This window comes from Populus trichocarpa, chromosome 15, assembly GCF_000002775.5.
Source record: "Populus trichocarpa isolate Nisqually-1 chromosome 15, P.trichocarpa_v4.1, whole genome shotgun sequence".
NCBI classification, from domain to species: Eukaryota; Viridiplantae; Streptophyta; class Magnoliopsida; order Malpighiales; family Salicaceae; genus Populus; species Populus trichocarpa.
In genome coordinates, this window is record NC_037299.2 from 14,337,566 (window position 1) to 14,398,513 (window position 60,948).

Consider the following 60,948-nt stretch of genomic DNA (forward strand, 5'->3'; position numbering starts at 1 on the left):
AATTTAAAATGCTAGATTAAATTTTTATGATGATTTGTTGTTTATAAGTAATTTCTGAACTTAGATTTTTGTTTAGAATACTTTAAGGATAGTTTAAATATTTTTTTATAAAAAATATAAAAAAATTAATTAGAATTTCTATTTAAGATATTTCAAGGACAATTTAAATATTTTTTATAAAAAATTAAAAATATTTAAAAAAATTAAATTTCAATTTAATTCTTTCAAGAACAATTTAAATGTTTTTTTTATAAAAATAATAAAAAATTAATTAGACATGGCCACCAGACCTAATGCATTTGGGCCTTCCATGGCTGCCAGACCCAAGAGACCATGATCGCTAAATCCAAGGCTCTTGGGTTTGGCATAATCGTCAAGCCTAAGTCGCTTGGGTCATGCATGGTTGTCAGACCTAATTCGTTTAAGTCTGACATGATTGTTAGATTCAAAGGATTTAAAATATTTTCTGTATATTTAATATTTTTTTATATTTAAAAATTAATAATATTAACCCGCTGCGGAGTGCAGACCAATATATTAGTAAATCAATATACTATAACACATGCATTGCACCGACCATTATCGAGTCTTAGCACCAAAACAAAAGAAATAAACGAGTTCAATGTTTATATTTGTGTTTGGATTCTAATATAACACTCCAGTACCTTTCAATAGGCAAATCACTGATCAGCCTCGAGTCATTTTCAATCCAACTCACCAAAATGTTTAAAGTCTTACGAAATTGTGCCGGTACATTCTAGGACTCGTGTCTAAAATCAAAATAATTTGTCATCTTCCATACATAAAGGGAGATCATGTCCACACGAACATAAAGTTGAATAATCATTATTTTTTTACAAAATTTCCATAGGTCTGTTTTTTAGATAATAGTCAAGATTTTATTAAGATTTTGGCTAAAAAAGAATAGCCTAGGAGACAACAGAAATAATTAAAAGGAGAAAGAAAAGAAAACATACGTACAGGCGTGGAATCTGAAACACGGGGGAGAAGACAATAACCAGACAATTTCCTAGGTCTTTTACCTTTTCCTTTCATTTTTCACTGCAATCGTCATTTGTCTTTGCATGCATAAGCCAAAATATGAGACCGACATGATGGTCCACCAAAATGTGAATGCTATGGGGTTGCCATTTCTCCAGTGCCAAAGTGAAAGCACCCCCACAAACCAAGCTTTTGGCCACGTTTTATCTCCATGTAGACCGTAATTAAGATGTTTTTCAGAGGGAAATCTTGTTATATTAGACTATTGATCGACGACCATTTCTATCAACAACCGTATCCATTTCTTTAGTCCATTATTGCTGCAAGATATAGCTTAAAATCCTTGATTAGTTAGTCTTTAATTATCCAATGTTTCCATTCCAACAAAGTTATGATGAATTTTGGTCCCAAATCTCCTCTAATCCCTACCAAGAAGATATTGATCAAGATCAGCATCAGATCTTGGGCCAAGATTCCCTTCATGGAATTAGTAACCTAAACAACTCATCAGTGGAAGAAGTCCCGCAGGCACATACAATATTAGCAACTTCAAATGCTAATGATGATAGTGGAAATATTAGATGTGATGAGAAGAAGGTTGCTCGAAAGGAAATCGAACGGCAAAGGAGGCAACAAATGTCCACTCTTCATGCCTCACTTCGAAACCTCCTCCCTCCTGATTCAATCAAGGTCATGAAACTGTTTTGCTTTACTTAATTTCTTCCTTCATTATGTAGCATATAAATTTACTAGCTAGGTTTTCATATATAATTATGGCAGGAAAAGAATATATAAAAGATAAAAAAAAAAAATTGTGATAAATGACCACCCCAATTACCATATTTAAACATATTGTCTCAATGGCTACATATTCTTTTTCTTGAGGTTGGTGTTCTTGATTTACACTTGGTCATGCTTTAAGGGTTTTTCTTGATATTGGGAAATCTTGCAGGGAAGGCGCTCAATTTCTGATCACATGAGTGAGGCTGTGAAATGTATTAAGCATCTAAAGAGTAACATCCAAGATTTAAGTGTCAAGAGAGATAAGCTCAAGAACTTGTCCAGCTCAAGTACTTTTGAGCACGGGACTGAGATTTCAGACCATAATTTGCTGGACAGTGTTACGGTCCGCCATTATTTGGATGGATTGGAGATTGTTTTAACTAGAGGCCCTGGAGAGGAAGGGATTCTTCTATCAAGAGTGCTAGAAGCAGTGCTTGAAGAGGGATTTGATGTTGTTGGATGTACTTCAACCCAAAAAGGTCAAAGGCACTATACCACTATCCAATGTCAGGTATTGCAATTGCCAAAGTTCATTTCTTTCTAAGTTTTGTAATTGAATGATATTTGCTTTAACTTTACTACTACATCCAACAACATTTGGTCTTCCATTGGTGAATTTCCCTTGCAGGCTAGCAATCTGAATTGCATTGATGCAGATAGGCTGAAAGGGAAGCTAATTGATGTGATCTCATTGTCAAGATATGAGTGATTGACAACATTACACTCTGCATGCCTTGAAATGGCTCGTGTCTTCTCTCTCTTTATTTTTTTTCCTCAATTTTGGCCTCGTTTATGAACCCTAGATTTAAATTAGTTGTGCTTATATATGCTAGCTTGCTGCAAATATATGGTTCAACTTTGCAGGTTAACTTCTTTTGATAGGAAGTGTGTAACTATCGTATCAATTTCATGAACTCTTTGCAAACTATGTCAGTAGAAGATTGCAGGTTAAATTGGTAAGACCACAAACATAAAACATCAAAGGCTGATCTTAATGGCAAGCGAACACTCATAAGAGAGTACTGAGCATGAACATAAAGGGCCACAAAGTTTATTCTTGAGATATATAACTTTAGATTTGGATCTTCTCACGTTCCTGAAACATGACGGATCATGCTATAAAATCTGAATCTTTGAATATTCAAATCCATAGTACAGTTTTGAGTTCATACATGGATAATTAATAGTTATTAAAATATGTGAAGTTGTTTGAATTGAAGATAAAATCAATTTTCAATGGTTAAGATTTTATTAGGAGGATAAAATCAATTTTCAATGGTTAAGATTTTATTAGGAGCACGATCCATTATGTTCTCAAGAACATGAGAGGATCTAATGTAAATGTGCACCACTCAATTTGAAAATCATGATAAAATACACCATTTATATATGATTTGAAATCAAATCATCCTTCATACTTGGTATTGAATAAAATTGCATTTACATTAATGTAGCTATACATAGTTCGTATATGGGAAATGGTTGCATTTGTAGTTTCATGCATGCGCGCATGTGTGTACAGCTTACATTTCTATATACCTTCACTTGTTTTGGTATTCCTTCAGAGAGAGATGTGAGGCGTTTTACTATTATTTAGGAATCACAATATGTTAATATTTACTAGTATAGCATATATAATTGTTAGAGTAATATAAAAATTACTCCTATGACTTCACTCAATAAATTAAGCTTTTGAATTGAGATATTTTTTGACAATATTTAATTTACTTAGTTACTTCTCCCATGTATAAGTTGAAAACGTGCTAACTTGTGTTCTTGTACAGTTATGTCAAATTATAATAAGCATCATGTAACATTTAGTGGTTGACCTTGCTATGGAATGATAGCAAATCCGAACTTACTGAACTTAACTAGATCTCCCATGAAGCATTGTCTCCATAAGTTTTTAAGAGTTTGTTCTTATGAAAGATATGCTTTCATATAGAGGAGAAGGATTAGGTTTATTGTTACAACCATACAGACTAATCAAAGCCCTTGAATTATCCTCTTTAAGGATCAGGTTTATTTTTTAGTCTCTGTAGGAATTAAGGAGTCTAATGAGGCTGAACTGATATTGTAATCAAAGCCCTTGAATTATCCTCTTCAAGGAATGGATTTTTTGGAAGAAATTCATTATTGAGTCTGATTTTGCCTCTGTTGTTATTTGGATGAACAAGCATCCTATTAGACCTTTGAAATATCATGACTTATTCATTTCGACCTCTCGTTATGCTGTTCTTTTGGATTCTGTGTCTTGTTTTCATGTTTTAAGAGAAGCAAATCATATGGCTGACAATCTTGCCAAGCAAGAGGTTAATAGAGTAAATGAGTTTCTTGCTTGGCTCTGATGTTCTTCTTTTTTGCTCTGCTTTTTCCGGATAGATATTTTTGGTTGTTGTGATATTGAGGGTATCTATGAAGATTAAACATGTTTTGTTAATGCTTCCGTGGGTGGTTTGAGTTATTACAGAAGATGGGGATCGATCTGGACTTACAATTGATGTTCCAGAGACGATAACTTTAGTTATTCGTGATGGCTTTATTTTAGGATTCGGAGCTTTGTTGCCTTAACTTGCAGCAGGTTCATCTCCAAGTTTTTTTTTCTGGATTTATTTGTATTATTTTTCAATTCTTAGATAGAGAAAAATTAGAGTTTGTTGGATTCTGATTATGAAAGTGAAAATTACCGTTCATTCTATTTCCAACTATTAAAATGAGTTTTTTTTATATCACAAGTTTATGAAATGAAAGAAGTTAGTAATTGTTTGAAGCTTCAATATTAAATGAAAAATTAAATCTAAAATAACAAAACTAAAGCTAACTTGGTTTGATTTTGGTTTTTTGGGTCATTTTATGAGTATTTGAAGTTTATGAAATGATTTATGAGTGTTATAAATGTATTGATGATATGTTTTCGGATTAAAATGATTTAAAAATTAGGTTTTTTAACTAAAAAAATCAATGTTTGATTTTCCAGCAATTACTGTGTTAGCTGGAATTTAATCTTACAAACGACGTGTTATTTATTTATTTTTAAAAAAAAAGAAACAAAGTTGTGCTGAAGCCCACCAACACTTCTGAGCTATTCATTGCTATGCCCCAAGCAAGCTGGTTCAAGTATTAATTTATGTAAGCTTAATTATACTGTAATATGCAGCACTACTCTTGATTTTTAAGATTCATGTGTGGAAAATGCTTTCACTAAACTCCAAGCTTCAATTACTCAAATCTGAGATCTCAGCTCTTTGTTTTTGCAAGAGCACTGTTGTCCTGTAAGTAGAGAATTTTTAAGCTATTTGTAGATTATTTAAAACAAAAAAAATATACATGACATTCTATATTATTAATCAAGCGTTGAAAACATTTCAGTTAATTAAATCATCTTAATTAAATTCATTTCATATCGATCCCCACTTGCTTTCATATAATTATATTTGGAAGGAGACAGCAAATGATATGTAAGAATATGCTCACATTTTGTCATTCGTTTCCAAAGAGACAGACGTATATATATATCCCATTAATTTCAGAGTCCAAATTAATTGATAATAACCCTTCTTGTAAGGAGAAGGTCTTCAAACCAAATCAAATTAGAATATATCCTTGTGATGTGATTGATTTGATTCCCATTATATATGATTAGAGATCAAATTGGAATAAAAAATCAATAATTTGTTTATAAAGAATTTCTCAAAAAGTCAAAGGGAGAGCTAGCAAACAACAAAGGGCTTCAAGGAATAAAAATTAAAGGTAGATTCAAAGATTCTTTTTTAAAAAAGTAATATAAAATATTGAGAATGAGCTATTCATTATAAAATTTAAAATTCAATATGAAAGAGGATTATAATTATTTTTGTGCAATCCAATCAATCAAGATGTGTATACATGCGTAATATGTAAATTGTATTTTCTAGAGTAGAACAATATTTCTTATACCTCCTTGTTGTTTTCAAAGGCAAGGGTAATGATATGGGCTGCTCTTGGAAGTTTGCAAATATGATGGGCTTGAGGCCTTGAGATAGGTTTAAGGATTACCATGCAAAGCCTAGCTACTGATCATTAATTAATTAGTGGTCTAATAAAAAATAATAAGGGTGATTATTTTCGGTTTAATTTGATTTTTATCAAATAAAAATAAAAAAATCAAATTTTTTTAAAAATAAAAACCGAAATCGGTTCAGTTTTTTAGGACAAAACCCGGTTCAAACATGTTTGGCTCGTTTTTTTCGGTTTGGCTCAATTTTGGCTCGATTTTTTCCGTTTGGCTCAGTTTTTTCCGGGTTTTTTTGGTTTTGGGTTCGGTTCGGTTTTTTCGATTTCAGGCTTATAAAACCGAACCGGTCGGTTTTTTCAAAATTTTAATCAGTTTTTTTCACGGTTCGGTTTTTTCAATTTTTTTTATGGTTTTCTCGATTTAATCAGTTTTTTAATTTTCTTTCTCACCCCTAAGAAACAGTGAACACAGTCATTTTAGGCCAATTCACTTGGCTTTTTTCTTTTTCTTTTTTTGGATACAAATGTTGCCAGAATATCAAAATCGAAGACCCAAAAAAACAAAGTATCTAACAACAACTGAGAAATTAAAAAATAATTTTAGAGCATCTGTAGTTCAAATGGCCTTGATACCCAGAATCAAAATGTACATGAATTGTTTTCTTCTTCTTTTGGGTCTAAAAAGTTGAAAACTTTGGAGCAACGAGTTTACAATCTCATTTTTTTAATATGGATAATATGTAGAAGTCAGGCCGTTGATTCCTTGGCATATCCCAGTATTAATGTATATAATTATAAGTAGGTGGTGTATGAGAATGTAATAGTGATTGTTTTTTAAAGTATATTTTATTTGAAAATATATTAAAACAATTTAAAAATATTAAAAAATAATTTAAAATAATAAAAAATGATGAAACTCGCTTCCAATAACCTTTTATTCTAGTATGAAAGAGTTGGAAACAAGCTGATAGTAATTAATTGGCTTTTATGATTAATGACCTTTCCAATTAATGATTTCGTTACCCTTTTATTCAAACAAATATTTTCAATTCCTTTGGAGGTTAAGGTATCTAATAGACTGCATTAAAACACTAAAAAAGGAGGTTAAGCAAAATTCATCCCATATGATATCATCATGTCTCTTTCAATAGAACAAAATATTGTCACTAGCTAATAGACTAATTGTATTTTACATCATTTAAACAGATAGATTAATTCTTAAGTAATAATTAATTAATTAATTAGTAAATCTACATTTCCAATGGGAGAAAAGGAGGTTAATACTTTATAGAAACAAACAAGCACTGGAATACAAGGCTGCATTTTGTCTTCACCACTAGACTCCTTCCCTGGTGTTTTGAACTCTACAATATTTCTGCTTCTACTTTGCTTGACTCACCCTTTCCTTTCTTTCAATACTTTGCTCCTTTTCACTGCTTATACATCTTCTTGGCCATGTCTTCTCTTGCAAAAAAAATGATTTTGAAATGTTTTTGTTGTGTCGCCCGAAAAGAAGAACCAAATATCAGGTACGTTAGATATGGTTTTTTAATGTACTTTTCACAATTTAAGGTTATGCAGATTAAATGATTTGTACTAAGTTTTCCTCTTTTTTCTTAGTGCACAGAATAATAGTAGGGAATATCCATGGGAAATCTACACCCTCAAGGAGATTCTTCATGCCACAAACAACTTTCATGATGATAATAAGATTGGAGAAGGTGGATTCGGAAGCGTTTACTGGGGTCGGACAAGTACTGGCATTGAGGCAATATATATAATCATGGCCACCTTTTTTTTTCCTTTAATTTTCAATACATAGTTTCTTTGAGGCATAACAGACTATATAATCTATTCTCTTGGATTGTTAATTATATGTTTCAATTTGCTTGTGCAGATAGCAGTTAAACGATTGAAGGCAATGAGCGCAAAGGCAGAGATGGAATTCGCGGTGGAAGTTGAGATACTTGGGAGGGTGAGGCATAAGAACTTGTTAGGTTTGAGGGGATTTTATGCAGGTGGAGATGAAAGGCTGATAGTCTATGATTACATGCCTAATCATAGCTTGATCGCCCATCTACATGGCCAACTCGCTGTCGACTGCTTACTTGATTGGCACCGGAGAATGAACATTGTTATTGGATCAGCTGAGGGAATAGCGTAAGTAAATTAATCATCAATTTTTGTTGAGAAATTAATTTGTTTATAAATTTATTGTGTCACTTGTTTGAAAATTAGGTACTTGCACCATGAGGCCAATCCTCATATAATACACAGGGACATAAAGGCAAGTAATGTTCTTTTAGATACAGAATTTCAAGCAAAAGTAGCAGATTTTGGTTTCGCAAAGTTGATGCCAGAAGGGGTTACTCACATGACCACTAGGGTAAAGGGAACCCTAGGATACTTGGCTCCCGAATATGCGATGTGGGGGAAAGTTTCAGAGAGTTGTGATGTTTATAGCTTCGGAATTTTACTCTTAGAGATCATCAGTGCGAAAAAACCATTAGAGAAGCTCCCTGGAGGGGTTAGGCGTGACATTGTTCAATGGGTCACCCCATATGTCCAAAAGGGTGCCTTTGATCATATTGCTGACCCCAGGTTGAAGGGAAGATATGATCGAGCACAACTTGAGACAGCAATCATGATCGCGATGCGATGCACCGATAGCAACCCGGAGAATAGACCTAGCATGATGAAGGTGGTGGAATGGCTGAATGGTGGCCTAGGAAGGACAAAAGGGGTGTCGGTTGTGGAAGACATGGTTGATGAAGATGAAGAACAAGACTATAATGGTATGAAATATGATGATGACACCGATTATGATGGGTATGATGGAACGGAAAAAGTCAAAGAGAGAAGGACATGGCAGCATCGGAAATGACGTGAATTATATAATGTTAAATTTATTTGGGAATTTAGAGTATTCCAAGCTCTATTCTTGTGTTTGTTATTTTTCAATTAATGTAAATAAAAGGGTTGAATCACAATGTGGGATCATCCAATTCTTTAGGGGTTTTTTCCAGTTTTGTCTACAGCTTTTTTTTTATAATAATTAATTTGATTTATTAATGAAACAGTTATTCAAATAATGATAATGAAAAATATAATGAATTTAAAAAAAAAATTGAAAACAAGTCCAATATTTACAGTATATCAGTAATGATAACTATCATTTTATAACATCAAATTGTTTACAAACTAATTCAAGTCTCCAAGTAACCTATATTAGAAGGCATTGTTGACTTTCAATAGTTATCATCATATAATTGCTTATGTTGTAAGAAACGTGTATTAAAAAAATTGTGTAGAAAGAAAAAAATTGAGTTTGTCTTTCGGCTGTCAGCAACAAGCCTGAAAAACTCCAAAGAGATGGATGGCTAGGAACAATATAATTTGCTAATTTTTTTTATTTTTTTTATTTTTGCAATTTCTTGTGTTATACCTTTAGGTAGCATTCCATTGTCTCTATAAAGATGGACAAATGGTTTTGGGATTTATATTTGTTAGAGTCTCAACTCCAAATTAATTCTATAAGATCAGTTTATTTTATGCAAGATTAAAGAAAGAGAGTACTAACTACCATTTTGTAATTCAAAACTTGCCAAAAACTCTAAGCGTCTGGGCAAAAAAATGTTCGTGTACTGTAGAGCATGACTACTTTTACTATGGGCTTGCACGGTTCTTCTTGGTTCGTCTGCTTCCCGCGAGATCTCATTATTCCATGCTCAGATGGCCATGTGAGTTGCTTCTGGAGTGTTGACTATTTTGTCTTATGTGTAAAGCAATTATGTGATTTTTCTTAGGCTTGGGTTCCTTCTGGTTTTTTTGGTTTGGTCGTGTCTCATGTTTAGAGGAGTGGACCCAGAGAAATGATTGTGCATTAAATGTTATGCTTACTTGGCTGGGTGTTTGTCTCCTGGGTAACATTGGGTTGCAATGGATCTGAAATCTGTATGATCAGTTGGGGATTTCCAGTGCCTTGCCTCTCTTATTTTTCCTATACACCTGTTTTGATGTGACCAGGTTGGTTTTCAGTACTGTTCTGGTTTTGTTTGTTCCTTAATGCTTCCTGTTATGTCATTTGGGGTCCTGTTTCATTGCTTTTTTTTATTGTATTATGCTACTGTTGTTCTTGGACTTCCAATCATTTTTTTTCATTGGAGAGTGTATGTGTTTACAGTTGCATCTCTTCTTCGTTTTTTTTTGGGTTCGTCTCTCTTGTGACTGGTGTCTATCTCTTTCTGATTGATCTTTCTAGTTAGAAATTGTTCTTGCTTGAGTTTTTCTAGTTGCAGCTTTCGCCATGTTCTGCTCCTTGGCTTATGTACCTTTGTGTTGTCTTGCTTTTGTTTGCGGTCATCTTAGTATTTTGAGTTGCTTTCGTTGAATATGCAGACTTGTGTGGTTTGCGTTGTTTCACTGAGGGATTGCTTCCCGTTTTTGTTTGCTGGACTTTGATCTCTTCTCTGTTGGTACTCTCTCCTGGGCCTTTGGCAGGTTCTTCTCATTGCCTTCTATTTCTTCCCTTCATTGTTGTTTCATCTTGTGCGTTGCTTTCTGCGTCAGATGCATTCTTGGCATGCTTCTTGCACGTTGTTGTTGTTGGCAGCCTGGTTTGGATAACATTTATCACAGTTGATTCATTGTAGGGTTCATCATTCGCTCACTTCTTTCTATTTAGCCTTTCAGCTCTGCTCAATTATTTTTGTCAAGGTTGAATCTTTAAACTTTATGTAATGAAACACAGGGAGATGAAAAACAACATAGATATTTGAAGATCACAGATTGTTCATTGGTTTGTCATAGAATATCTAGGTACACAGTTTGATTTTGTCTATCTTGATTGCTCCATTGCTTCATCTTTTTCTGCATATATCGGTGTTCCTTTCACCCACAATAATTTCGGCTTCTTATCCATCATCGTTCCATTTTCTCTTTCAGCTATATCTCCCATTAATTTATCTACAATCAACACTTGTAGTTACATTTTCATGTAAGGGAACTAGCATTCCATTTACATTTGCGGGATTTTGCAAGGGCACAGGCTAATCAGTGGTTCACCTCAGCCATCCTTGCTCTGTTTTTCGAGCCTGCAAAGGGGAACGTGAAAAGAATCCCAAATTACACGTAATGCCACCATGTCCATAATGAGGATGGGCCTTCTCTAGGCTTCAGCTAAAATTAATAATTGGTGTTTGCCATTTCAGGCAAGCCCTTAAACCCACTAAAACGACCCGTTTGATTTTTATAATTTAAACTTAAAGGGAACAGAAAGCAGAAAGACAGATAGATGGAAGGCCCATCAATAATGAAGGCCCATAAATAATGAGGATGGGCCTTCTCCAGGCTTCAACTATCATTTTCTTTTTTCTTAAGCCCAAGAAAGCAGAAAGACAGATAGATGGAGGTTGCATAGAAATCATAGCCTGGTATTTATCGAGAGATTATATAGGGTTTTGGTGGAAATTATATTATGTGGAGGTCATTGTCAAGAATAAATAAACAAAATGACAAAGTATATATGTTAACCGGCCGTGTGGAACTCATTTTTGTAACACTCCATCACAATAGAAACAAACTTTCAAGAAAAGAAATACAAATCTGTGTTTCATTCTTGATATATATGCAATTAGTTTTTTTTAGTTGTTTGACTCAGAAAAATTATATATAAAATCATTAATAATAGTACTAATTTTATCTAATCATTTAATCTTTTGAGTTGAGTTAATTTATCAAAAAAGGTGTAATATATCGTTAATTTATAAATATATCAATAAATTTTATTTAACACTTTAAATATTTAAATTGAATACTTATTTGTTAGTCATTAATATTAAAGTCTGTTTGTGAGTGTGGTTGCAATTGCTTTTCAAAGTGTTTTCGTGCTGAAATGCATTAAAATAATGTTTTTTTATTTTTTAAAATTATTTTTGAGATCAGCGCATCAAACCGGTCCAAAATATAAAAAAAATAATTTTTAACAAAAAACAATTTGAATTTTTAAAAATATGATTTACACCGCGTTTCCAAACACTGCCTAAAATCCGACCATAAAAACACATCAAGCATCAAACTAATCTTTTGATTAGAGCTAGTTGTTTATCGAATAATTAAGATACGTGCTATTCCTTCCTAGTTTGGGCTGCTATGTTGGACTAGTTAATTTTAGAAATATGCATTCAAATACGAAAAAAACCAATTACTCCAATACATGTCATTTTCATATATACAAGCAAGTTAAGTCTATACGTGTCATCTTATCCTCACGTAGGAATTAAGGAAGGCAAATTTAATTAGTGAAATATTGAAAATTCTCCAAATAAATTCAGTGAAAAATATAGATTTATTTTTATTTATTTTGTATATTTCAACTAATTGTGTGTCAAATTCTAATAACTAATTATCTTGTCTAAATGTAAAAATAATTATCCTACAGTCTCATTTTAATTAAATGTCCAAATATCTAACACTTGAAGAATATATGATAATATATAATCATACTTTCGTTCACTTTTCCTTAATTATATTAATCCTATACGTACCATATTCTCTAAATTTACTAAAACCAAAAGTATTAAATATTATAAATTAATATGATTAGGGATAAAACAGAAATTAATAACATATTAGATATTAATGATGGTTTGTAATTAATTACTATATAATTTTGATTTCTTCAAGAGTAAGTTCTTCTAGTTTCATGAGAGGATAAGAGATACGAGGAGTGCATGAATACATAGGTTCATTTCATCTCATCTCGTCGTTTACTTACCCTCAGCAAGATCTCCACATATTTCATTATCAAACTAAAAATCCAAGAGAAACGACAAGAAAATAGAAGAAATAAGATTTTGTGTTTGTGAATGATTAATCATAGTTCTTATTTTTTGTGCTCGACATCCTGGCACGTAATTATGGAAGAGGATCTTAAGTAAAGTATCATTTAATTACTATCTCAAAAGATCTGAAACTAGGAATCCCAACTCAATCTGATCATGCTTTCTTGTCATCATCTGCCCCTAATGGCTCTAAATTAGCCAACTCGAACAGGCCAAAAGGTGAGCTAATCCTGCAAGTAATGCTGGCTATTAAATATTATCATTTGATTAACCTTCATTCTTCACTGTTATTTAGATATATTAATTTAACCTAGAAATATTCTTTTATAATCAAGCAGCAAGCACGAAAAATTAAATGGGGGTGTAGCCCTAGGTATGTAGATGGAGGTGTTGTGATTGATAGAGATATCATCATAAAGAAAAAACTTTTAAGCCTCGATTGGCTAAATTAAAAGGGTGTGATTATTGTTTTTTCTATCAAATAATTAGTGGGGAAACCGGTTGAACTGTTGCTTTGTTGTTTTTGCTATTGTTTTTGAGCGAGCGAGCATTGTTGCAAGGTATTATCTTTCTCATCACTTGCTTCTTCTTGTTCAGCTTGACAATGACACGATTTATAATGCAAACAATATGGAAGTTTGTCCTCACCATATTCAAATAAATTAAAAAAGGGAGTAGGGTTTGCATGGAGACATTGGATAGAGACTCCTCATGTGCATAAATTTATTATTGGTCCCAACTAGTGACAAGTATAAATCTATCGAGTCTCTATGAAGATTTTATTAGGGTTTTGATTAGTTATTGAGGAAACATGCATGTCCAGGTGTATGGACAGGATCCAGCTACAATTGGAATCAAGGGATCAGATTTCATCTCTTTCTAGTCGAATCGTACGTGTGCCCTACTTCTTTTTGGTAAATCCTATGTTGCTAATGACTTTAATTACTTGAATTGGATTTAGCTAATATATAATGGCTTTGGATGCATTCAATCATGTTCTCTCTATGGATAAAGTTTCCTGTCTTTATTCTTTATTTTTGGGTTATTGTGTCCAATAGTGTGTGTGTGTGTATATATATATATATGCGCGCGCGCTCTTGTTTTAAATGTAATTTATTAACATTCATTAATTCACATGCTATTGTTTTACAAACTAAATTGTAATTAACACAAACCATTAAATGTAATTTAACTACAATTGTGATTAGTGATCTATCTTTTAATTATGAAGGATTAATTTGGGATCCGATCGATCCACATGTAATATATTGTGGTTTTGAGCTTTTATTTAACATTCGATCTCTGAATATATATATATATATATATATATATATATATATATATATATATATAAACAAACGGGGTGGTCAATCATAAGATAATTAAGTAAATTAAAGTTGTGATAATTAAGGCGAAAGGAATCAATGGCTGGCAACAAGAGCAGAACATGAATTTTAAGGGTGATAGCTAGCTAGCTAGCTAGACACGAGAATAGTACAGATCAAGAAGGGGGAGAGCAGGTGGGAGTATCCATGAAGAAATCCTAAGAAATGTCGTTTAATGAGAGGAGAATATAATTTGCTGGGACAAGAAAAAAAAAACAGAAAATAATTATTATCTTGTAAGAAATAAATAAAATGGTTTGGAAATTAGAGGGAGCGATACCAAGACAAGCAACAAATGTTTCCACGTGATGCGGGCCTTTTGGAAGGGAGTACGGGAAGGGGACTGTCATTGTCCTTACTTGTGGCGGCTGTGGAGGTGCACCCCCAACCCAAAAGAAATTAAAATTTTAAAAATATAATTGCCGGTTTTAATTTCTAATAAATTTGCAAGAACTTATTTTAAAAAAATAATTTTAAAACTTATATAAATCATGTTCTACATCAAACTAATATCAAAGAATTAATTCAACCAAAAAATTTAAGTTATTAGATGAATTTTCAAGATATAATTTATATTATTTTTTAATACACCTTTTTAATGAAAACTCTCTGAATTTGAAACTTGTAAAGTCTTACACTACCTTCTGCTTAATTTTTATCAAATAAATAAGGATGATGAGATTTGAATCCGTGACCGTTTGGTTATCAAAACTTTAATATCATGTCAAAAAACCATCTCAACTCAATTGTTTAAGTTGGTAGAAGATATTCTAAGAAATAATTTATATTATTCTATAATATATACAAACACACACAGAAATCCTTGTTTTACCATTTTAAGAATATAGTCTAACGGATTAAAAAAAAATTGCAAGTAATTCTTATTACCTAACTATACAGAAAGACTAGTTTTACCCATTTTCTCAGTACCTGGATTGTGCTATTGACAGGCTCGAAAATCTATGCGTAGATAGAATTATTACTAAAATGATAAACTTGTCCTTTTAACGATGTAATAGTACTATGGGAACACCAGTCGAGGACTGTTTTGTTATTTTAATTTTTATGTTTAACATATTTGGTGTGCTGGTAGCATTTCAAGCACAAATTCTTTTTAATTTGCTACTTACAAGCTGCACTCACTTCTTTTTTTTTTGGTTTCATTAAAGGTGACTAGCAGCTACCCTCTAATTCATACAATCGACCAATAAATTTCATATAAATTCTCACTTTTTAAAAAAAAATTAAAATAATATTTGATTATTATCTCGTGATAAAATAAATAAAAATATTAGAGACAGAAAAGATATATTTCTTTTTATTTGTTGTTTTGAAAATATAAAAATTTATTTTAAAACTATTTTAAATATAGATTTAATCAAAGATTGTTTTGTCTTTGTGATTTTTATGGTATGACATGCACTTAATCAAACAATACATAAATTCCATCCTAATTCTCTTAGAGTCAAAAAATTATCTTAACCTAATAGCTTAAACTGTTAGGTGAGGTCCGAAGATATGATTTATATTATTCTCTAACACGCCTTCTCAAATGAAAGCCCTTTGGGCTTGAAACTTGCACAGGTCTATATAACCTTGTGTTTGATTTTTATCAAATAAATAGGGGTGGTGAGATTCGAACTCGTGACCACTTAGTTATTAAGGCTCTGATACCATTTCAAAGAACTATCTTAACCTAATAGTTTAAGCTGTTAGATGAGGTCCCAATATATGATTTATATTATTCTCTAACACTTACATTTGAAGCCTTCCAGTGAGAAAAGAAAACCAAAGGAGAAAGAATTCAAGAAACTATGATCCAGATGAAATATTAACTTCATTTTTCAATTTATTTCTCAAGATATCTCCATTTCTTGCCCTGCCCTGCCCTAAAACACCTCAGTTTTATAGGTTGTGTGATTCTGACCCCAGTTCAAGAAATAAAACTAATTAACTAAATTAACCATGATTAAATAATTGAGTGAGCAAATGGTGAGCTCATATTTCATAGGAAATTGCACTCACACAACTATAGGTATGCTTCATTTTTAAAAAAATGGCAGCGTCTTAAAATATTAGCCAGAAAGAATGTTGCAGCATTTAAAGACAGAAACCACGACAAATGTTTGCAGGTATTCCCTTTCAATTCTATAATGCAAAACCTTCCAAATTTCCAGACACGAAAGAAGACAATAATAGTAAAAGCAAAATATAAAATATAAAATATATTTGGGCACAAATTAATACATTACAAGAAATTGCTCTGTCAATCCTCTGTATGGATTCTAGCAACCTATTCCTCTGAATCATTCAACTGGTGGGCCATTTCTTGAATTGGATTTACTAGGCTTGATATTTTAAATTTTTTTAAATGGGGTTTTGGATTTATCAAGAGGTCCTAAACCCTAGCATCACGTAGGGCCAGGAAACTTGAGATAAAGAATGACTATTGGTTGATGTTTTCCATGACGTTTTATTTAAGGGCATTAAATCATTTTTTTTCTTTTTTATTTTTGTGTGAGAACTTGATGAATAGTTGAATTATTTAGTTCTATAATTATTTAGCACATGAAGGGTACTTTAAGGGCCCTCCTACAAATCATATATATATATACAATAACAACATTTGATTAAATTGAATCATATAATAGGTGATCTAGTGATAATAGATTGAGATTAAGGGGTTTACTTTCCTTATAATCTGAGATTTGAATTATGTGGTTGCTAATATGATGGTAATTGGAGACTTACATGGTCGTTAACTTCAGGGCCCGTGAGAATAGTCGAGGTGCGCGTAAGTTGGCCCGAACACCCATATTTTTTCTCAATTAAATTGATTGAAAAGAGAAAATTATGAAAAGTAAGAGTTCAGCTAAAATAAAGGGATCTCAAATTTGTCCGCCAACTATCCACCAATTCTATTACATGTCCCCAAACTAAAAGCTTCTTCATTTGAATCCAAAAAAATAAATAGATATTCCTCAATTATGCCCCCCAGGCACCCGTGTCTATTTATATTTGCAATAAAAATCGCATATCTATGCCATGAAATGTCACTGTTTTCAATGTTTCCTGTTTAAAAAGAGAGAGTGATGGCTTCATATGGAGGATCCAGTTGAGAATCGCACGATACCTTCGGGATCCAGTTGATGAAGGCTCTTGTGTAGGGACTACATTGAGAATCAGTTGATAGTTGGGGGACTAGTTTAGCTACCACGTGTGCAAGAGTGGTAACATTCGATTTGGCCTTTCCTCGTACAATTTAATCACATTTATTTGATCAAATGCAGAGGAGAAATGATAAATACTTTCACATGGAATTTAATAACTATTTCCATTAATCCAATGATTTATATTTATAAATTCAAAAGGTTGAAAGTTTTTTCAAAGAAAAAATTAAATTAATTTAGAATTTGTTCGGTCTGGTCTATCTTCTTCTTGACACTAGCTAGCAAGCATATCTGAATTTCTTTGTGGTCCTGATTTTTTGGTACTGAAACTCGTCATTTTGTCCTATTTACTCAGTCTTTGCATCCACAAGCTACATGAAAAGGCCTTTTCGGTTCTTACAGAGGAGGTAATTTTTCGTGCATGTTGGAAAATAATTTTGCTCATTCAATTATCTTGATTCTTTGAGAATTATGAACCAAATATGTAAATAAGAAGTTCTTTTACAAGAACCCAATTCATTAAATTAAAACAATTTTTGATTTGTTGATGTGATAGATCCCAACTCTATACATGTAGAAGAGTTGAAGTCATGTTGTAAAGATGAATTCAGCTAGCCCCAGAGAGAGGGATGGTGTTTTTTTTTTTTTTTTTTTCGTTGATGATATTGGATTATTTGATAATTAAAGCAATTTATAATGAAGAGAGGTATGTAATGCTACTACTGGCAATTTTTCTATATTATCAAGGAAAATACAAAAAATTAGCTAATCCAACTCTTTATTGGTCTATGATTGTACTTTTTGTTCATGACCAATAAATAAGTTAGCTAGTAATTAATTACCAGATCTATGGACATAAATAAGAATTGGCCTCTAATTACTTTTGAGATCTCTTCATGCACGGATGATGATCGATCTCCAAGTCTTAACAAAATTCCCATCTCTTTCCAGCTTCCTTTCTTTCCCTTTCGTCTCCTCTCCTCTCCCATCAACATCGCTTTCATTTTTTTTTTCCAAGAAAAAGACCAATAACATGCCCCCAAGTGCATTTGTGGGATACATCACTTGACCCACTTGTTCAGCTAAAACTTTGTTGATGAAGCCAGTTTGTGAACACCTCAAGTGTCTTCATGTCAGCTCGGTAATGCTTTTGTGTGAATTCGAGCAACATAGGCCATGTGAAATCTGGATATATTCTCGGATTGCATGTGTCCACTAATTCATGTGGTGGAGTTACCATCTTGTCATTCTTTGGACACAAAAAGAAAGCGAGGGATTTTCTTGGTGTTTGGCTGTTCACCACTGCTCGGTGCAAACAGCTCTTGTATATACCATTCGATAGAGCCTGCAAAAACAACAAAAGCCCACTAAATATCAGTACTTTTTGTAATCATTAATGCAAATTCGGTGATAATTTAAAGGAATTGTCAATTATCATCCACGTACGTGTAGGGCAATTCTATTTATTTATCTTAATAAAAAGGACGGAACCGCTTCACTTGTGCGAATAAAGTTAATATCTTACCATGAAGGTGTCACCAATGTTAACAACAAAAGCGTCAAAATTGGGGCTAATCGAACGCCATTCGTTGTCCACAAACACTTGAAGACCACCCACTTGGTCTTGATGAAGGATGGTCAAAGAAGTTGGATCACAATGAGGACCGGTGCCTAAAGTAAGGTCAGGTTTTTGGCATGGAGGGTAGTAGTTGAGCCTCATTATTGAATCATTCTCATCAAAGAATTCCCTGAAATGTTCTCTGCTCACACCAAGGCTCATGCCTAATAGCTCCATGATCCCTAGTGACAAAGTGCTCATGGCCTCACAGTAGTCCTGATACACACTCCTGATGAAAACAGAAGACGAGAAATCTTAGTGTCAAAGAGAACATTAACCAATCCCAATAGACAACATTGAACAAAACCAAATTGAACGGGGAAAAAAAATTGTAACATACCCGAATTCAGCGAAATCTTCCCCCATTCTGTTATGAAAGTATTCCTCGATGTGTTTTGATGAATTCTTCTCAGCTGTGTAGCGAAAAGAAAGCGTTTCTTTCCATGGAAGTTTAGAGGAAAACCTGCCAGTAAAGCTGCTAGCATATCCACAAGACTCGCCAATCTTTCTTTGGGCCTTTTGTTTCTCAGAAAGTGGCAATTCGAAGAAGGTGTCCATGTAATTATGAGCATGGGCAATGAGCGTTTTATCAACTCCATGATTAACAACTAGAAAGAAACCATGTTTTTGACATGCTTCACCAACAAGTCTTGAAGCTTCCACTGCAGCAACAGGGTTACCAGAGAGGAAATCACCCAAGTCTACAAGTGGGACTTGGAGTTCAGGTGCATTAATATTAGGCTTTTCATGGTCAGGCCAAATGAACTGCTGGGGTATGTTTGTCTGGTGTCGAAGAACTTGTGCATCAAAAACAAAAGACTTGCCATCATCTTTGCATTGATCCTGATCTTTTGGGTGGTGATGAGGGGTGGTTATGGATGGCATGGTTTTGATGCAATCTATTGCCATTGCATTACAAATTTTGTGGCAGGGCACGGTCTGTGTGTATATATATATATATGTATGTATGTATGTATGTATGTATGTGATTGTGATCGTGTGAGGTTTGAGAGGCAGGGAGGGAGAGTTGGTACTTAGCTCCTAGTTAAGATAAAAGAAAGAAGTGTACCGATGATGATAAAAGAAAAGCCAAGACCGCTCTCATTGGGGAAATCGGTGAGTCCGAATGTTGGAATCTTGTAGCTAGCTATCTTTCCCTCACTCTTATATGCTGTGTGGATTTTATTTTTGCAAGGAAGGGCTTGAGAAGAGGAGGGGATTTGCAGCGCAAGGGGTTGCTTAATGAGAAAATTAGGTGATAGACCAATTTGTTGGAGTTCTGTCCTTTTTATAGCTGCCAGGAAAGCTCTTCCCAATGGAGTTTTTTGTTTGGATGCTCTATGCTAGTGTCAGCAGGGCACTTTATTTTGTCTTGTATCAAGAGTGTGCTTAGACCTGTATTAAACCCATAACTTCCTGTTCTGTTTTTAAAATGCCGAAGCCCCCACCTGACATAGGTCCTCCCTCTATAGTCTTCTCTGCTTTCTTATTTGGGAGCAACACTAAGTTTACAAAAAAATAATGAAGGAAGAAGAAATCTGTTTTGAGGGGCCTAATTACCCTGTGAAAACAGATTTCTCCACTAAATAATCTCTCTCTCTCTCTACTCATTTCTCTTCCTCTTTTCCTTTCTCTCTTCTACCATTCTCTTATGTGACTCTGGACTTGTGACCCCATATCCCAACACAGCTTCATGCCTGATATACGTATATCCATCTCCGACATGTATTTCTCAAATTCTCTTAGATGTCTCCATATACTTCGAATGCCTAAATAGCATTCCTATCTGTGCTAGCTTACGAGCGTGTTCATCCATGTGTTTTTTTTTTCATTTCAAACTACAGTTTAAAATCGAGAGAATCATTTTGGTTGCTTTTCATTCGAACAACAGTTCGAAACGTACAAAAAAAACGTAAACAAACAGCTCCTTTACATCCAAAGTCAAACACACATGTTCTAGGGCAAAGCAAGCGGTCGAAGCAACCCAAACCAAACTTCTCACGTTACGTAATTAATAGAACAGAGAGTTTACTTAGCAGCATTGATGAGATATGGCAGAGAGCTAGCAAGAAAAGATGTAACATAGAACATGGAACCTAAGAGAGGTACTCGCGTTTTGACAGCCAAGTACTTTGTAACGAGTAGTTTTTGTAGCGAGGATGGCTAAGCAGAACCATTGCAAATACAACATAGGCATACAAGGAAAGAGACAAAGTAAAGAAACATTAATTGCCGTTCCTGTTTGAATCAGAAAGATCTTCCAGTTATAAGGTGACACAAACTAAAAAGTGGAGTGGTTCTCCTGTCATGGAAATAGCAAACTATAATGACTTGTAACAGGGACTCGGGCATGAGTAGCCTTGTAGTCAGCATCTATTAAGTTCGGTGGTAGGGTTTTGGCATGGGCATGGGGGGGTGTCCTCGAGCTAAAATGGCAGAAAGCAATAAAGGGTAAGCAATTAACTAGTGGCTAATTTCGATGTGCTTAATTACATGGTCCTAATTTAAATTAAAAGGGGGGAGATTTTATGTTGTTTTCACAAGTGTTTGAGCTTTCCCTTCTCTAATTGTTTCTTGAAAATGAGGCCAATATATGGTTATGCTTGTCAGGATGTTAATATTTAAAATGCAGCATAACCCCTGCCCAACTTCTTTCAAGTTCCCAAGAGGCATGCATGCTGTAATTTTTATTCTATTTTTTCCCTTTCACTTCTTTGAAAACAAGCGGAGGGACCGACCGAGGTGGTGCCATTATTAATCAGAGGCCAGCCAGGCCAAATCTGGTGTTACTCGGGCAGGGACATTTGATTCTTTCTTCTAACTTTTTTGGGACATTTTTTTGTTACTTTTTAGTTTGCTTATTTTATAGAGAATGAGCTTGAAAAGGCTAAAAAAAAAAACAGAGTTAAAGTGAAAGGAAAACAAATATCTGTGGTTTGGGACTGGTTTTGTTGATTCTGTGGTTAAGTAAATTTTCTTTTACGTTATCATGATCACTATCTTAGCTTTGCTGGATTAAATCTCAAGAGATTGACTTTGTTGTTAAGGAAATTTGTTTTTTATTTTTTATTTTCTAGGTTCAAATCTTGGGATCATTATTTAGAAAATTTCATTAAACTATTTTTATCAGCAATATATAGGTGATGCCGAGCAAAATGGGGAGACAATTATTGTATCAAAAACAACTCCTCCAGCGGTTGCCACTTGAGACGGTCCGGTCCACTGGGTAATTCAAGCCATGGGAGTTAACCTAAAATAGTAGTCTTTGGAGATTCTCCTTTGCCTAACTTGGTCATTAGAAAAGAAAACAAAATCATGCTCTCATTTCTTAGGTTTCTCCAAGTTCCGAGTTGAATTCTCAAAAAAAAAAAAAACCCATAAAATATGTCAACGAAATCTTATGAATAAAGTATTTGTTTTTGCATTTCGAGCTGTTTTTCAAGAGATTTTCACTGTATTTTTTAATAGTTTTTGTATAATAACATGAGAAATAAAAATAAAAAAGCCGAAACAACATTCACTTTTGCAAAATAGTTTGAAGTGGGTGGGTTATCGGTGGCAACTAAGGTGAAGTGATTGAAGCAACTAGTAGGATAGTGCCATGGTGGGTTTGACATAACAATGCCATGTACATGAAGGGAGCCGATGATGTCCCTCTACTAAAGCAGCAGGCCCCAATTAAATTTGACCTAGCACCTTGAATGGATTCTTTGGCCATAAATAGAAAAAGAGTGTCATTTTAAGGACAACATGCTTCAATCTCCCTTAATATTCCACCAACATTTGCTTGCTTTTTTGCCAATTTGTACCATCAGTTGATGGTATCCCTCCCTCTTGGTTTTGCTTCAAGATTTTGAAGCAAGAACGAAATGTTAGTTTTAATGGAAAATGGCCCTCAAAAAATTAAGTAATTCCCACTTTAAACTTCAGCTATTTGGTCTCAATCACCGTTTTCTTTGTGTGTGGTTTAGAATTGTGAGAGAAGAAATTATAATAAAATAAAAATCTTATTTTCCCCTAACATCTGGATTCTCTGAACTAAAGTTTGGTATTGAAGAAGTCCTATATACATCGTACTAGTTGCCAGAGGAAGCAACAATACGCCATACAATAGAAAGGACAAAAAGTGAATCAAGTTGTAAGAGATTGTGTTTTTTCCTTTCCTATTTCTCACCACACAAAAAAATGTGGCCACCACAAATTATATGTAATTCCAGGAAAAAAAATAAAATATTATGGCTCTCGTCGGAGTGGACGATGAACTTCCTTGCAAGGGTACTATTTTCAGGTTTCACTTTTGCAATTCCTACCTTGCTGACACTAAGATTTATTTCTGATAGATTTAATCAAGGCAGATGTTATATTAATGGAATACAATTCAAGGGTTTTTGGATAAAAAATTATAAAAAAAAAACCCCTATCTCTAGCATTCCATCCATCTATTCTCTGGTTCCATACCATGTAAATTACAAAGAACAGAAACATTTAATTTAAGAAACAGAGACATAAACATAAAATAAATCTATTTTTATTATAGTTTTGAAGTGAATTTATATTCTTTTAAAATAAAAAATACAAGAGAAAATATCCCTTTTATTTTTATTTTTAGTATCTATCTCAAATCTAATTTCTATTATTATTTTAGTTAGAATACTTCGTAATCATTTTTTATATATATAATAACGGTGAAACACTCAAATCATATGTCAAAGAAATTAGGCCATGACCGGAAAACATTAGGCAACGGCCCATAATGGGTTTATCTAATGTCAAGACATTTGATTTAACAACTATGATCGAAAAATTAAGATTATGTTGTATGAAATGCTTAACATTTGATACCCATTTTGTGTGACAAACTACTAAGAAAAAATCATGGAAGAAAAATGTAAGAGATAATACGAAAGAAGTATTTTAAAGCCAATGTCTCTCGTTTAAACAAAAACATTTTAGAAACTAGAAAAGGCCACTTTTTTTTATTGATTCCATTCTATTCCTGGACCCGGTTTTATATTTATATATGTGTGTATGAGCGCACGCTCGTATGCTTTTTATTATCATGTTTCTGCACTTATTATATATGATATGTGAGTCAAAACTTCCATGATCAACATGGGTTTTAGTACAAAGTAATCCACCAACTTCCTAGCATCAATTTCATTGAAGAAGAAGAAGGGGAAAAATACCTTTATTGGCATCAAAGTACATGGTAAATACATTGTGCTAAAAAAACGTCCAAGACAAGACTAAGATTCAAGTGAAATCCATGATCTAATTTAGGAAAAAGATTGAGTAATGGGATTCAAATGTTGTTAAAAAAACTATGTTAGTTTTAGAATATGTATTTTATTCATGTTAAAGAAGGAGAAATTAAAAAAAAAAAAGAAGAAGAAGAAGAAGAAGGAGGGGGGACACAATTTGAGATAGTCTCTTCAGAGAGAAAGAGAATGGAGGAGTGTGTGTGGAGCAATAAGGCATAGTCACATCTACTGTTTAAACTTAAAAAATAATGGTGTTCTTTCGGTTGACTTATAGTTGCATGTAAAGCACTAAGCAAATCTCCATTATTGACATATCTAATAAGTGGGGAAGAATTTAAGATCCTAGATGATGTTTTAATAGTATCACTACCAACTAATATTCTAATGTGGGTCAACTAAATGACCAATAAACTTTGAAAAGTTAGGGATTTGAAATGTGTGTCTGCAATGCTGTAGTTTTTGCGGTGATAGTTTAGGCTGTTTATTTTTGTGTTTTAAAAGTATTTTTTCAAAAAAAATTATTTTATTTTATTTTATTATTTTCTTTAAAATAATATTTTTTAGTGTTTTCAGATAATTTTGATGTGCTAATATAAAAAATATTTAAAAAAAAGTAAAAAAAACATTATTTTAATGTATTTCCGAGCAAAAAACACTTTTAAAAACAACCGCTACCGCACTTCCAAACAAGACATAAAGAAGTAGGTTTAAGAAATATTTTTTAACCAATGTTTTAAAATAGAGTTTTAAACGGAACCATACAAAATTATGATGTGTGTTGATTAACCAAACACTTTTAAATTTATAATTGGAACAAAAAGCAAACCGCACAACACCGCACCACAAAAACAAACAAATCCGAAATGTGAAATAGATTAAGAGCATTTCAATTAATTCCTTGAATATATTTTGTTTCAAACAAAATTGGTATGAAAGATAAGTGTGTGTGTGTGTAAGAAAAAAATAAATAAGCTACTAATTTAAATATTAGCATCTTAATATGCTATGAGACTCATATCTTAATTTCTATGAATCAAACATGCTTCTAAGTTTTAAATTATTTTTTTCAAAGTAATTATTTATATGTGTTGCTTTTAAGTGTCTCCACTAGCACTAGGTTCAAACATTTTAGATTAGATATTTTAAGACAATACTATTAAGATCCAACTATATGAATTATATATAGGTCTTGAGATGTAATTAATCAAGCATTAAATCATGGAGAGTGTGATTTGATTTAATAAAATCCATAAAGTCAAACTTGTATGCATATGGATGAATGTAAAATAGTTGTTCCCTAAAGTCAAATACAAATAAGGAAATGGAGAATTACAGGGAAATGGATAGCCTAAGATGTACGAAAAGATGCATGATATTGGATAGTGGAGGAGTGCTTGATTGTCTTGACTGAAGACTAAGGAATTTACTATTTAAGGTGTAACAAGGTAGGTCCATTTCCAGCCCTAAAATGTATAGAAGTAGTTCTCCAATAGAAACAGTTAAAAAAAAAAAAAGTAGCTATCAACTGGGACAAACCATGAAAAAGGGATGCATTACAGCAAGTATACATCAAGAATTCTTGCCTCTTCCTTTTAGTATATGATGCTGAAACCAATGATAGTCATAAAGAGGGTATGGAGTAGAGGTATATGAATGATAGTAGAAACTTGTAAGGAATACGTACAAACTATTTTCAAACCTGAAATCATGGTATTCTTCACAAAATCTCCATTAATTCAATGGAATTCATGAGAAATAATGTCTCGATTAATCAAACACTTCTTTAATTATACAGTTCGTCCGACCACACAAAACGAAGCCTTAGGATTTACGTCTCATTAACAATAACTTGTGGGGAAGACTTATAATCACTCTTCAAATCAAAGGAAAACAAAGGTTATATAGAAAAGTATCCACCTCTTCATGGTTTAGTCAAACTTTAAGAGCATATACATGGTTTCATAACTGCGTTTGACATGACGATTGAAAGTGTTTTTTTTTTTTTTTTTGTAATTATTTTTATGTAGATGTTTCCTAAGGTATTTCGGAAGGGTTATGACATGTTGAAGCTGAAATTGTCGATCGAAACCCCCTGGCAAGAAAATCTTCAACTGCAATATGTTGTCGTGCTGGCAGCATGGCATAGTTATGAAGATTGAAGACAATACCTAGAGATAAATGTGGATGTCATTTTCTCAACATTGGTTTATACTAACATTTTGATGATAAAAAAAAAACTCTCTACAAGTGAACTTTCCACAAACCTGAAATTGTTCACTACAGGACAGAGGACAGTAGGTGGAAAAGAAAGAGGGGCCATCAAGGTCCATCACTAGAAGCAACTAACATGATGGTGGAGTTGTCACAATGTCATGCAGATAAAAGGTGGGGCAGATTGAGCTTGTTCTCTTCAAGAGCAAATCCCATGAAACTGATAGACCCAACAAGGTTGGATCTATTACAACAACTATAGCTTAAGTGTGTGTATCAGTTAGGACAAACACAGTTCTATCCTCTAATATCATGCACTACAAGTTTCGCTTACTTTTCTCTTGTCTGTACAATTATTTCTTGGTGGGTCTGGTGGAGGACTTAAATCACATTAGAAATGGGGAGCAGAGACAATCCAGATTGATTTTGGTTTTGGATTTTTGAAGAAAAAGGCGGGCTCCATTCAATGATAGTAAAAGTATGTTCTCTTTGCCAAAGGAAACACTATTGAACCTGGTCCGGCTTAACATAGAATTTCATGTGTCCATTTAAGGGGAAACTAACGAGCAAATAACAAAAAATTAGGCTTATAATTTTGGGATTTACGAGTACAAAACCTCCTTCAATTAAAATGCAAAACAACAGAAAATTCGCATTATTGGATGGTTATCAGGAAACATCATAGAAACAAAGGATTTTAGGGTTAACATTCTGATGCCCCCAGCTTGAAGTAAAAGGGGATGTAGAAAGAAAAGCCTACATCACAAGTGTTCTCTCATACTGAAAAAGCACTCTAGGGTCCCTCTTTGAAGTGTTTTTCTCTGTAGAAGAGAATGCAGTTAGACAATGTCACATCCTAACTAAGGGTATAAAAGTTTCCGAGAGAGAAGTGGCTGATGCTACATTTGAACTTTAAAAGGACAAAAATAGTGTCCCAACATGTTCTCTCATGCTGAGTGCTTTCTGCGCCATTATGTCAATTGGGGCTGCTGGAGAGTGTTACCTTGCATTTTAAAGATGACTATGGAAGTATTAAAGACATTTATTTTCCCATTATATCTTATATTGTGGTCATGCTTGTTTTAGTTGTACACTCAGCTCCCACAAAAGGCGGTCGGGACCTGGCATTGGATGTTTCATCATGATCTGATCAGCTAAAAGCACACCAATAGGATCAAACTTGACAACAAAAAGAGCTGCTTTGCTTGTCATAAACACACCACCAGATCATGTCTTTTGAAGGGATAGCCATGACCATGCAACAAGCTCTATCATAGATCTAATGCATGAAGAATGGTCACTAAATGATACATAATACTAACAGATCTTCTTAGTTGGTAGTTGTTGGGCCAAAATATTATATGGACATAGCAATATTGAAAGAGAATTGCGTATCAGATATGGGTAAATTGGTTTACAAATTCAAGGCAATATCTGCAAGTGACTTGTAATTGTCTTATCATGGATGCACCATTGCATTTTGTTGTCATGGAACAGTGGATGAAACTAAATGAAATGACAAAGGTCGTACCAATATACTCACTCTCAAATGCTCTCTCTATTCAACCTTTTCAGTCTGCTACTTTCCATTTGTTCTCTTTTCCTGTTATTTATTTTCCTATTTCCATCCTAAAAAGGTCTAAAATTCCAATAATGTTTTTAGACGATTTACTTAAACTAAAGCTATGAAATATGAAAAATCAGGTAGACAGCTCCAAACCATGCTTCAATTGGAGGGTGGGATCTTTGTATAGCTGAGATAGAGCAGAGAACACGAGGACATTAATTTGGAGGATTTAACATCCAGTAAAGAACGGCAGGAGCAACAGGAAACTCGTATAGAGCTTGAGTAGGTGTCTTCTAATGGGGTCAGATAAGAAGGTTACCTTAACCACGTTCAACATGAGGTTTCAATTTAACGTCTAGCCAATATTTATGTCTTATCATTTTTACTGTTATCCATCCACAATGACTTCAAGTCAACAAGGGGGAGATGAAGATTAACAAGGGCATGTAGTGAATGCAAGAGATTTTATTTGCATAGATATGTTTTTACTTACTTTACATGGAAATATTTATTGAACCATAATACCATGCTAGCTAAAGTACAACCAAAATTGAGCAGAAAGAATCTGCATGGCAAGTAAAGCCAGAAAAGAAAGGAAAACCCAACCTGCCATTAAGCATAACTTGGCATACCACTTGATTTGTGAGACTCGCAATTGCTGTTAACTTCATGTGATGACTGTTGGCTTGTCCCTTCCTGTGAAGTCTTTCAACTTTGATACAGACAATGCCAGATCTAAAACAAACCAAACATATCAAGAATACATATGCAAGTAAAACCTAAGAAATTGCATTTTATTTGAAGAAAAAAACAATGTGACTGACCTATTAGTGGTTTTAGGGCTACTTGGGCATCCATCTCATGTTTAGAGACATCTGGTTCATACTGTTCGATGTAGATTCTGACAGTTGCACCTGCTGATCCAGTTCCCTGCAGATGTGGATATTCCAGTTATAAGAAAAACAGGAGCCTATGTAGCTTCAAATTCTGGCAGGAAAAAATTATCAATTGAACATACAGATAAACGGAATATAATCCTTGATCCATCGGTGAAAACAAACCGGACACCTTGCTTTGATACCACACTTCCATCCACCTATAAGATCGCATGAAGATAAGTTAAACATGGCAGTGATATTAAACTACAGATGCTTGGTGAAATTATACTAGTCAAATATGATAAACATGCAGTGTTTAACTTACAGGATCAGTGTACGTAAAGTCATCAGCAAACTGAAGGGTGTAATTTCCTATAAAGCAGATTGTAAATACAGTGCTTAGACATTGTCAAATAGAAGAATGTGATTATGAAGAGGAGATCAGATGTGAACTTACCATACTTATCACCTGGTTTGCTTTTAGAGACTATATCTCTAAGATTCTGGATCATTTTGTTGGCACCTTCAGATTCACATTCCTGAAAAAGAATTTACACAAATTAAAGAATTGTACCCAGTACCCACCTCCACCGAGACAAAGGAAGTTTAGCCCATAGCTAAATCCAAAGCATCAACTATATTATCATCTACAAAAAAAATTCTGATGTTTACTTCATAGTCATATCTAGAAAAGAAATTTCTTCCAAAGGTTTCCCAATGCTCTTTCGCAACATCAGCAACAGATACTAACTTCTCCCCTGGTTTCTTGTCTTTGTTTCTGTAAGCAATAATTGAAAGCCAAGCTAAAACAGCCCTGCAATTGGATAGATTTGTTATTCTATATGGGATTTGGCTGCCTTTCATAACAGAAGTGAGATGTGTTAAACCAAGCCAAAAAATTCCTAAAAAGGGACTCTTAGAAACCAAAAATTTGCATTGAAAATGTGAACATGATTCAGTGAAATAGAACTTTATGGAACAGATGCGACACTGAATCAGGTTCACCAAACATTCACAAAATACTTAGGTCATAAAATGAATCTGATGAGGTTTTGCAATAATCACAACAATAGACAGCAAATCCAAACAATATACTTGTGTTGGAAAATTTGAAACATGCAATGAGACAAATATTGTGTTTTGATTATGTCAATAGCTATCAATTTAAAGTAAGACATTCAAACGACAAAGATAATGTTAAACAACTATTAAAATTCTAATTCAGCTCTAAAGCTGTAAACCACTTGAATTAGATTGTAGTTCCATCAGCAAAACAGCCAATCTATTCCTTCCATCAGACCCTCTACTCTTTCACAAGGAATAAGCGAGGACAATTATTTGGCAGGCCTTCTACCCCTACCAATTGGACCGCTATATGGCTGTTTTTTGTTAACGCTAATAGGCAGGTTAGAGCCTTAATTCTGGTATATGTGGGAGGTTCATTGGATGCATCTCAGATAGTTACCATATGCCATCCTTCTCACGAATGTGATCAGAACCAGTTCCAAAACTTTCTTCACCACAAATTGACAGTTTTCCAGCATCCATAAGATTCCCAAAAAATTTCCAACCAGTAGGGACCTGAACACAAGAAAAAAGATTGTCAGAAGACAAGCATCTCTGTCAACCCAAACCCTATTCTACCTTCTATCTTTTCCCCCTTTAATGAAACTAAGAGTTTTGTCCAGGATTTTCATAACCTCAAAAAATGGAAGATTCAATTTTTCAGCCACACGATCTAGAGCACCACTTGTCGGCATGGAACGAGCTAAACCCTGAAGATTGGAAGAAGACATTTATTTTTCGTTTCATTAGACATCAAAAGGTTGAGGAAAACCTGCAGAATTTTCTACCTTAGGGCCACTCATAAAGTATGGAATGGCTTCCTGTGCATTGGCAGCAATGATAGCAACCGAATCTGAAGGAGTGACAAAAAACCCTCTACCTAGGATCATGTTTCTGTCCCCATCTCCTGATAATGGTAAGAGAAGCTAATTGTGAAAAAGAGATCCTAATGACATCAAGATTAGTCATCATACGGAGCTAAAAGTAGAACCAAATGATTCAATAAGAAACACCAATTACTCATTCAACTGATACAAGCAATACGCCACATTGCGTTTTAGAAAGACATCTGGCAGCCTAAATTTTCATTTCACCTTTTTCAATCTAACTGCCCCTGTTCTTGTCAAACACTCTTATCAAAACTTCAAGGACTAAAACAAAGTTCATGCCCTGGAATTATAGATCATGGTATTCCTATTCATTCTAAGGATTTAAAGTGCTTTAACATAAATCTTCTTTTGCTCTAGCATATAGCAGCAAAATAAGCAAACCAAATATTGGTTGGTCAAATCAACCTAGCTTATTTTAATCAAAATCCATCCTACAGTGAACTAAAGTGCAGATCAAACCTTGATTTAAATTCAACTATCCTTATCAAGGTTGGCCTTCGCAGGTTTTATGTTTCCCAAGCTTGGCATAAATGCTATATGAGATGGTTTGCCACCCAAATCACTTCATTCAAGATTTGCACCAGCCCTTCCAAAACTTTACAAAATTTCTTCCTTCCTATTTGACTGGTTTTTCTAGGGATCCAGCAGTGAAAACTGCTGAAACAACAAATTTCAGACTCAACGATCTTGTTGTGTATGGTACCATTGTGTTAAGCAATGTAACTTGAGGGTTGATTTCAAATTGGCTCGTCTATCAGTGAAAAAGTGTGAAAACAACAAATGCATACAATATATATAATCCAGATCTAAACGCATGTTGCAGATTGATTAAATAGAGTAATTTCACTATTGGTACCAACATTTACTGACAAAGTGCTCCTGATACGTAAGCATAACAGACCAAGCTTAGAGTAATTCAGTTGGACTTATTAATTAAAAACACACTTGTGGCTCTGTAATTGGGTGTTTCTCCAAAATGATCCAAATTCAATTTCAGTTTATGCTATTAGCTATTCATCTTTGAATTAAAAACTTAGTTATATCTTCCATCAATGTTTGAGACTAAATTCAATTTATAGCTCTTGATAGTTCAAATATTCATTATTTACATGGTCAATACTTCTAGCCTGATAAAAGGGTAAAGTTTATTTGTTGGTAAAACCACTGAGCTCATCATTCCATATCTTGTCAATCAATAAAAACTATGGCCACAACCTAAAGTCCATTGCAATTGAAACTTTATTTAGTCCATGCCACAAAGTGGAACGCCAAACTTTCAGTGCAAAATTCAGCTCAAAACCTAAAGGGAATTACTCAGTGCAGCCTAACCTGCCAATGAATCAATGCATACATTCAAGGAATTAATAACACATCAAACACTTGAAAAATGAGGGGGGTATGTTTCTTCAAAAGTCATGTGACATACCATCACTTGCAGCTCCAAAATCTGGTCCATTCTCACCATACATGATGTTGACCAAATCCTTGGCATATCTGTTTGAGTAAAAGATACAGTTGAATTGCTATCAAATAATTGCAATTCACTATATGGTCTAGAAGTTATTAGCCATCTTACGTAAGATTAGGATCTGGATGGCCGTGACCAAAATCCTCCAGAGGTACCCCATTTGAAATTGAATCCTACATGCCGAACTAACATCTGTTACAGAAATTATACTATAGTTGAAAACTATTTTCAAAATGTGTCATCCAGAAAATACCGGACTGGCCCCAAGCTTGTCCACAAAGATGGGTTTTGCGTAAGCACCAGTAACAGCATGCATGGCATCGAATACAAACCTGAAACACAAAACAATTGGACATGCTTCTGTACAGGAAAAATAAATGATATAAAGTATATATGATTAAGATGGAAAACACAATATTCAAGCTATGAACTTTTCATATTAGAAGGAAAAGAAAAACGATATCTGTGAAAACAGCCACAGAGATAGTGGTCTAGGGAACAGGCTTTTACATAGATGACTACTGCAAACAGTTCAGGGGAATCTTTGTTGAGCCAAGTTGAGATAAGATATGGATTTCAATGCAGATTAATCCATCCATAAGTCAACACTTGGAGGAATATCAATAGCATAAGATAGCCAAAGGGAATAGAGAATCTTCTCCATTTATCATATGCATGAACAAACATGTTCGAAACTATTAATTTCACTTGGCAGAGAACCAATGTACCTGAAATCTGACCGTGAAAGGAGACTTTTGATGAGCTCAAGATCAAATACATTCTGCAAAATAATCCATACAATTACTGACACAACCCAAACGAATGGTCACCCAAATATGCACAATTTGTTTCTAACCTCCATTAGTTCCAAATAATCCGAAACTGGGTCTACTACTTCGACAATGAAGTTTCCATATTCTGTGACTCCGAGGCTAGAAAGGTCGACATCAGGAATGTCCGCCATCTTAATCTCAGATATCTGCACAGCATTTACAAAATTTCAGATTCATGCAGGAACTACCAAATTATAGGAAGTTAAATAATCAAGCAAGCAATTCTCCAAAAAAAAATCAAGCAAGCCATTCAAATAATTATGGCCGTTAGATGATGTCAAGTGGCAACCCAAAATCTTTACTTATGGAGATTATAAGTATATTGCATTTTTTAGCAAACAAGAAAAGATGGATATTAACCCACGTAAGAAGTTAATAATAGATGAATAAGAACAGTAAAAATGCTTATAAAGTAACTAGCCTGCACCAGCCAACCTACTGCCATGCTTGTGCTTTCAGTTTTATGTAGCTTAACTGACCTAGAGAAGAAATCACAAAAACTTCACAAAGGTTGAGCATTGGTACAGGTTTATAACTTTAAAAATTCAGATTTTTCACTCACTCGAAGAAAAAACCACTCACAAGTGGTAGTGCTCAGAATTGCCAATGTCAGTGTCTACTTTAGGAAGAAAATAAATATTTCATCTATAGCATTTACTCTTCACATAGAATCATATAGCACAGCAGAGAACATTCTTAACAATTGCATAAGAAACTAGTGTACAAGGGTACAAATATGCAAAGATTACAGTCTAATTCTTCAAAGAGGACATGAAAACTAGAAGAACATGATTACAGTCTAACTCTTCAAAGAGGACATGAAAACAAGAAGAACATGACCATACTGAAGAAAGAAGAATGACAGAACAAAAAGAATTGCAAGTAAACAAACAAAAACTTTTTTTCATACATAAACAGCCAGATACTTACAGAAAGGGTGTTTCCATATATCTTGTCAGTGATGGATTCAGGTGCAGGTTGCCCACTGCTGTAATTAAACTGGTAAATGCAAAGAAAAAATAAAAGAATTCACATCAACTGGCTTACTTGAAGGTAACTCAACAGTGTCGGTTCATTCAACTACCCACTAATTTGTGATGGGAAAAAAAATATCTTTTAACCAGGTACTAAATTGCAAATCAGAACATTTCAGGATGGTTTAAATCATCAACAGGTATGATAAATGCAAGAAGAAAAAGAACTGACAACTGCCAGTAGTATGGTAGCAAACTGCAGTATGCATATCAGCCCATCATGCTTCATGTTTTTATACAGCTTATAAAAAGGGTAGGACTCGGGTTTAGAGTTGACTGTTGAGATGAAACTGTAGTTAAACAGGAGTATGAGGTGAGCGTTAACAATTCACCTTGATACCCCAATCATATTCAGGCCCTCCAGGATTATGACTTGCACTCATTATAAATCCACCGTTGGCCTGCAGAAATATTTGTTTGGTTAAGCAGGAAAGGGGGCAATTTTATTAAAGATTTGAAATTAGTTGCTGAATCTTGCTCAAAGTATAGATGAGAAGTATGTCCTTGCCTTCCTCTTTCGGATCACGGCAGAAACAGCTGGCGTGGACATAATACCTTCCCTGGAATGGTGGAACATTAGCACCATAAAACATACCCAAATTGCATAAAAATGATTTTGGCATTCAAGATTCCAAAAGGTATCACACATAAATAACTCAAGATGGAAAAATATGCAATTCTTTAAAGTTTTCCAGAATGATTCTCAAGCAAACCGTCTGATAAAAGAGAGACTTCTGAGGAGAAAATGAAGTTAGCAAACTTAAAAATCAATTTTATTGATGTCCAAACCTTACTTTTGACTATTAAAACTGCCCAAATGACTGCCAACGTTTCTCAGTTAAACTTCCTGGGTTTTTGGAGTTAAATTAACTTAAAAAACCAATTTCTAATCAACTCAATGTTTGGTTCTATCAGTCAAAAGCAGCTATCACAGTTCGCAAGAAATAGTCTCAAACAATTAGTCTTAGCATTCAGCACTCATCTATTACATCGATCTTCCTTTGCACATTAGCATTTCCTCCATATGACAACAAAAGGATCAATCACTGTACTTACTTGCCGACAAGGATTTTGCCAACACCATTCCCTGCAGCAATTTTGATGATTGTCTGCATTTTAAATCCAAACAACTCCAATAATGAGAGAAGGAATCACAGAATTAAACACGTAAAAGGTTGATTAAGGAACAGCAATCACCTGTGAAGCTTCTCGATTGAAGTAACGACCGTCCCCTCCCAAGACCAGCACTCCATTCTTGTAATCCTCTGGTGGCAATGAATTAAACAATGCCTACACATACAAAAAACTCAAGCTTTACCAAAAAAACCTTATCAAATGCCCCCTAAACCATAACATAACACAGAACTCAAGGCCACAAAACATGAAAAGGAAACAATCAAACCTGAATCCAATTTGCAAGGTAGTTTTCCTCAGTGAAAACCTTAACCTATAAGAACACAAATTTGAAACCAGAATAAATCACCTGTTCCCATCATTATCATAAAAAAAAAAAAAAAAAAAACCAAACTATCAACTTCCACCAAATACTTGATTTTTATTCATCGAAACACATAAAACCAGAATTTTAATTCACTTTCCTAAACTTTCTCGGCATCCAAACATCCAAAAGAAGCAGAAAATTACCTTCTTTCGCAGACCACTTGTCCCTGTCTTCTGACCCTCAATTGGCTTTGTCGGCACTGAATTAATCTGCAAAAACACAAAAAATCAAATCCCCATTTGTTATTATTTCCATATAAAACATACATACTTGTCTCTGCAGAAATTACAGAAAAAAAAACGAAAAAAAAACCTTGATGCCTTCAGGTTCAGCAATGGCAGTAGAAGAGGAAGCTTTCACAGAAAGAGAAGAGCTAAGCGAATGTGAAGTTTTTAAGATTGGAGAAAATAAAGCAGAAGATGATGATAAAAGAGAGAAAGAAGAGATAGGAGAAGAGAGGAGGACACTGCCATTTGCACTAGTTTGCCCCAGTTTTCTAAAAGTTGATGAAAAGATCACATTTTCAAGCCTCAGACAACAACAAGAAGCCATTTTTATTGCTTCTGGAGGATTGATAATAAAAGAAAAGGGAAGTTTTTATTCCTTTCCCTCAATGTATTCTTCTCTTGTAAATGTTACTATGCAGTGATCACTGCAGGGAGAGATTTTGGGATGCGAGTCAAAAAGAAGAAGAAGAGTTGAAGAAATCCATGACTGCTGCCGTACTTTTAAAAGACTTATCTTTACTTCCTTCCTAGTCCTACCGCTACACAGTACACACACAGCATATCATGTGAACTTCCTTCTTTTTTTTTCCCTCCCCTTGTTTTTATTTTCTCTTTTCCATCTTTCAAACAAATTATTTCTTCTCTTTTTTTTTCTTTTTTTTTTCTTGTCATTGTCATACCTCATTTATTTTGCCTATATTATGATTAAACAAGAGTTTTTGTTTTGTTGATTTATGGAAGAGTGAGGTCTCGTGTTAATCCAACTTGCACAAAGGGGTCTAACCCTTGTTTAACATGATAATACTCTTTTTTTTTTTTAGTTTAATGTAAGTGTTCGGGCCAGCTTGCGCGTACCTTGACTAATCCCACAGGCCCTGAAGTTAATGACCATGTAAGCCTCCAGTGGCCATCATATGAGCAATCACAGGGCTCGAACCTGAGACCACAGGGAGAGCAAACCTCTTGGTCCCAAGCTCTTATCACTGGGTTACCACCTAGATGGTTAAACAATACACTTTTAAACAATATCCTGCAAGTTTATAAAGAGAAAATATAATTATTCAAGTTTAATTTACTATCCAAGTTGTCTCCAATAATTTTTATGATATAGTATTTTTTCGAGAAAGAACATATAGAAAGAGTTAAGACAAAAGAAGCATGTTCTCTTATTTTTTTTTATTTTATAAGAATAAAAATTCATTTTAGATTGTTATTTATTTGTTTTTGTCTACCCATTCAAATATATTTTCTGTGGGGTTTAGGTTTTTTTAATACCTTAATTTTTTTATACAAACTAAATACTTAAGGTATATTCTATTGAATTCAATTTTTTTTTCTTTTTCGGTAGAGTCCAAATCCCACTAGGCAAAAAGGAAACAAGGTTTTGTCCTTTCTATTTGCGGTCGCAATTTCCAAATAATGTATGATTGAATATATCAAAGATGCAACATGTACGAGTCTTGAAAAATATGAGTCAAATGTAAAATGATAGCATTCTCACCATTCTTGAAAAAGCCCTCGAGTTCCCATCTCGACCACGGTGGAGCATGCCGAATTGGAAGTGCATCCTTCAAGGAAAAAAAACCTTCCAGAGCATTGCTAGTTATTAAATTATGATCATATATAGTATTAAACTCATGTTGTTGAGACTACATTTAATTGCATCAATATTTTTATATAAAAAGATGTTAACAATACTTTAAAATATATGGAAAATTCATTGTGCAAAACTACTCGTGGATTTTTTTATAAAATATTATGGACTCATTATTTATAGTGTTTGTTTTTTTATATTAATATACTTTTTTTTGTTTCTATTAGCTCTTTATGGACTGAATCAATGACCAATTTAAGTGAGATTGTTAATGGAGGATGAAATCAAAAGGCAAAGGAGCAAAGTGAAAAAAATAAAGAAAATGGGTGGTGGTTTAAAAGTTTGCGAAAAAAGTTAACTTTGATCCTTCTACTTTCTCATTTGTACATTTTTGGTCCCTATACATTTTTAAAATCTGCTTTTAGTGCAAAACCTTTTTTTATTTTATTTTTCATCTCATACATTAGAAAGAGCAAAGAAAAGAGGAAGTTTTTGAATTTTAGCTAAAAAGAGAGAAAATTATGATTGACATCGATTTCGATTACGAAAAAGATAGAACTTGGTGTTAACAAGTTTCATCTGACAGAAAAAATTCGATAGTAGTTGTTTTGAGTCTCAATGTTATATGAAAAATAGATCTAGATCGAGAAAAAAAATCTTACCCGATTTAATTTGGTGTTTTCAAGCAATTTTTTTGTGTTTTTTGGGATGAGAGATGACTTTTTTTATATATGTTTTAGTGATTTTATTTAGGTGTTTTTTTTTTTTTTTAGTGAGAATGAGTTTAAAATAATTTTTATGAGAAATATTTTTATTAACTATTTTCTAGCTGTCATAGTTTGTTTTTTTTTATTTTTAAATAAGGTAAAAAGGTCATAAGGGGTCTCCTGTTGCATTCACATCGTTAAGGTCATAGGCACAGTGCCTAAAAGGGTAAAAATAAGTTGATAATGTTTTTAAGATTGTTTGAAAAGTAATTTAGTAAAAAATAAATAAAGTTTACCCAACTCCTGTATATAGCTTCCATACCAATTGGGACAAGACACGCATGCCTACAATCCTTGTTAATCATAGAAGCACCACCATACACAGCTCGACACGCATCCTTCATATTTCATTTTCCACAGTTGTCATAAAAAGACCCGACAACCCATCTCCACAAAATAAAAATAAAAATAAAAATAAAAATAAAAACAGTACACCCTTAAAAAACAGTTAAAAAAAGCACACTATTTACAAGAGCCAGAGAGACAGAGAAGAAGAGAAGACCATATGGGGTTTGCCATACAGCCTCCATTAAAAAGTCACACTAGCTAGGTTTCTTTCAACTAGTCTAGCTTGCTGGTAAAAACTAGGGTTAATTATTATTATTCTATTTTTTCATTATTTTATTAAATTCAATAAATTAAATAGTTATAAGGTAGCGTTTAGATTATTTTTTTTATAGAAAAAACTAAAATTATTTCAAAGATGAATTTAATGTGTACCAAAACAATGATCAACCTAACAAATAATAATCTTAGTTTAACTTTTTGTCTCCATTTATATTCTATAAGAAGGAAATGAAACTGACAACTCAGACAAATATTATGACAAATTTAATATTTCCATATGTTAAGGTTTCCAATCACCCACACACAATGATGTCTTCATCCTATTTTGTTACACAGAGAGCTAAAACACAACTCGGTATTCCACTTATGGAGAAACAGCCCATTTACAGAAAGGTTTTCTTTTTTCTTTTTACTCACAATATTTAATTTTTAAGCCCCCACTGTATGTGTATGTATATATATACGCGTGTGTGAGTAACATAGGTAGTAATAGTCTGAACTTGTTTAGTACTAGCTAGGCAGGGATGTATTTAGAGATATAGTAAAAGAGAAAGATCATCAAGAGAGAGTCGTCCTTTCATTCTTGACTTTGTTTCTTGTATTGTTAGGTTTTCTTCTTCAAGAGGGCAAACAAATGGGGAGAGGAAAGGTGGTCCTGGAGAGGATTGAAAACAAGATCAGTCGTCAAGTAACTTTCTCCAAAAGAAGAAATGGTTTGCTCAAAAAAGCTTATGAACTCTCTCTTCTTTGTGATGCTGAGGTTGCTCTTATCATCTTCTCTAGCCGTGGCAAGCTTTTTGAGTTTTGTAGCAGCACTGAGTAAGCTAATTACCACCCTTTTCATTCTCTCTTTCCTTTTCCTTCTTGCATTAATCTATATATGTGGGCGTGTGTGTCTCCTTCTCTCGTACGTCCTAGCCATTCTTGCTTCAAATATTCAACATCTTTTCCATAGATTCGTTTACCAAATTTAAGCACCATTATTTGGGAGAAAGGAAGTAAGAAAATGAGACGAGCTTCTTCTTCTTCTTCTTCTACCTCCTTTTTTCCCTTTAATTCTTGAATTGCGGTTTTTGAGGAGTGTACTTAATTCCAATGTGATCTTGACACGATTGGTGTTTTTTATTATTTTTTAATAATCCCTCTACCGATCTTTGGGTCAACTCAGACTGACAGTTTAATTTATGGGGGGATATCTAGGGTTTTTATCTGTCTTTTTTACTCCTCTTAGACATGTCCAGGTAGATTCAAAACGAACAGTTCATTAAAGAGTTCAAAACAAAGAAAAAGGAGAGTATAATATCGGGTTTTGGTGTTTATGACCATTAATCGTTATATATACTTACATATTAATCTTGTATATTTTTTCACCTTCATGATATTTTTTTAATCTTATTTATTAAAAATAAATGATTGTCACCATAGTAATACAAAGTACAATCAATTTGGAATAGAGATTAAAGAATCTTATAAATACCCTAGTGTTGTTCTTGATTGTGTTGAATCTTGTGATCATATATGCCTTGTGTTAATTAATTTGTTAAATAGTTGGCTGTAAGTTTTTTTCTATAAAAAAATTGAATGAAAGTCCTTGATGAGGGGGAAAAAAATTAATGCCTCTCTATTTAATTAAGCTGAAAAATAGAGAAGTCACTGGCATTTTAGTATCAATTTAGCATAATGATATATGTCGTAAAAACCCTAGAGAAGAAAAGAAATGGAAGAGGATTTGCGGGTGATGTTTCTATTTAATATTTTTAGATGTCGTTTTTATTATTATAATTTAATTTAATATTTTATTATTTCTTTGTTTTAATCAGCATTAACAAGACCCTCCAGCGGTACCAGCAATGTTGCTACAGCACAGAAGGCACCAATATTCCTGAGGAAGGGTCACAGGTTTTGTTTTTAGTTATCTTAAGTTCTTAAACTAATTAAATCGATATTTCTAGTTTCCTGATAAATATAGTTTGATTCCCATTTGAATAAATTTCCTTGTTCATAAAATTATTAGCCCTCCTGACTGATTTCAAATTTATTTTTATTTTTACAATTTATAAGTTCATCATGTGCTAGATAATAAGAAGGGTTCTTTAATTTCTTATTTTAAATGCATTAATTTGTTCTCTTTTTGTTGGTCAATTGCAGACCTTATACCAAGAGGTCTCAAGGTTAAGGGCAAGATGTGAGAGTCTTCAGCGCTCTCAAAGGTTATCTCAATTTTTAATTAATCTCTTTAATTATTATTTTTGAAAAAATTAAACCCTAATTTAAAATTAAAATGCAACTAAGAATCAGCAATGGCAGAGCTAATTAACCTTGTTTCTAGGGGGAGTGGGGAAGTAAATTAATTTCTCTTTCCTATGACTATTGAGGGTTTTGATTGAACTTGAGGTCCTCTTCAACCTCCATTAAATAATATTTTTATTTGGTTTCGATTTAAATTTAACGTGTAAATATTATCTTATATAATTAAATAATATTTTGATTAATTAATAAATTTTCATGGTCCAAAGGATATAATTATATCGAGGTTGTAAATTATACCATTTTATTTTTTAATATGCTAGCAAATTAGAGTCTGATACATGCATGTTTCTTCTCAAGGAATTTTCTTGGAGAAGAACTTGAACCACTTACGGTGAAAGAGTTGAAGAAGATTGAGAAACAGCTGGACAAAACTCTTTCAGAAGCTAGGCAAAGGAAGGTACACACACACACACACACACATATTATGGTTAAATTCAAGGATTTTGTAGAATTTCTTATCAATACTAAAAGCTAATGTTTCAAGTGCAAGCTGCTAGCTTCAGGATTTGATCCATTAATTTTTGGCATTAGACAATCAGATGTTTTAGAATGAACTTCCCATTTCAATTCTCTTTAATTCTACTACTAGCCACTAGCACTGATTTGGAGTCCATGACCAGCCTAAATGCTTACAGGCTTTAGATTTGATTCTCATTCTATCCTTTCGCTAGAACCAAGTCTTTTAAAGACATATTTCTGATAAATCCAACCTCTTGTTCAAATTTTCTGAGTCTTCAGGGAGCTGGACTCAATTTCTATATACAGACCATTGTAAATTTTTGTCGTATTGCCTACTTGTTAGTATTATGTAACAAAATACACTTCATGCTGATGGTGGAGTAGCTACAGAAACACCAGAACTATTAATGTCGCGTTATCAAACGCATACCTAGTCTTCTACCTATAGTTTAGTACTCTCTTTATCCCCTTTCTGAGGTTTTGTCTCTTGGATCTATTCTTTATAATAATAAAGAAAGATGGTAAAATTGATACAATGTTTAATTTCTTCTCATCAATGCAGACGCAACTGATGTTTGATAGGGTGGAAGAGTTACGCAAAAGGGTAAGACTGCATTACCACCCAGCTTAATTTGCTGCCACCAATTGCTACATAAATCTATGGCAGCTTTAATAGTCTTTGCATGTTTTTTACCCTCCATGACTATTTCGGAGAGTACTATCCCAATCAAACTGAAGAAAATGTTTAATGTAGTTAATACCTGACCTGGTTAATATGAAGTTAAACTGAATCATTGTTGCAATCTAATCAATTTTATTTTCCAAAATATCAGATTTATGGTTAATATGTGTTAGAAAAAAATTAGCAGTGAAAGGTAGAAATGCAAGCATGGTGTAACTCATATCTCATTCATATCATATATTACTCTCATAAAAAAAAAAAAGTCTAATGAACTTGGACTTAGATTACAACACTCTGATCAACTCATATATTTATATTAGTGTAGGGATAATTCAAGAGACTCAAAGAATATCTACATTTGCATACATGCACTCTAGAATAAGTGAAAGAATTTCTCGGATGTAGACTTCAAAATTAATTCCATGTACTGGCATGCAGGAACAAGATCTTAAAGAAAAAAACCAACAGCTCTGGATTAAGGTATTTTTTTCTTGAATTCACACCATTCATAAATAATGTACTTGTGTGTGATGGAAATGCATGGAAGCTGTTTGGTTTCTTCAAAAGAAGGAGAGGGATTAAGCTACTTAAGTTGCTGATCATGGTGGAAATTTCAGCTGGAGGAAGTTCAGCGTCTTCCAGCTATTCATGGTGTAGGAGATCCTATTAAGGGAGATGGAAATAGGCAGATTATGATGGACCCTTCCAAATTCAACTACGTTGAACCTCAACCCAGTTTACAAATGGATCAGTATGCTTTCTTTCTCCTTCCTTTTTGACTTTAATGGAACTGAAATAACCATGCTTATATATAGATTTAGTAAGTAAATCTTGATTGTCAATGAAATTTAAGTGTACAGGAAACTCAAGCATGATGGTGAGTACTAGAACAAACTTTTTCTTCACTTAACCTAAAACTTTTTTTTCCATACAAAACTGTTTCTTGTCAAACAGGCACCAACAATTTGTTTCCCAGGAACAAGGCTTTGATTCCAGGACTAGTATTCGAGGCAAGAATAAGTACCCTACTCCAAAATGGTTCCCATGAAGTATAGATTCTTCAACACGTACAAGTGTGTCTGATGAAATATTGGTTCCAAGATGTGTTCCAAAACTGTTGATGTGTGATGAACATGAATCTGTAGTGCCCAAGGAATGACATGTTAACCCATTTTGAATGTAGTTATCTTGATTTTATGATTTGAGCCATGGATATGAAATGTTAATCTATATGGCTATTAATTTTTTTTAAATAAATTTTTTTTTTCAATTTCAACATTAGATTTATTAAAGATTAATCTCTGTTTTTTTTTTAATTTTTTTTTATAAGAATAACTCGACCTTACGATCCGGATAATGAGTTTGTCATGTTAGTTCAAATTAGCTCGGGTTTTTTTTTGTTATATTTCATTTTTTTTCCTTTAACATTAGGTTATTTTGGAATTGAATTTCATAATTTTTTTTTAGCAAGCATTCTTTTTCTATAAATCATCGTTATCACTTTTTCTTTTTAGATTCAGGACATTTACTTTCATTGTTTTTTTCTTATCCTATAATTAAATTAAATCATTTTATTAGATGTAGTAGGGTTTATAACTCAAATCATGAGTTTTTTTTTTTTTACTTTAAAACACGCTAACAACACTTAAACATCGCTTTTTTAAGTTAAAAAAAATCAACCCGAACCACAGCAAATTACGAATCACCTATCTAGTATCATCTACAACCGCATATCCATGTTGACATATGCAATATGAAGAAAATCACATAGATTTTTTGAAATTCTTTATTGGAATGAAGAACATGCAACATAGTTGTCTATATATAAAAGCTAGCTCTCATTGTTTCGTTGAGTCTTGTTGAAGACATGAGAACAACTGCAAGAATCTTGCTTCTTGTTCTAAGTCAAAACATCTTTAAAATGACTTGTAGAGCAACCATATTCAAGTTGGATTCCTCTTACTCTATTATTGGTTGCGGGATGGTGTCTTGAGCATCATTTTATTGCCAGCAGAATGGATTAATGACTCCAAATTAGACAAGATTGCTTTATCTTTTTCCTAACTTGGAACCCTCAATATTTATTTGATCTTTCAATACTTTTCAACGAGTCTCACCAAAATAAGAGAGTAAAATCAAGTTCTTTCCATAGTTATTAAAATGGTTGACTTAGCATAAGCGAGTTTCCATGTCAATCAATTTTTTTTAAAAAAATTAAAATAATATTATTTTTTAAAAGAACTCATTGAGTTTTTTACTGACTTAAATAATATCAGTTCTAAAATAGTTTTTTTTAAAAAAACCTAATATGAGTGTAGATAAATTTTAATAACAATGTTGATTTTCTAATTTTTAATTTATTTTGTAATAAAGAGTATTTTGAGTCGGTTTATGGTAATCGAGAATAAATCTTTATCGAGAATAATTCTTTACTTTATCTAATTTTAAGAACGCATCTTCTACATCAGCACAAAACATTGGGTGCTTATCTCATGGTTTATCCTAGCAAGATTAAAAGTAACATGAATCATCTCAACATTAAAGGAAGCTTGACTCAAGGCAACAAATATAATAAGAGGAGAAAAGAGGGAGATGATTTCTATTTTAGGTTCATCGATCTTGAGCTCATATTGGCCTAAGATCGAAGAAACATAAATTAGGAGTGTTTTCAATGTGCAACTAGTGAAGGAGACAAAAATATTATGCCTCCACTTCCACTGTGATTGATTCTAGAGCTTTTTAGCAAATGAAAGGGTGATTCCAACCATAGATTACTTTAAGCTTGAACATCAAATCTCAAGCTTGCTTGACTAATCACTACAAAACTAAAATTATGGTTATCAGATTCATTTTGAGATTTTTTTATTTATAAGTTATAAAATGATGATGACGATGATGATAACTGCAATTGCTCAATAATTTAGTCACTAAAATCTCTCGACATTGTTGTTGGCTTGTATTTTATTTTATTTTTATTAATGTGGGTGTTTGAGTCAACTTGCGTGTACCTTGACTAATCTGACGGGCCCTGAAGTTAACGACCATGTAAATCACCAGTAACCTTGAGGTTTGTGAGATTCGAACTGGTAATTTTTAAGGAACAAACTTAAGACCTCATCAGTTAAGTTATACCCTTATGATTATTGAGAGAGACCTCAAGATTATCAATTTTTTTTTTTTTTGATTTGTTGGCTTGTATTACACTTTGAAGTATTGGCTAGATAATAAATTAATCCACACAACCACAAAAGTGTGGTGTACAGCTTGAGATGTGGAATACTCAATTATATAGACGTCGTTGTTCAATGCATCCCTTCATATATAAATTATGATAAAAAAAAAACCCTAATCTCCATCAATGCAGGCTATACGTCTATGTAGTTATTTTTTTTCTTGATAATTGTGTGTAAGTGAAGAGTAAATGATCATCTTTATTTTATCCTTGCAACTTCACTTTTTGTTAGCATCTATTTGGATCTTAATTGGCTCGCTTCTAACCCTTAGGGTTCTTCATTATTAATTGATCATCTTCGAAGAATCATGGAATAGTCTGGCTAACTTCGTCGATAAGTAAATTGGTTGAAAATATTAATTATATATAGGATAATTTTTATGACGATGGTGATGATGAAATAACCTTTTATTAATTTGTATATAAAAATTAATAGTTTTTTATACAATAACGTACAAACAAACTGCATGCTACCACGTCCTTCTTGCTAAAACAGTCACACCCCTCGGACCATCCAGAGAAAGGCGAGGACAGCAACATATATGTTGAAACAATTGTCTCGATTACCTCGGTAGGGATAGGTCCTTGGCTCATGCAGTCGGAGTTGTGAAAATCAAAAGTTTTGAACATTTAAATAATGATTTGATATGGTTAAATGGTGAATTTTTTCACAATCAAATTATATAGATAATCTAATAGATATTTTTATGAATTAATATGATATGTCTAGATTTAAAAGAAAATTTAGTTAAATTAAATCAAGATAGTGATTTAGAAGGATGATAATAGAATATTTTGAATCAACTGTAATTTTTTTCAAGTAAACTAATTTTATAGGTAGTTTTCTTGTGATGAAGGATTTTGCCTATCAAATAGCTTGATCTCTTGAAATTAGGTTAAGAAGTTGTCATTTGATGTAATTTTATTACCTTTTCTAAATTTTTTTAGATTTATTATTTTATTTTGAATTTTGTGTTGTTTGTTTTTTTAGTAGCAATACGACCTTTCGACTATGTAAAGGTCTCGTATACCTCAAAAAGACCGATACTATTAAACTTATCAATTCTGATTTTTTATATATATTTTTTTTGGATGCATTGAGAAGCTTTAATTCTTACCATCCCTCGATTAGGTCACTTCAAATCACCAAGTTTTTTCAAGTTGGAACACCACTTTTATCCATTTTAATTAAAAAAAATCATGTCAAGGTTTATTTTTTTTTTAACGTGGGTGTCCGGATCAGTTTACGTACACTAATCACACGAGCTATGAAGTTAACGACCATGTAAGCCTCCAGTGATCCTGAGATTTGTGAAACTCGAATTGATGATCTCTAGGAAACAAACCTAAAATCTGACCACTTAAACTATATCTTTTAGAATTACCAAGACCTATTTTATGCAAGCATGAGAGGGGGGTATAATTCATAAAAATAAGTTTATATTTATATTATTTGGTTAGGAAATAAAAATCAAATGTTAGCACAAGAACCATCATCAAGGGATAGAGGAAATATGAGATCCCAGATTCAATAAATATATCCTAAGAATTAAATATTGATGCATAATTACTATTTAGCTATATCTCTTGAGATAATAATTTCCTTGGAGGAAACTTGTTCATACAAAAAAACACTGCTTGTGCCACCCATGTATTTTTAAAACCATTGGCGGACGGCTGCACCTTTGTGCGCCAACAAAAACGACGCGTTTCTTTAGTTTCTAAATTTTAACATGTGGTCCATCCAATACATAAATCAGTCTTGATCGGAAAATAAAATAAATAAAATAATATATATATATATATATATATATATATATATATATATATATATATATATATATAAAAGAATGGATGATATGTCTTTTCCAGTTAAAAATTCAGGTCACCATGAATAAAAACAGTTTCTCAAATCTTCAACTCTTTTTTTAAATCTCTTTTTAGTTAATGTGATGTCGTTTTTATACTTTTAAAAGTATTATTTTTTGGTTGACTTTCTCTACCTGCGATCAAACTATAACTATATTCTTCAATAAAATTGTAAAACTATATCTTTATTAGTACTGTGTCTTTCCAACAAATCTACCCAATATATGTTTTAAAATTAGAATAGCATGCATCTTGATGATACTTTCCAGCCAATTATGCTGCCGTGATCCAGTTTCTTTTCATTGATGTGGTCATTCACGATGTCATGAAGGTTCACTTCATCAGAATCTACGCATGCTTGATCATGCCTACAATGTTATTCTTGACCAACCCGACCCAGATTAGCAATTAGATTCAAAGCCCGATGATTTAGAGCCTAAGATTGAGAGAGATTGTTGGGTGAAAGAGATAACAATGGATTGTGTTTTTTTTTTTTTTTCTTTCCATGAGGTGCTGGGGAATGTAATAGTAATTGTTAGTTTTTTAAAGTGTTTTATTTTTTGGAAGTTTATCAAAATAATATATTTTTTAAAAATTATTTTTTAATATTAACACATAAAAAGATGAGAAAACACAAAAAAAATTAATTTAAAGCAAATAAAAAAATATTTTTTAAAAGCGAAAATAAACAGGCTCTTAGACCCCTACACTGCCGTGCACTTATTAAAAACATGAAATTTGGGATGTATCCATGTGAACAAATATATATATTTAAATTTTTTTATATGATGTTTTATTATGTTGTTTAAATTTAAATTCAAATTGAGTAAATATAATTTAATATATGGTACAAATGATAATAATTTATTAATTTATTTCTGCCACTTGATCCAAATAATTGTATTTAAGATAATGAGATTAGGCAGATAAAAGTATTCTGATCAACAAAAACAATGTAATCTATTCATTTAAATATATATACATATGTTACTAAATAATTATATGATTAAAGCACTCTCATGATTAGTTTAATGGGTTGAACTAGCTAATCCATAATCTAAATTGGTATATGTTAATGAAAAAAATTGACTTTTCATGTCCCAATAAAAAACATTAAGTTAATTCACGTCCTAATGGATTAGGGTAAAACTTAATAAAAAAATTATAGATCTTGTCCTAAATTATATTTAAATTAATTCTTGTCCTAATAGATTAATTTTTTTTGAATAAAACATAATTAAAAATTAAATTTTTTTAACTGAATCAGACTCGGTTCAATACATTTAGTTTTGAACCGGACTCGATCCGGTCGAAACAATGGCCAGAACAATGAAGTCACTCTCCACTTTCCGCAAACCTGCGGTTTAAAGAAAAAGCAGATGGATCCCACATGAACAATAATATGTTGTTGAGCCTTATCAAACATTCAACATGTGCGGTTTGCTTTAACAGTAAAAACTACTGCATGCGTAAACAAACGGCTACTGGGTCGACCTAACTAACCCATAATCTAAATTGGTATATATTAATGAAAAAACATGAAAAAAATTGACTTATTATGTCCAATAAAAAACATTAAGTTAATTCACGTCCTAATGGATTAGGGTAAAACAATCTATAATTTTTTTATTAAAATAATATCACTTTTTTTTTTAATGAACTCAGATCTTGTCCTGTCCAGTCAGGTTTTAAAATAAAAATAAAAAGAATGAAAGTTATCTTTTCATCATTCATTGATTGGTGTGCTGCTCTCTCCGTCAACATGCCCCGTTGAACGATCCTTCACGAGTGTGTAAGTTTACAAATCTACGTACTCTATTCATTTATATATTTATTTTTTATTTTTTTATGTTCCTAAATAATTATATGACTAACGCATTAAGGTACATATATTGTTAAAATATTTTAAATCACCTTTATAAAATTTATTCAGTCAGCTCACATGTAACTAAACTAATTTAAATTAATAAAAAAAATAGGAAAACAATTTACCTAATCTATCTCCATCAAGAATCCAAATTGATCAGCGAATTAATTAAATAAACTTGCATCTATTTTCAGATAAAAATCAAGTTTTAAAATAAATAAATAAATAAATATTTTTATCATTAAAATAGTATTTGAAAATATAGTAAAAGTTGTTTTTATTTTAAGATTTAGCAAGGATTAGATTTTTTTTTAAAAAATATCTTTTTATCATTAAGATGGTATTTAAGATTGAGGTGAAGATTGTTTTTCAAAACATTTATAAATTAATATTTTTTATTTTTTAAAAAAAATTATTTTTAATATTAAAATATCACAACAATAAAAAAAAATTAAAAATAAAACTTTTTAAAAGTATATTTTCACCGCAAAAAGAAAGACGCCTGGGCTCTCATTGTCAACTTGGCCCTTTGAACGATCCTTCACGAGGGTGGACGTTTACAACAAAACAACCACCTCCATCTTATTTCTCCTCGACTCCTCTTCTTTATAAGCCACCCAACCACACTACACAAAACCTCCTCCTCCTTCTTCTTTCCATCTTTTTCTGGACTCTTGGTTTTAACGCTTGTTAAATGGCTGAGGATCACGTTCCATGCAAGTCTCGTTTGTTTCATTTCTCTTAAAAGTTGTTGCTTTCTTGATTGATCAATACTGTGTTTCTTGTTTCTTTGTTTTCGTGTTCTTTTCAATGATTTTTTATCCGGGCTTGAGCAGGTTTTGTGTTTTTCTCTCCCCTTTTTTTTTAATCTTTGTGTGTATGATTCTTGATGTTGGGTTTCTTGTTTTATCTTTAATAGATCTTTCTTTACGCCTCTTTAGTTTGTTCTCTATGTTTTTAGTCTTGTAGAAAGATCTTCTTTTTTATCTTGTTCAATGAAGTTGGTATATACTATCTTATAGTGCTTTACAGGGGCCACCTCTGAAAATGATAGGATTGAATTTTTGAATTTATCAATGAGTATTGATTTGTGATCTAATCAAGATTGCAACTTTGTGTTAAATTACAGCTAGTTAGAATTATTTCAATTTGAATCTGATTTAAAGAGAACTTCTTTTCATGGGAATAGCATAGGGAGTTATGGTGTTACTATTGGCTCCAATTTGGTGAGTGTTATTGCATTTATTTGTATGTGGATTGTTCTGATATCAAGCAATTGGAAATGTGTAGGTGATTCTAATGATCATGCATCGAATATGAAAGGAGCGAACGACTCGCTAGTTGTTTGTTTTGGGGAAATGTTGATTGACTTTGTATCGACAGTTGCTGGGGTTTCACTAGCTGAAGCACCTGCTTTCAAGAAGGCTCCTGGTGGTGCTCCTGCTAATGTGGCTGTTGGTATATCAAGACTAGATGGTTCATCAGCTTTTATGGGCAAGGTGCATTTGAATATGGTTTTTTGATTACTTGTTTGTGTCATGGCTTGCTGTTGTAGCCCGTGCATAATACTTGGGTAGTTTGTCTTCATTTGGTGTTTTCTGCATCGAGTAAATGAAGCCTAAACTTTTGGCCAAATGGTATTTTGTACTTCCGCACTAAACTGTCTGTTGCAGGATCTCAGCCCCCTGTTTTTTTTTTATGTCGTGAACAATTTTGGTGTCCATGAATCCTTACTTTTTATCTAGGCATGGTCTTAATTCAACTTCTCTGACCTTTTATTGCAGCTTGGTGATGATGAATTTGGGTATATGCTATCTGACATTTTGAAACAAAACAACGTGGATAATTCCGGCGTGCGATTTGATTCTACTGCAAGGACTGCTCTGGCATTTGTTACGCTCAAAGATGATGGTGAACGTGAATTCTTGTTTTTCCGTCATCCAAGTGCAGACATGCTTCTTCGAGAATCAGAATTAGACATAAACCTCCTTGAGCAGGTCTATTTTCTCTTTTGGTTTTAGTAAGAAGATAGAGCATATTAGAGCATATTGCACAAGATTTTCAAATTCTTGCAAGTTTTCATTTGAAAAATTTCAAACTCTTAAAATTGTATTGATTGCAGGCCAGGATCTTTCATTATGGATCAATTAGTTTGATTTCAGAACCTTGCAGGTCAAGTCAATTTGCGGCAATGAGAATTGCCAAAAAGTCTGGCAGCATCCTTTCTTATGATCCAAATTTGAGATTGGCATTATGGCCATCAGCAGAGGCTGCTCGGGAAGGCATAATGAGTATATGGGATCAAGCTGATGTTATTAAGGTGTGGTTGAAGTTAAAAAACTACGGAATTTATACATCGTTGCATGAGCAAAAAATACCAGCTCAAATTTGTTATTTGGAAGCGAAACAATTGCAAGCATTTCATTAAAATATATTTGGAACTCATTGTGTTAATTATATGGAATTGTAGATAAGTGAGGAAGAAATAACATTCTTAACTGGATGTGATGATCCTAATGATGATAAAGTGGTCATGGACAAGCTTTTTCATCCCAATCTGAAGCTTTTGATTGTAACTGAAGGGTCAAAGGGTTGTCGATATTACACCAAGGTAACCTTACTGATTATTATTGCCTAATAATCTTCATGTCAAACATCAATGGTCAAATTAAACGCAGGATCTAGATTCTAATCTACCCTGAATTCTATACCAGGCAAACTCCAAAAATGTCCCTTTAGTTTTTTTAGGAGAGGCTATCTGTTAAACTAGTCATCCTCTTTGTTTTTATTTTTGGTGATGTTAGTTCATGTTAGCTAAGGACCTGAAGTAACAAGCCATTTGGTGAAAAGAAACAAGCTATTAGTCTTGGTTATCGTGTTTGGATAATATTTGAATCATATTAATAACTGATGTTCTATTCCAATCTCTGTTATAATCTTTTAAGAAACACTAGTCATCGATGTCCTACCAAATGATTTGCAGATAAATGTTTTTTGGCTGAATTTCTTCAATAATGACAGTATGCAAGTACTGAAGTTGGAACCATACAAAGTGAATGATCTGAATGAATTTGGGGAACCTTTTGATATGTAGGTGTATCTAATGCAAAATTACTTACAGGTCTAGGTGGTTTAGGTGCTTGATAGTCAGTAAAACCTTTTGAAACTCTGAAAAATGAATTGTGACTGCAGCACTGCTAGCAGGTGGTTACTCTCAGATATGATATGATTTGATATTCCGATGTGGTACTAGAACTGACAATCAGCTAAAAACTAATGCAGGAATTCAAAGGCTGGGTTCCTGGTGTTAAGGTGAAACCCGTTGACACAACTGGTGCCGGCGATGCTTTTGTTGGTGGGATGTTGAGCAACCTAGCTTCTAACCTAAATCTATTTGAGGTACGTGTAGCTGCATACAAAATCAGAATGGTTTAGAACCTTTTCTCCCATTGTTTATTTTGAAATCTTTCCATCAATATAACTTAAAGTGGATTTCATAAAACCTTGTGATCAGAATGTTCCTTTGCTGCAAAACAGAACAGAATCTTACGTTGGGAGTCTAGACACCATTTGTAATGGAACTGTGCAAATAAGCTTGCACTTCAGCAGTATTAATATTTCCCAAAATATAATGTCATTGTAAGAACTCCTAATTCAACCTTGACCCCTAACTGTCCCCTTCCCTCCTTTCATGCAGGATGAGAAGCTATTAAGAGAAGCTCTTCTATTTGCAAATGCCTGCGGTGCTGTGACAGTAACAGAGAGAGGTGCTATCCCTGCACTACCCACGAAAGATGCTGTCCTTAAACTCTTAGGGACTTTGTCCTTAAACTCTTAGGGAAAGTCCCTGCAAGATGAAAGGCTCAGACATAAATCAGTCCTTGACGTTCTCTCTTGTATTAAGTTGTAGCAGTTCGAATTCGTTGCATAGCACCTAGGGATTTTGCTTGCTGTATTTCTCTTACACGCCCATGAAGCCAAAAGGTTGTAATAGATTAGGTTATTTAATAAAATCAATGACCTCAAATCTTGTCTCAACATGATCAGATGAACTGCAACTCTGTCCCGTGCTCGAGTTCATTTGCACACAGCAGCTATGGCCTCTAGATCACAAGCGTGACAGCTTTCTTTTCTACCCGTGTTTGTTATAATTGTTCCATCTGAACAATCTATGGCTCAAGACATTCGGAAGATGGAATAAATCTTCGAGCATGGCGATGGCCAAATAACCAAAAGTTATCAAGATCAAGAATATGCGAAAGCTTTATTTTAAAAGGTTGATATTAAAATAATTGTTTTAAAAATATATATTATTTTAATATAATTTCAAATAAAAAACACTCTATAAATCAATCATTACTTTAGATACCCCTGAAAGATCTGATCGTGATTTCACATAAATTCCCAAAAATTGCTGCATCGCTTTCTCCTATCTCACGTGCCTATCACATGCATGGCACAAAGTCAAGGAGGTCCAGTGTGACTCACGATTGATGTGGCAATTTAGGCATTACACATAATTAAATTTTCTGTCAAGTACATTTTCACCCTCGTAAATTCACCAATTTTCCACTTCAAACCTTATAGTTCAAGATTTTTCAAGATATGTTTTTTTAACATCCACAAGAATCAATAGTTGAATACAAACTAAAAAAATATAAAAGAAAAATATAAAAACATCCTTCTTATAACAAAAACCTAATATAAATACAAGAATGACATTGATCAATTTTCTTCACTTCTAACAAAGAATGGATTTTTAAATCAAATTCTAACACCCCAGTAGATAAATGAAAAGGGCAGGGGGAGAAAAATACAAAAAAAAAAAAAAACAAGAATAATTTATTATCAAAGAAAGTCAATGAAACCCTAGAAAAAGAAGTTTTCTATATAACCTAATTGTATATTCTTGCTATAGTTTTAGTAAAATTTCAGTAATACTTTATTATCAAAATCAAATATTAAATATATATTAAACATTTTTTTTTCAATTTTAACGAATACACAAATGCCACATGGAAAAAAAATTAAAAAATGTCTAACCTTCCATCATTTGACAATTTATAATTTTTCGTGCGATGAAATTAGTGATTTAGAATACTATTTTAACAACAACAAAAAAATAAAATTTTAAAGTACTAGAAGTGTAACATTCTAGATCTGAGGACCAAAATTAAATTTTGCCCTTGGAATGTTTTTAACAACTTGGGGACGGAGACTCCCACGGCATAATTTCAAACCGATTTCCAACCCGAAATATCAGCCACCGAAACACTCTCCCTAAATAATTAAAAAAAGGCAAATAGCAGAAATAAATCAGTGATTGTTTTTTTCGGTTCAGAGTTTGTTTAATTGATAATTACTCGAATTTTTTGGGGAGAAATCACACATTACTTCCCAAAGAGGAACAGAAAGAAAGAAATGTCGTCTTCTACTAATCCGTCGACGATGTTTAAACCGGAGATCGGACCTGACGGTCTTCCTCGAGAAGCTCCGGTCATTGCCTACACAGAGAAGGTATCTCTCCTTACCTCTCTCTTTTGATAATTATTAGAATTTATCTATCGAGTATTCGAATGTGAATAATTCTGATTTTTTATTTATTTTTTAATGATAGATAATCGAAGAAGAGCAACTTCAATTAAGGAAGTAAGTTTTACATTTCTCGTTTATTTAGATCCGTAATTATCTTTTGATAATGAGAAAATGTAGTGACCTTAATGTGTTTATTTAGTGTTTTAATCTGTTTCTGAGAAAAAATTAGAAAAGAAATTTATTTGATGTAGTCTGTTTTGATTATCGGATTCGAGAAAATTAGTTGCTGTTGTTGTTCACTAAGTTTAGTAGAATTTATTTATTTTATGAAATTTGAAAAGAAAAAAAAAGAGTAAGTTATTAGAATTTTATTTATGAATTTTTTTGGTACTTTTTATTTTTTAATCTATTTCTGAGAAAGAAAAGGATTAGAAGAAAAAAAATTAATTTGGTGAAGCCTGTTTTGATGATTGGATTCGAGAAAATTAGTTGTTGTTCACTAAGTTTAATAGAATTTAATTCTTTTAAGAATTTTGCAAAAAGAAAAGTTAGTTAGTAGAATTTTATTTATGAATTTGTTTGGTTATTTTTGTGTTAGATATATTGAGGAAAATTATTCGAAGATTCGTGATGTAGAGCGAGAGCTAGGGAATCTTACGTTCGAGATGAAACTAACGGCTGGACCTAAGAAAGCAGGTTGGTATGTATGTTTCCATATTGTCGTTTTTACTCTTGTTTATAGTAATTTTGCTGACTTTGATGTTGGTTTTGTGGATGGTGGTGTGTGGATGAAATTAAGCACTTGAACATCTGAGGAAGAAGATAGAAATGTCAACAGAAAGAATTCGTGTTGCTAAGTTGAAGGAAGAAGAAGCACGGAAGGTTTGCTGCTTTTCATGGCGAGAACTCAGTAGTTTTTATTGATAATAATAATAGTTGCATTTGAATGATTCAATACAAAGTGGATAGCATGATTTCCGGATGCCAAAAATGGATTGTTGATGTGTTTGGTAGAATGTAATGTTGGGTGATGGAAGAAGAAAGTGACAACTGGTTCCTTCTTCAGTTGCATTACACTGTGTTCTGCATAATTTCTTCTTTCATTGCATTACCTTTATCAACCAAATTTAGCCTCAATTATTTGGAACTAAGAAACCTATACATTAAAGTAGAGGAAACTGTAAGATTAGAACTGGTCTAGCATGTCCATATTATCTTGAACAAGACTGATAAAATGGGATAAAGTTTTTAGCTAAGAACTCAATGTTGAACAATGATAGGGCTATACATATCAACGCTTTTTGGTTGTGGGTGAAGACACTGCAACCATGCATGCACCAAATCTTTTTTGTCTTGTTTTTGTTTTTCTCGGACAGATGAATATTAATTTGATGTGGAAATTAGATATTACAAAAAAAGAATAAGGTACTTTCCAATATAAGTACAGCAAAAGAAGAAAATTAAAACACATTCTGCCTTCAGCCCCTTCAAACATCCACTGAACTCCTTGAAAAAGGCCAAAGAAAAGGAAAAAAATCGAAGGTCATTTCTGTTTTGCTAAATGAAGAGGTGCTCTTTAAGCACTAGTTTCTGTTGCTTTTGGAATCATTGGATGTTATGGATTGCCCTGAGATGGAAATGTACTATTTGGCTCATGATTTTCTTGCTGCACACAATGGCAGTTTGTTAGATATTTTGTTGTTAATACATTAATGTTGTTGATAAATTGAATAAATCAAAGGTCATCTCTGTTTTGCTAAATGAAGAGGTGCTCTTTAAGCACTAGTTTCTGTTGATTTTGGAATCGTTGATTGCCCTGAGATGGAAATGTACTATATGGCTCATGATTTTCTTGCTTCACACAATGGGAGTTTGTTAGATATTTTGTTGTTAATACATTAATGTTGTTGATAAATTGATTAAATCAAAAGGTCATTTCTGTTTTGCTAAATGAAGAAGTGCGCTTTAAGCACTAGTTTCTGTTGATTTTGGAATCATTGATTGCCGTGAGATGGAAATGTATTATTGGGCTCATGATTTTCTTTCTGCACACCATGGGAGTTTGTTAGATATTTTGTTGTTGATACATTAATGTTGTTGATAAATTAATTTCCTTTTTCATTTGAAATGATGTGGATGTTATTGGCTGTCTCTAGGCCTTGGAAGCAGCAACAAAAGTCGTGAAGGAAGAGGAAGAAATTAAGCAGAAGTTGTGCGAAGACTTAAATCAGCTGGTAAGGATCTTTTCTAAATGAAGATGTGAATTTTGCTACTCCTTAACGTTTGTTGGGTTTTCTCAATTCAATTTAATATATTGAGCAGGTTCAAGAAAGCAGTCACTCTCAGTTTTCTAGACTTGAAGAATTAAAAAGACGTCTGGAAGCCTTAAACCCGAGTAGAGCATCTATGTCTTCTCCTCCTCATGTAAGCACTCTTTTTATCTATTTATCTATGGATACATGTAGTGAGTTGCTTGGACAACACTCTCATGGCCTACAGTCACATGGATTTTTCATGGTCATGGGTCAACCACTGCACTTTCTTTAGGAGTGCATTGTGCATGTGTAAAAAGGTACTGCTTATGTGCGTGTAACTTACTTAGCCAAATGAGGCAGTGGAAGTTTATTGCTATTTTCTTAGTGTAGCAGATGACAATAAACAGGCTAAGAAACAGCATCCGATACTGGTGATTTGGAAATTTGTATTTGGACATATGCACAGGAACTCAATTGGGACATTTTAGGCTTTGAAATTGTTTTGGACTGCACTAAAATGAAAATTTTATTTTATAACACCTGGTGTGTTCTGAAAGTGACTGCCCTTAAGGAGGCTAATGTTCTAGAATGTTTCATGTACTGTCATGATTTGGCTGCGTTTCTCGTGTGCATTGCATCAAGCTATTCCACTGTGTGCTAGTATAGGCATATACTGATATACACATTGCATTTCAGTAGAGAAATTGTTGAAAGTTTGCACTTGTGGTCATCCACAGGATGCAAAACCAACGGGACCTGCATCAAACAGCCCCGCTCAAGATTCCTCAATTCCACTTTCAACAGCTCCTGATGCTGGAGTCGCTGAAATTGCACATAACCAAGCAAATGGGGGAAACGTCCAAGTCACAAATGGGAAAAATCAACAGCCTAATGTTGAGGGATTAGGAAGAGGAAAGAAAAAGGTCCATTTCGAAGGAAGGGGAAGGGGAATTGGGGCTGTTCCCAAGGGTAGAGGACCTGCCCAACCTGGCTGGACAGGGGCAGGATTTGATGTAGATGGTAGAAGTTAGAATCAGGATTTCAAGTTCTCCTCCTACACGGAAACTGTGAGACAAGCACTTCAACTTTGCTCTATCGAGAATATTCTTTATTTCATGTATGCTGGTTGATTTTTCTCACTGTATTTATTAAATTGGATATAGCTGTTGATATAGATAATTAAATCTGAATTTGTGAACTTCACATTGCGACTTAACCCTTTGCCATCAATTCATCCTTCAAGGAAGTATGGTTCAAGAATATTTCTTATTCCTCGCTTTTCAACTGGCCAAAGCTGTGAACTGAAACTCTAGACTCTCCTTTTCCTTTGGCATGCAGGTTAATATTTTCTGCCCATGTATTATCTCACCTGTCCATAATCTGTTGATATAGAAGTGTTATTTGATCTGACTTGCCACCATTGCTTCATTTGTGTCACAAATAGGGTCCTTCAATATTGTTTTCCCATGTAAAACAAACATTTCCCCATTCTCACTTTTCAACTGGCCATAGCTGTAAGCTGAAATCTCTACACTCTTCCTTTCCCTTCATATGTTGCTAGTTTTCTACCCCGTGTATTCTTTCACTTGTCCTAATCTCTTATTGGTCCGGCCAGTCCAAGAAGAAACAAAAGAAAAGAAGACATGTTCGGCTGATATGGACCCAACACTTTTTTAGGCCAATGTTGGTTATCTCTTTTGTGTTGAATCTCGGTCCAATTAAAATGAGCTCAACCCACATAATTGCTCCAAGCCCATCCCTATATATTATTATAATATAATATAATAATAATATATAATATATTAAATTAAAAAAAGCAGACCAAAAATCCTTTTAAAATTTGTGATCTTCTCTGTTTTATTATTTTTGTTTAATATTGGTTTATATTTTTATACTGTAGATATTAAATTTGATATATATAAAAAGTCTTGTTTTCATTCATATAGCCAAGTATCTCAAGTTTATAAGAAATTTTCATATCATATTTTTATACAACAAAAAATTTTAAAAAATATTTATTAGCATGTATTTTGAGTTTTAATAACTAATTTATTAAAGTCATGATAATTAGGCTAATATTTCAAAAACATTAAAAAAATATTTTTTTTAATATCTAAGATTATGAATTTATACATAATATCACACCCTCGTGGCGGAGCGCGGCGAACCCTCGATTGGTTTCGGGGTCTTTGTTTGTTTTTGTGAATAAGAGAGTCGCCACCTAGTATTATAATCACTAAGAAACCTAATTGATCTTTCAGAGATTTTAAGATAAGAGACTGGTTGCGTAAATGGAAGGTATTAACACCCCTAGTACGCCTTACCTAAGGTAAGCTGTTTGGTGTTTGGTTTGCCTTATAATTGCTATGATGTTAGTGTTCTCTTAAATAGGTTTTCTAGGACAGGTTTGCTATGATAAATAGATTTGGGTTCTAAGTCTGAAAGCAAGAACCATTGCCCAATATTAATTATATCTTTAAATATGTCTAGAAAGTGCCAAGAAGAACAAATGCAGATTTCTTGAAATCTGTGTTTGATTCAAATTAAATTTATTAAAATAGAAATCCAAGGAGATTTCATGTGCTTTAAAAGCTCATTTTCCCTTAGTATTTCATACTCTCACGGCTCGTAAACCGTGGAGTCAAAAATGTCATCAATTATAATCAAGGTTTCTTTTAAGGATATGTGATGACTTGTTATTCCTAGAAAATTATTTTGGATATTTACTAGGGGTGAGAAAAAAACCGAGAAACCAAATAAACCGAAAAAAAAATAACCGAAAAAACCGAACCGAAAAAAAAAACCGATTAAATTTTTTGCAAAAATTTTCGGTTCGGTTCGGTTTCAGAAACCTGAAACCGGAAAAACCCCAACCAAACCGAACCGGTTCGGTTTAAGGGGTACTATAAATACAAAAAAAAATCGCGTTACTTTTCTTAACCCTAGCATCCATACTCCTGCTCCAGCCGTCTTTCTCCTTGCTCCTGAGCCACTCCCTCAACTCACAATTCACAATTTCACATCTGTAACGAAATCAATCCATCTTCATCTACTGGACCACAACCAGCCACATCCCTCTCCCAGCATCTTCATCTTCAAACGCCAGCCAACCACATCCCTCTCCCGCCGGCCACCATCTTCATCTTCAAACCCCAGTCAGCCACGTCCCTCTCTCACACGGTCACACCCGATCTTGAATCGTAGGACACACACCACACCGGCTCACCGAACCTCCAGAGTCCAACTCCAGATCCAGTCAGGCAGTCACCTCCCTCTCTCACACCCGACCTTGAATCGTGTCACACCAGGTATGGTTTCTTTTTTCTGTCAATCTCTGTTTTTTTTTTTTTTTGAACATATGCTCTGTGATTCCGTTTATTTTTTAATAAACTTCTTAAGAAGAAATTTATGACAGAGACAATGTGTTTTTCTTTGCTGAGAAAGATAATATATTAATGAATTCGTGTTTTATTAAGGTCATGAGTAGCAATGAAAAAATAATGGAATCTAGATTAATATCGGAATGAGGGTTAATTTAATATGCAAACTCTTGCATGTTAATTTAATATACAAAACGTAGATTGATTGTTCCAAATGCTAAAGCTAACAGCACATCACTGAAAGAAATGGGAATAATTGGCACTAGTAGTGGTAAAACTTGATCATTACTAAAGAAACCTCTTTGTGCCATTTTAGCTAGAGATTAGAGATTGAATTCCACTCATACTCTGAGGTGGAGTACTGGTAAAAGATTAGAAAAATTATCTCATTATGTCAATAGCCAAGCGACTGAAGAAGAAAATGATACTAAAAAAATGATAAAAGCTTGCAATACCAATGCGGTGAATTGGTATTATGAGCCTGATGTTATTACATTAGGGAGAAAAATAGAAAAAGACAGTTTCCCCGATAGACATTTGTTTTAAATATCATTGCTAAATGCTAATCCATTATTATGGTGTGCTGTGTGCTAAAAAAACAGAGAATAATATTTATTATCTGTGTTAAAAAAAAAGGGGGGGTTCGGTGGATTGTAATTTATCAATTCTGAAAACTGAATTTTTTTTATTTTATGAAAAGAGA

The 60,948-nt window shown here is 33.2% G+C and overlaps 7 protein-coding genes and 1 long non-coding RNA gene across 10 annotated transcripts; 6 read left to right on the forward strand and 2 right to left on the reverse strand.

The window, feature by feature from the left end:
• The first annotated feature begins 1,181 nt into the window (after positions 1 to 1,181).
• Positions 1,182 to 2,738, forward strand: LOC7454458 (transcription factor bHLH118). The gene is made up of 3 exons (XM_002321830.3): positions 1,182 to 1,692; positions 1,955 to 2,296; positions 2,414 to 2,738. Exons 1-3 carry the CDS (start codon positions 1,372 to 1,374, stop codon positions 2,492 to 2,494), a joined length of 744 nt encoding a protein of 247 aa, XP_002321866.1. The 5' UTR covers positions 1,182 to 1,371; the 3' UTR covers positions 2,495 to 2,738.
• A 4,318-nt stretch (positions 2,739 to 7,056) lies between these two features.
• Positions 7,057 to 8,803, forward strand: LOC7454459 (PTI1-like tyrosine-protein kinase At3g15890). The gene is made up of 4 exons (XM_024586509.2): positions 7,057 to 7,307; positions 7,399 to 7,546; positions 7,676 to 7,938; positions 8,017 to 8,803. Exons 1-4 carry the CDS (start codon positions 7,234 to 7,236, stop codon positions 8,660 to 8,662), a joined length of 1,131 nt encoding a protein of 376 aa, XP_024442277.1. The 5' UTR covers positions 7,057 to 7,233; the 3' UTR covers positions 8,663 to 8,803.
• Positions 8,804 to 9,041: 238 nt separating this feature from the next.
• Positions 9,042 to 10,721, forward strand: LOC112324340 (uncharacterized). Its single transcript, XR_002978143.2, has 2 exons — positions 9,042 to 9,804; positions 10,177 to 10,721. It is a non-coding gene; the product is annotated as an uncharacterized LOC112324340 (long non-coding RNA).
• Positions 10,722 to 17,886: 7,165 nt separating this feature from the next.
• On the reverse strand, positions 17,887 to 20,049 carry LOC7454460 (gibberellin 20 oxidase 1). The gene is made up of 3 exons (XM_002322396.4): positions 19,134 to 20,049; positions 18,701 to 19,022; positions 17,887 to 18,520 (listed from the first exon to the last, which is right to left on the reverse strand). The coding sequence occupies exons 1-3, from the start codon at positions 19,700 to 19,702 to the stop codon at positions 18,254 to 18,256; spliced, it is 1,158 nt and encodes a 385-aa protein (XP_002322432.1). The 5' UTR covers positions 19,703 to 20,049; the 3' UTR covers positions 17,887 to 18,253.
• Positions 20,050 to 28,279: 8,230 nt separating this feature from the next.
• On the reverse strand, positions 28,280 to 36,298 carry LOC7476777 (phosphoglucomutase, chloroplastic). The gene is made up of 22 exons (XM_024586000.2): positions 35,814 to 36,298; positions 35,645 to 35,710; positions 35,403 to 35,447; positions 35,198 to 35,290; positions 35,057 to 35,109; positions 34,509 to 34,560; positions 34,333 to 34,401; positions 33,897 to 33,965; positions 32,990 to 33,112; positions 32,862 to 32,914; positions 32,387 to 32,465; positions 32,242 to 32,306; positions 32,092 to 32,159; positions 30,564 to 30,682; positions 30,411 to 30,485; positions 30,176 to 30,291; positions 29,383 to 29,524; positions 29,168 to 29,249; positions 29,036 to 29,082; positions 28,851 to 28,928; positions 28,657 to 28,762; positions 28,280 to 28,567 (listed from the first exon to the last, which is right to left on the reverse strand). The coding sequence occupies exons 1-22, from the start codon at positions 36,051 to 36,053 to the stop codon at positions 28,500 to 28,502; spliced, it is 1,908 nt and encodes a 635-aa protein (XP_024441768.1). The 5' UTR covers positions 36,054 to 36,298; the 3' UTR covers positions 28,280 to 28,499.
• A 2,631-nt stretch (positions 36,299 to 38,929) lies between these two features.
• On the forward strand, positions 38,930 to 43,308 carry LOC7476778 (agamous-like MADS-box protein MADS3). Its single transcript, XM_024585895.2, has 9 exons — positions 38,930 to 39,011; positions 39,265 to 39,475; positions 40,477 to 40,555; positions 40,805 to 40,866; positions 41,264 to 41,363; positions 41,988 to 42,029; positions 42,546 to 42,587; positions 42,725 to 42,858; positions 43,062 to 43,308. Exons 1-9 carry the CDS (start codon positions 38,963 to 38,965, stop codon positions 43,153 to 43,155), a joined length of 813 nt encoding a protein of 270 aa, XP_024441663.2. The 5' UTR covers positions 38,930 to 38,962; the 3' UTR covers positions 43,156 to 43,308.
• Positions 43,309 to 49,600: 6,292 nt separating this feature from the next.
• On the forward strand, positions 49,601 to 53,113 carry LOC7454461 (probable fructokinase-7). Of its 3 annotated transcripts, none has more exons than XM_024585989.2 (7): positions 49,604 to 49,791; positions 50,366 to 50,574; positions 50,860 to 51,072; positions 51,198 to 51,395; positions 51,546 to 51,686; positions 52,358 to 52,474; positions 52,773 to 53,113. In XM_024585989.2, exons 1-7 carry the CDS (start codon positions 49,770 to 49,772, stop codon positions 52,911 to 52,913), a joined length of 1,041 nt encoding a protein of 346 aa, XP_024441757.1. In that variant the 5' UTR covers positions 49,604 to 49,769; the 3' UTR covers positions 52,914 to 53,113. The 3 variants fall into 3 exon arrangements, with proteins under 3 accessions (XP_024441759.1, XP_024441757.1, XP_024441758.1); XM_024585990.2 differs by having other exon boundaries at positions 49,785 to 49,911; XM_024585991.2 differs by lacking the exon at positions 51,546 to 51,686 and having other exon boundaries at positions 49,601 to 49,791.
• Positions 53,114 to 54,304: 1,191 nt separating this feature from the next.
• Positions 54,305 to 58,134, forward strand: LOC7454462 (uncharacterized). The gene is made up of 7 exons (XM_002321834.4): positions 54,305 to 54,592; positions 54,693 to 54,724; positions 55,209 to 55,306; positions 55,410 to 55,492; positions 56,767 to 56,844; positions 56,933 to 57,034; positions 57,603 to 58,134. The coding sequence occupies exons 1-7, from the start codon at positions 54,497 to 54,499 to the stop codon at positions 57,894 to 57,896; spliced, it is 783 nt and encodes a 260-aa protein (XP_002321870.3). The 5' UTR covers positions 54,305 to 54,496; the 3' UTR covers positions 57,897 to 58,134.
• Positions 58,135 to 60,948: the final 2,814 nt, after the last annotated feature.

Coding starts and splice junctions, on each gene's coding strand:
- LOC7476777 (XM_024586000.2), bottom strand. CDS start 36,053: ATGGCTTCTTGTTGTTGTCTGAGGCTTGAAAATGTGATCTTTTCATCA. Junction 35,711..35,813: donor CTGAACCTGAAGGCATCAAG/GTTTTTTTTTCG, acceptor GTGTTTTTGCAG/ATTAATTCAGTGCCGACAAA. Junction 35,110..35,197: donor TCAATCGAGAAGCTTCACAG/GTGATTGCTGTT, acceptor TTTAAAATGCAG/ACAATCATCAAAATTGCTGC.
- LOC7476778 (XM_024585895.2), top strand. CDS start 38,963: ATGATGTCTTCATCCTATTTTGTTACACAGAGAGCTAAAACACAACTC. Junction 39,476..40,476: donor GAGTTTTGTAGCAGCACTGA/GTAAGCTAATTA, acceptor TGTTTTAATCAG/CATTAACAAGACCCTCCAGC. Junction 42,859..43,061: donor CCCAGTTTACAAATGGATCA/GTATGCTTTCTT, acceptor CTTGTCAAACAG/GCACCAACAATTTGTTTCCC.
- LOC7454458 (XM_002321830.3), top strand. CDS start 1,372: ATGTTTCCATTCCAACAAAGTTATGATGAATTTTGGTCCCAAATCTCC. Junction 1,693..1,954: donor TCCCTCCTGATTCAATCAAG/GTCATGAAACTG, acceptor GAAATCTTGCAG/GGAAGGCGCTCAATTTCTGA. Junction 2,297..2,413: donor ATACCACTATCCAATGTCAG/GTATTGCAATTG, acceptor TTTCCCTTGCAG/GCTAGCAATCTGAATTGCAT.
- LOC7454461 (XM_024585989.2), top strand. CDS start 49,770: ATGGCTGAGGATCACGTTCCAT. Junction 49,792..50,365: donor GGCTGAGGATCACGTTCCAT/GCAAGTCTCGTT, acceptor GGAAATGTGTAG/GTGATTCTAATGATCATGCA. Junction 52,475..52,772: donor CTAACCTAAATCTATTTGAG/GTACGTGTAGCT, acceptor CCTTTCATGCAG/GATGAGAAGCTATTAAGAGA.
- LOC7454459 (XM_024586509.2), top strand. CDS start 7,234: ATGTCTTCTCTTGCAAAAAAAATGATTTTGAAATGTTTTTGTTGTGTC. Junction 7,308..7,398: donor AAAGAAGAACCAAATATCAG/GTACGTTAGATA, acceptor CTTTTTTCTTAG/TGCACAGAATAATAGTAGGG. Junction 7,939..8,016: donor GGATCAGCTGAGGGAATAGC/GTAAGTAAATTA, acceptor TTTGAAAATTAG/GTACTTGCACCATGAGGCCA.
- LOC7454460 (XM_002322396.4), bottom strand. CDS start 19,702: ATGGCAATAGATTGCATCAAAACCATGCCATCCATAACCACCCCTCAT. Junction 19,023..19,133: donor GAAGATTTCGCTGAATTCGG/GTATGTTACAAT, acceptor TGTTTTCATCAG/GAGTGTGTATCAGGACTACT. Junction 18,521..18,700: donor ACATTGGTGACACCTTCATG/GTAAGATATTAA, acceptor TTGTTTTTGCAG/GCTCTATCGAATGGTATATA.
- LOC7454462 (XM_002321834.4), top strand. CDS start 54,497: ATGTCGTCTTCTACTAATCCGTCGACGATGTTTAAACCGGAGATCGGA. Junction 55,307..55,409: donor GGCTGGACCTAAGAAAGCAG/GTTGGTATGTAT, acceptor GATGAAATTAAG/CACTTGAACATCTGAGGAAG. Junction 57,035..57,602: donor CTATGTCTTCTCCTCCTCAT/GTAAGCACTCTT, acceptor GGTCATCCACAG/GATGCAAAACCAACGGGACC.